This window comes from Triplophysa rosa, linkage group LG12 (assembly GCF_024868665.1).
Source record: "Triplophysa rosa linkage group LG12, Trosa_1v2, whole genome shotgun sequence".
In the NCBI taxonomy this organism is placed as follows: domain Eukaryota; kingdom Metazoa; phylum Chordata; class Actinopteri; order Cypriniformes; family Nemacheilidae; genus Triplophysa; species Triplophysa rosa.
Window position 1 is genome coordinate 11,423,895 of NC_079901.1, and position 72,089 is coordinate 11,495,983.

General features: G+C 39.8%; 4 protein-coding genes across 4 annotated transcripts in view; all 4 read left to right on the top strand.

The window, feature by feature from the left end:
- Positions 1-1,603, top strand: part of chrnb4 (cholinergic receptor, nicotinic, beta 4 (neuronal)) — an 8,034-nt gene extending 6,431 nt beyond the window's left edge. Inside the window, exons 5-6 of the mRNA XM_057348000.1 lie at positions 1-304; positions 1,053-1,603. The exon at positions 1-304 is cut by the window's left edge and continues 747 nt beyond it. Of these exons, the coding sequence (XP_057203983.1) occupies positions 1-304; positions 1,053-1,226 (478 nt within the window). The 3' untranslated portion in view covers positions 1,227-1,603. The remainder of the gene's footprint in view (positions 305-1,052) is intronic.
- Positions 1,604-3,422: 1,819 nt separating this feature from the next.
- On the top strand, positions 3,423-10,632 carry chrna3 (cholinergic receptor, nicotinic, alpha 3). Its single transcript, XM_057348015.1, has 6 exons — positions 3,423-3,518; positions 4,084-4,223; positions 6,692-6,736; positions 8,143-8,252; positions 8,338-9,469; positions 10,360-10,632. The coding sequence occupies exons 1-6, from the start codon at positions 3,458-3,460 to the stop codon at positions 10,486-10,488; spliced, it is 1,617 nt and encodes a 538-aa protein (XP_057203998.1). The 5' UTR covers positions 3,423-3,457; the 3' UTR covers positions 10,489-10,632.
- Positions 10,633-27,681: 17,049 nt separating this feature from the next.
- lgals4 (galectin 4) lies at positions 27,682-40,234 on the top strand. The gene is made up of 37 exons (XM_057348403.1): positions 27,682-27,801; positions 27,976-28,064; positions 28,156-28,354; positions 28,432-28,545; positions 29,722-29,949; positions 30,054-30,142; positions 30,266-30,464; positions 30,555-30,668; positions 30,766-30,870; positions 31,037-31,125; positions 31,305-31,503; positions 31,592-31,705; positions 31,828-31,944; positions 32,141-32,229; positions 32,342-32,540; positions 32,636-32,749; positions 32,877-32,954; positions 33,179-33,267; positions 33,495-33,693; positions 33,789-33,902; positions 34,028-34,129; positions 34,360-34,448; positions 34,657-34,855; positions 34,951-35,064; positions 35,192-35,269; positions 35,494-35,582; positions 35,810-36,008; positions 36,104-36,217; positions 36,356-36,451; positions 36,638-36,726; positions 36,927-37,125; positions 37,206-37,319; positions 37,451-37,555; positions 37,725-37,813; positions 39,321-39,519; positions 39,689-39,802; positions 39,926-40,234. The coding sequence occupies exons 1-37, from the start codon at positions 27,757-27,759 to the stop codon at positions 40,100-40,102; spliced, it is 4,749 nt and encodes a 1,582-aa protein (XP_057204386.1). The 5' UTR covers positions 27,682-27,756; the 3' UTR covers positions 40,103-40,234.
- An 18,671-nt stretch (positions 40,235-58,905) lies between these two features.
- p2ry1 (purinergic receptor P2Y1) lies at positions 58,906-60,536 on the top strand. Its single transcript, XM_057348589.1, has one exon. It carries the CDS (start codon positions 59,132-59,134, stop codon positions 60,269-60,271), a length of 1,140 nt encoding a protein of 379 aa, XP_057204572.1. The 5' UTR covers positions 58,906-59,131; the 3' UTR covers positions 60,272-60,536.
- The last annotated feature ends 11,553 nt before the right edge of the window (positions 60,537-72,089 follow it).

Genomic DNA, 72,089 nt, shown 5'->3' on the forward strand with positions numbered 1-72,089 from the left:
GTCGCTGTTGGGCCTCGGTTACGTGGCTCCTTGCAAATCTGCTATTTCCTCCTCTGCCTCCGTGTTGCTGACTGCGCCGTCAGCATCTGCTCTCTCTTCACCAGGACACTTTTACAACAACAAGGGAGCAGCTCTTAATTTCGGCTACGGCTCTCGGAAAGCAGATTTACGGCCAACAGAATTTCTGCCCAATGGCCACAACTCTACTCAGGACCTGAGGGGCTGGGGGGCCGACATTCAGGAGGCTGTGGATGGGGTTCGTTACGTAGCTGATCACATGATGGGAAATGACGATGATCAAAGTGTGAGTTACATTTGACATATCTGGTGTAGTATTAACTAAACCAAATTCTCTATCAGTTTACAACATTCAAATTAATTAAACAGTTAATTCATTACATTTTATATTAAATGAATAAATAATATAAAATTACAATTTATAAAGATTACAAAATTTGAAGAGTTCAATTGCAAAAACAGATAACTCAGTTTTTTTCTTTTCAAAATGATGTTTTTTATTGTGCTTTCCAATTAATATAAATCAAACTGCAGTTGGGCTGGTTTTGATTAAGAAATACTAATTAAAAACAAATTCAGATAACTAACACAATAAAACACAAATTATAAAAAACATGATTTTAGATATTTGTTATCTGTTTTTGCAAATAAACTCATCATTTATTCCAGTAGACATACAATTAGGTAACATACTGTAGGTGAGATAAAAAGTGGTAACACTTATACTTTGGCCAAACCACATTGTCGGACTATCGATTTGTTTTTCTAAATCAATGTTGAAGGAGGAAGAGCAGTAGTGAATAATGGTGGCTATCAAAAAGTGCAGAGAATAGCAATCTAAAAGATGGTGGAGGTACATGGTCAATAGCTGTTGCTCAGCACTTGTTAAACTGAAAATTATTTACATGGTGCTTGAACTCATTCTCTACACTGCAATTTTCTTTTGTTTCCTGCTAAATGCATTTTCCCCCTGTTGGTCTGCTAACAGGTCAGTGCTTTTAGTACTGATGTTATCTCTGCATCTCCCTCCTTAGGTCATCGAGGACTGGAAGTATGTTGCCATGGTGGTGGACAGGTTGTTTCTCTGGATCTTTGTGATTGTTTGTGTAGTGGGCACTTTAGGTCTTTTCCTCCAGCCTCTCTTCCAGAACCAGACTGTTCCTGTCCAACAGCCTATTACAGAATCATCGAGACGGGATGGAATTTGACAAAATGTGGAAGGTCTTCTTTTAGTCGACTGAAGCCACAGCCACCATCACCAGCTGCAAATATCTGAACTACTACTTTCTATAATCTGACCCACAGACATCAAGCATTCATTTATTGTCTTAATATTAATCCAAAATTGTTCTTCCTATATGGCAGCAAAACATTCAAATATTTACTTTGTCATTTTATGCAGCATTACTCTACAGACAAGGGATACTTCACCCTAAAAAGAAAATTCTGTCAACATGTACTCACCTTCAGATTGTTCCAAACCTGTATAAGTGTCTTTGTTCTGCTGAACGCACAGGATGATATCTGGAAGATTGTCAGATCTCACCCCCAGTATTTATTTTCCCCACTATGGCAGTAAATGGTGGGTGAGATCTCACAATCTTCCAAATTTCTTCCTGTGTGTTCAGTAGAACAAAGAAAGTTATACGGGTTTGGAACAATCTAAGGGTGAGTAAATGATGACAGAATTTTCAAGTATCCCTTTAGGTTACGAATTCAATGTAGAAATGCACTATTGCCAGATAGTTATAAACTATTATTATAATCTAAAGGAAACTGATTTAAGTTGGGGGGGTACTAAATAGTATCTAATGGTCACGTGAACTTAATATGTTGGCCCAAGGAGTTGACCCGCCATGTAAAATAAAACAGCTTTTATCAGGCTACTGGTATGACTGGAGTCCCATATGAGTGTAAAGGCCTTTGAATGAGGTTAAAGAAAATGGAAAAGAACAGTGCTGCATGTATGTTTCGTGACTGTGTTGAGTGTGTTTGTTGTTTTCCTAATGGGTAAACAAGGTTTAAAAAAAGGAAAATGCATACAATTTTCAGTCACCTGATGAAAAAAGACGAACAATTCCCAAAAATGTACGTAATTTAGACAAAACATAAGCATTTACAGCTCGCCATGTTGAATGCCACAGATTTGTCAGAGATAGAGGGAATGCTTCAGCTGCCAAATGACAGTGGAAGCATGTTTTTTTTGTGCAGTCCTTTCCATAATGCAAGTCATCAGGTGTCATCGTCCAGGTGTCCTGAAATTTCATTCTACCCATCAGATTATTCAACTCATTCAAAACAAGAGGGTGATGCGTTTGTTTGAAGTGATATCCAGCACTGTCATTAACGTGATTGTGCTCAAATATCAGTCTACAAAACTCGACTAGGTCGCTCTAAGACGATGAAAACACTGGATTAAGTGACTTAAGGTAACTAACGATTAATGTTCTTCAAGCAGTGCTGATATTTAAATAAAGACATTTCATATCTTTGTGGCTATATTTTGTGTTCTGTTCTAGCCAGATGTATGCTTTTTTTCGCAAGTTATGTTTAATAAAAATTCACCGCTACCGAAAACTCATGCAAGCTTATAGACCAGACTCACAGTTTTGTTTTAATTTATTGCTGAGCTAAATTCAAGGCTTGAACTTTGCATATAAATAATGGCCTAATGATATAACTTGCAATGATGTGGCGTAGCAAAAATAATTTTCTTTAGTGTGCCACCTGCTGGTTACTCAAGCTATTACTGAGTTCTCTCTTTACACACGTACGCACGCACACCATTATGAGATGTCTAAACCAGATTGCAATGTATCGCCCTTATTCACATTATAAAATTACGTGGCAGCTGTCGAAGCTGTTGTATAATTTTGCATTTTTTCTAAATCTTTTTTGTTTCTTGAATACATGATATAATTTAAAATCTTAGTTTTGGGTGTATTAAAGTCAAGGTAGTTCAACTTTAACAACCCGTCTACGTTCTCTTTTTATAAGCGTTCAGAAACATCTATTGAATGGTTAAGCGCTGTCCGAGGTGCTGAATTCAGGAAACTCGCTTAATTCACGTGGGATGGGGAAATACATCTTACGGCTTAATCATTATGTTAAATTCCAAAGTATCTTCACAAAGAAGTGTAATTGTTTTCATTTTAAGCCAGCTAATTTCTCCAACAAATACCATCAGTAGGCACATTTGCCCTGCTTGTTGAACCTATACCACGAGGGCTTATATTTCCATCCTCCACAGTAACTGACGATTGCTCGCTCCCGCCTCTCTCCCCCCCCCCCCTCTCTCTCTATCTCTCTTTCTCTACATCCTCGCATGGTCATGTTTCCATCTGCCCTTTTTTCTGCCGCTCTCCGGTGCGCTCGCGCCTGTCTCGTCCCCGTTCGGACCCTTTTGGATTATTTTAAGAGAAATTCTCTGGACCCTACAATGAACGCCAGATCTCTTCTCGTGATTTACACGTGCCCCTTTATGCTTTTTAACTTGTCTGGTAAGTAGAGGAAGACTGGTAAGTTTTAGGTTGAGTAGTACTGTATGCTGGCCTGAAGCTTCGCTACTTGTTGCTGTTTATTGAAATGTGTGTTGATGTTTAAGAAAGGTTTAACTTTAAATCAAATGAATGATTTACATATACTGTTCTGAATGAAGGGTTACTTGTGAAATTGGTCATTTGTTAAAACACATCGTCTTTTTAACATGACTTTTTAAAACCCCATTGGCATTTATATGTGAAACCAGTTTCTGTATGGCTGAATATAAAGCCTGTTATAATACATGCGATGTTTCAACCACATGTTGTAGCAGTTTTGCATTTTAAAAATGTAAAAGAATATAAAATAAAAGGCGATGAAAGTCAAGATAAGGATTGTATACAAATGGCAACCTCTGTGAGAATTAAGGAAATATATTAGTTTTGACTCATTCATGTTCTTCTAACTTAACATTCCAGTGAATGGATAATATGAGAACACATTCAACACATTTATATTGGAAATAGTGTTGAAAACGTTTCCATGCGCATAATGTGTGTTAATATATCAACCTTTCTGATTCAGGGGTTACATGCTCTGAGGCGGAGCACAAACTGTTCTCTGGGATCTTCTCCAGTTATAACCAGTACATCAGACCAGTGGAGAATGTGTCTGACCCAGTGATAGTTCAGTTTGAAGTGTCTATGTCACAGCTTGTCAAAGTGGTGAGTGCCTGTCAAGGACAATTTTGTTTAAGATAATGTTTGAGGAATCATGTTATGTTAGGAGTCATGTCAGGACAGGTCTGTTTCCTTCATTTGGTGTGTGTACTATATAATAGTGTGCGTGCGTGTGTGTGTGTCGTCTTGACAATATCAGGTCACAAAAGCCTTGATTAACTTGGAATGAAAATGCATAACTATATTTTGACAAGAAATTGTCTTGAGAAATTAGCTGACAAAGCCTTTTAAGGGTGTCATCAATTAAACAGTGAAGAACTAGGCTTTTGTTTTGGGTTATTTTGTAGTCATTTTATATTAAATGTCCTTATTTAGTTTGCTTGTGTGTGAGAGTCTGTATTAGTCCAGGTTCTGTGCACATGCTTTTGGACATGCACATCAAAACCCTTAATGAGTTTTCATGCTTCTATCAGCCATCTAGCCACATCATGAGTCCAGGTTATCTTCAAAGAAATTGCATTACAGCATGCTACAGCATCACATACTGAAGCTTCAAAGGCTCAGTGCAGGCTGTTTCGAGCTCTCTCTGAACTCTGAATGGATCTGTGAATGAGTCTGTAAACATATGATTTCACTAGAAAGTAAATAATATATTTTATTTCCCCCGTATTCCTTAGTGATCTCCCCAATGCCATTAAGAACCACTCCCCCTTTATACTTTCTATATATTATATTCTATAACGAGCTTTCAACAAGAACAACACATATGCATTATACTCTTTAGTTTAGTTTATTTATTTATATAGCACATTTGACTTTATGACTTGTATATGCAGATGTTTCTGTCAATGATCATCACGTTCATGCTTTATCATGCGTTAAAGTAGTGGCTGGTAACTTAATGCGTATGTTGGTAAAACTTAATGGTAAAACTTAATGTTTGAAGGTGTAGGAAAACTATTACAGCAATGGATGATTTAAATCAATTTGAATGAAAATGCATATGAATTCTACATCGTTTTAAATGTCTAATTTTAGGATTATAAAAATATAGCTGTTCCTGTAGTTTAACTGTTGAGAATGGGGGTTTTGACAACAAAGTCGTGAGTTTAGCTCCTAGGGAACACACATATTAATAAAATGTTACATACGCTGTATTATACAGTACCTCACTATGGGAAACTGTGTCTGCCAAATGAGTTGTTATTTAAATCTGTGGTAAATTGTGTAGTGTAATTCTCTCTGTCAACATTTTCAGTGAGCACTTTATTTGATTAAAATTTTGTATCCTATAAATTAAGAACAACTGTTACTTTTGCATTTCATGTGAAAGCCTCTCTCCATCTAATGGGTCTATCTCTCAATGGACGTCGTAGAATAGCATAAATTTGGGATTACCTTAATTTCTTTCAGGAAACTTTTATATTCCTTTTAAAAACCATAAAGGTTTAATGCGGGACAAGACTCTTAGCTCTACACAGAAAAAAGGTTGGACCAGTGTACCTTTTCTGAGGGGGGTTACCTCTAAAGGTTGTTTCTGTACCTTTACAGGTATACAGAACATGAAATGTTGTACCTTTTTTGGGTACATTATTGTACCCTAAGGACCTATTGTGTATCTTAAGGTCCTTAGGGTAAAATAATGTACCCCAAAAGTTACAACAAAAAGACAGGGTACCACCCCAGCGACAGAAAAGGTAGTTTTAAACATTTTTTTTCTGACAGTGCTGTCATTTTTCCTTTCGAGGTGGAATCTTATATTGATTAGTTTAAATTACACCTATGTGGATTGTTTTATAAAATACTCTTAAAAAATAAGATTATACTCTTAAAAATACTCCTAAAATTCATTTTCACGTTTATTGTATTAGTTTAAAACAAAGAGAACAAAACAACCGTCACATTTATTTGCAGGCATGCTTATTTATCACGTTTAATAACATGATTTAATATATTTAAAATAAAACATTACTGTTTATCTCATTCATTTAATCTCGTTTTTCTTTAAAGTAGAAAATAAATGTCAACAAGAACAAACATAATTGTGTATAATAATACATTCGTGACCTTCAGCTGATTCTAATCAAGTGGTCGTCTCTTGTTGTATCATGGGAAATAGTGAATGAGCGGATGTACACTCAAAAGCAGAGTGGATTGTGGGTAAAAAAGAGTGAACGAATGTTGGGAATGAAGTAGTTCACTCAGGTTTCGGACACCACTACAAAATGGCGGACACCCAATATAGTGCACTATATAGGAGATACGGAGCGGTTTCGGACACAGCTTTTGTGTGCTTTATGGAGAGCCTTTTGGCAAGAGGTCTCAGGTGGGCTTCAGTATCCCTCGGTTCACAGCACATCTGTGAGGACACCTCCCCCCACCCCCAAGCCTGGAGAAATGACTGCTTATGGCATCATGCTTCTTCTTTAATATTTATTTAGGGTGGCCTGGCATTTCCCCGCAGGTGATATGTCTGTCCCACTTAGAGGCTCTCTCTGTACCTTTTTCTGCAGGATGAAATCAACCAGATTATGGAGACCAATCTTTGGCTGCGACATGTAAGTTAATACATTATTTACATCAGAGAGGTCACTGATTCATTTAAATACTTGTTTAATCATGCATTTATTCATGTTTAAAGTGTTTATGTCACGAGTGGTGTGGTGGAAGAACCCAGATGCAGGCAGCGGCAGTGAAGGGGTTAACAGATTTTATTTAAACACTAAACAGAAACAAAAACCCTCGATTGGGGGGAAACAAAACTATAACAGAAGACTATAAAAGATAAACAAAAACTTCCCACAATGGTGCAGAACGAGAACTAACAATAATCAAAAACTCAAACTAACTAACTAACACGGGCAAGACAAGGCAGGAACTCGAGGAATCCGCACACAAAGAACATCAGCACATACATACACATGCAATCCACTAGCACAGGACAAAGAAACATGAGGGCATTAAATAGGGAAGACAAACGAAGGATAACGACACAGGGCAGGTGAGGGTAATCAGACACGGCCGGGAAACAATACAGGAAACGAGAGGGGCGGGGCCAATGACGAGACACTGGAGAGAGGACAATAATATGTTTCTCTCCACACATAACCAAAGGCTTTGTCATGGCTCTGCCTCATGACCAAGAAAAACATGACTAATAGAGGCAGAGCCATGACAGTTTAAGTGTTTAAAGTTCACCCCAAAATGAATCATCATGTCATCATTTTATATATCAATTTCTTTGTTCTGCTGAACACAAAAGAAGATATTTGAAAGAATGTCAGTAAGCAAACAGATCTCACTGCCATAGTAAAATGAAAATAAAAACTATAGGAGTCATTGGGGGATGATCTATTTGATCTGTACTGACATTCTTAAAAATATCTTCCTTTGTGAAGAAAGAAAGAAATTTATACTGATTTGGAACAAGTAAATGATAACAGAATTCATATTTTTGGGAGAACTATTCCTTTAAATAACTAAAGGATTATCAAGTACATATATTTTATCAAGTTAAATGTTCAACAGACCTGTAAAACAGATAACAGGAAACAATCCGGACCTATTGTAATATCTATTAAAATGTCCCTTGAAATGGCATTGCCTCCAAAAGTACATTAGTCAGACTGTCCTGTTCTCTGTAACTGTCCTTTATCATCTGTCCTTTCTGCAATGGCAAAGCTGCAATGGTTTTGTCAGTCTGTGTACAAACGTAATGACCTGACCTAACCTGAGATAGCCTGGAGCATAACAAATTCATACCTCTACCTTTTTCAAGTCCGCACCACCATAAATATCCTAGAATGCCATTAAAGCTGAACACACATCTCATCTCAGATGTCTGTAGATATAGTCTGTAATTTTTTTAAATTAATTTTAAGAGAAACATTTATATCTAAATGAGACCTAACTATGAATGTCTACTGAGCTATGATTTTTTTATACTATTGTCCTTTTTTTAAAGATATGGAATGATTATAAGCTCAGGTGGGATCCCAAAGAGTTTGGAGGTGTTGAGTTCATCCGTGTGCCCTCTAACAAGATCTGGAAGCCAGACATAGTCTTGTACAACAAGTAAGTATTCTTCATTAAACCAAAGACCTGTGTTTCATGCATTGTCTGCTCATAATAATACATCCGTTTTTTTTGTAAACCACAGTGCAGTTGGAGACTTCCAGGTGGATGATAAAACGAAAGCTCTTTTACGCTTCAATGGAGATGTAATGTGGATCCCACCAGCCATCTTCAAGAGCTCTTGCAAGATCGATGTGACATACTTCCCATTCGACTACCAGAACTGCACCATGAAGTTCGGCTCGTGGACCTACGACAAGGCCAAAATCGACCTGGTGCTCATCGGTTCCACCATAAACCTGAAGGATTTCTGGGAAAGTGGAGAATGGACGATTATCGATGCTCCCGGGTACAAGCATGATATCAAGTACAACTGCTGCGAAGAGATCTACACGGATATTACGTACTCTCTCTACATTCGCCGTCTGCCTCTTTTCTACACCATAAACATGATCATTCCCTGTCTGCTCATCTCCTTCCTGACCGTTCTGGTTTTCTATCTCCCTTCTGATTGTGGTGAGAAGGTGACGTTGTGTATTTCCGTTCTCCTCTCCCTCACTGTTTTCCTCCTGGTAATCACAGAGACCATTCCATCCACTTCTCTTGTCATCCCTTTGATTGGAGAATATCTTCTTTTCACTATGATATTTGTTACTCTTTCCATCGTAATCACAGTCTTTGTGCTCAATGTTCATTACCGTACCCCTAAAACGCACACCATGCCACGTTGGGTGCGTCATGTCTTTCTTAGTCTCCTCCCTCGGGTCATGTTCATGACACGGCCTGAGAAAGATCCAGAGAGACCCGGCTGTACCGGAGCTCCTCCACGACCTTGCACTCTTCACGCACCGGGCTCCATTACCCCACACATTCCAAAGCAGCACAGTCTGCCGGGAAGCCTCCCACCCCGCCCTCAGCTCCTCCTGTGCACTGAGCTCACTAATCTGGGCGATGCTTCCAATACAGGGTCCAGCTTTCTGTGTAGAGAAGGACGATGTACTTGCTGCTGGATGAAGCACACCACTAAACTGTCGATGGAGGGGGGAGCAGATGGCATCATGGGAAGCAGAGAAAGAGGAAGCAGTCCCTGCTCCAGCTCAAAATCTCTGGATGGAGGGGTTTTGTGTATGTCAAGTCTCTCGCCTGAAGTCAGAGATGCTATCGAGAGTGTGAAGTACATCGCAGAAAACATGAAGTTACAAAATGAGGCCAAGGAGGTAAGAATGTTGGGGGATTCTCACAAAATCTTGCATTTAAAGATATGAAATGTGATTTTTTTAAACACTTGCATCAACAAATTTCCTTTTTTGGCATTAAAAAAAGTCTATGTTTCATTTTAAAATTGGCACTGTACTGGCAGATGTGTTAATTCAAAATTAAGTTTAATGTGAAAATAAAGCTTATTGTAGAAACAGTCCATTTAAAATGTTAAGGACGATGAGAATATCAGTCATGGACACTTCTTTTTTCCACAATTTTGTTTTTATTTTACATTAATATTCTGTCAACTTTTTTTTGAGAACATCTAGTAGAACTTCCAATTATATTTTAAGAATATGTAAGTGTAAAGTAAAATATTTTTTGTGTTTAAAATTATCCTTTGTACATAGTAGAGAACACAAGTATTTTATTTTAATAATTTTTTGTCTTACTAAATTATATGTTTTATATTTAAAATCATTACTGCCATGACGTTTCATTGCTTTCATGAGAATTAACCTGTTCCATCAGTCATCAGTTTTAAAAGAAACTCTCATTCTCTTAAGTACTCCAACTCACTCATTCCAAAGCCGTATGCTGTTTTCCCATAAAAACAAAAAAGAGATTTTTAAGAATGTTCATGCCGCTTTTGTCGTACAACAACAGTTCACATATTGTCATGCTCCAAAACAAAAACTTTCACTCTGTTCCTTGTGCAAGAAAAACAATGTGGGTTTGGCACAACACAAGGGCAAGTAAAGAGTTTTTGAACTGTGTGTTTATTTAGCAATTGCTCCCATATATTTCTATTCTTGAAAAGCTGAATTCTGTTACCAAACCTAAGCTAGGTGTCTTTGTGATTTCCTTTCTCATTTTTTGAATGCCTTGTTCTTTCAAACCTTTAAAGGTCCAAGATGACTGGAAGTATGTTGCCATGGTGATTGACAGGATCTTCCTGTGGGTCTTTGTCCTTGTGTGCATTCTGGGTACAGCTGGACTCTTCTTGCAGCCCCTACTGTCGGGCAAGGACATGTGATATCTTCATAGACACTAACACTCAGCATTATGGGATTTTTTTTAAATAACATATTCCTATGTTTTGTAATAGACTTTCTGTTAATACATGAAACTTATAGTAAATTTGTCACACATTTATGCTTACATCCTTTTAAAAGACTCACTTCAGGGTAACATAATGTGCATCTAAAAATATATTTAATTTTAATCTAACTATATCTTTTTTGTTATCGGTGGTATCAAAATGCTATGTGTGTTTGTAGCTTTAAAATTCTTGTCAGACTTGATTTGAAAAGAAAATGTTGATCTTTAGATCCTATTAAAGTAGGCCTATTTTAAACAGACCAGCACCATCTCGTGGGTGATTTGAGGAAGTGCAAGCCAACCTATCATATCCCTAGCACATTACAGACCTCTACCAAGCCGCTACAATCCAGGCTATGTTGGGGTGGGTATTAAACACTGGCACCCCTTATTTTTATTGCTAGACGGGATGGCATGTTGGACAAGAGGGAGCACATCATTATTGAAATAAACTAGACAGTCATGCAACTTTATAACAACATCTGGGGAAATATTTTTTTGTTTTACATTTATCTTTTACATTTATCTTAGGTTCTAAATGAGACACTTTAAAATAGCAAATAAACATGATTGATTGACCATTCTTAGGTCTATTATTTTTAATCTCATTTCCTTTGGCTGCTGTTTGGTATGCTTTTGACAAAACAACTATCAAGTTTGTTTTATTTCTTAATGTTTCAATGTTCACAAAACTCAATGTAGTAACCCAGAAATCTCTCTCTCGTGCAGAGTCGGCGCCAGGGTGCACAAAGTGAGGGGGCTGCTATGTTTAGGGGGGGGGGGGGGGGTGTGGGGCCAGGGTTTAGGGGTTTAGAATGGGCTGGTGTCCCGAAATTTCATCCTGCCCGTCAGATTATCCTACCAGGCAAGCGCACGTCAATGTTACGTCATTTTCTTGCGCTATAAAATCATCCTACTGTTATTTTATACTGCTACGGGAATCTGATTGTGTATTTTCGTTGTTATATCATTCTAGGCCTCCATATTTATTCAGTACTGGTAGTACAATTATAGGGTATTGCGCTGTAAATTAATCATACATGTTTCTTTTTTGCTGGTAGTTTAATCTGACAGGGTATTTACTTTGTAAATTTATTTAATGTGTTCATTTTAAACTGGTAGGACTATCTGACAGGGTATTTTGCATTGTAAATTCATCCTACCTGTTTATTTTGTCGATGTGGTTTAGATTATAGCCTATATTTTGCCCTGCGGTAGGAAAATCTGACAGGTAAAACAATTCGAGGTTGAGACTCGCTCTGTTCTGTTTCAGTGTGCGGCTCTTCTGGTGTTAAGAAGCGGCATTTTTTTTTATAAATGGATATATGAATGTGTACGCGTATATGTGTTTCTGTTTGCGCACGGCTTTCCTTGTCAGACAATTAGAAAATGTCAGGTCAGGTCGGGAAATGTTGAGAGTTCTAATGCCTGTCTCCCATCCGCGTATCCACGCATGCGTGCAGGTGCGCAGCCGCACATAGCGCGCACGCGCAGCACAGCTGTGTGTGTTGCACGTTTGGCACATCAGGCAGAGAGCCACAGAAGTGAAGACCTCCCTCCTTTCCAGTAGCGTTTGTCTTGGTGTGGAGGTGAGTGGTGATGAACAGACTAGCTACATGTACTTTCGAATTCACACCTAATTATCCAAAAGACAAACTGCAAATATTGTTTTGCTAACATCCATCACTTATGAGCTAATGAGTAAGCTAAAGTTTCTCTAAGGCACTTTATCATTGGCATACATGCTAACTTGATGGAGAAACGACAGCTGAACACTGTCAAATTAATAACGTTATCAGAATCGCCTCATTGATATGTAAACCAGGCATTAAGTAATTAAAATGTGCTAACTTGCATACATTTGTCAGGCAATTAAGATGAATAGGATAAACAAAATAACTAAAGCATACCACCAGTTATTAGTTAATATGACTTACACCAAGAGTCTTTTCCCTTGAAATGTTATGTTTACATATGCAGCTTGTTTTGGATAATTTAGAAGAAATCTACAGAAGCAAACAAACTAGGAAGGCTTAAAACAAACAACTTTATGTGTATTTTGGAAATTTCCTTTCCATTAGAGCAAAAGAAGACATGAAAGCAAAATAGATCAACATCTCAAACATCTCTTGAACAGTAAGTACATTAAGTGTCCTGCCTTAAACAATAACTTGATAAGTTTGATGTCAGACTCCTCATCTAATGACTATCCATTTCATGTTGTGTATGCGCTGATAGATCTAAACCGCCCTCCCTCATATGTGAAACAAAGTTCTTGTCACCATTAAGGGCTCAGCAAAGTCCAGGCGAATACGCCCTTTTCACAATGACGTCACTTAACTTCCGCCTTTTCGCAAAGCAGTGTATCATAACATCCGTCTTGCAACAAACAACAACAAGAAGAAGAACTTCCGTTTTGCCGTCGCGCTGGAATTTAACAACAGTGAGAAAAAAAACTGACAGAACACGTATTCAAGTACTTATCCTAGCACCTTCGCTAACACAAAAAGAAAACAAAACACTTACCTTCATAATCAAACAGGTACTGTTCAACGAAGAATTTGTATTCTTTCTCTAGCTTTGATCTTGTCGTTAGCGAAAATTTGTCTGCAAGACGTTGTACATCACCTAGACGTATTTGTGGCAGATGTGCAAGCCACTTGGTAAACTCCGTTCATTACCTGGCGCTAGCGGAAGTAACCTTATGAACTGGAGTGCTAGCGGAAGTAATGATACACTGCTTCGCGGCAGAACGGAAGATGTGTGACGTCATGTGAAAAGGGCATATTGCGCTTTCGTTCTGCGTTTTGGGGTAAAACGAAGCTCGAAAACGTTGGGAGACGGTATAGTGTTTTCGAACAATTCCCAAACCCCTTTGTTTCTGGAGGCGGGGTTTACATGACGTATGCAAATAGCCTCTGCGCACTTGGCCACACAAACAACACACCCACCTAAAACGTAATGGCATGGTGTTTAGCGGCTGTTTGGTTTGCTGCAGCGAACTAGTGAAACGAATTGTCGTTTGGACCAGATTTTGTTAGAAATCAGGTCACAGATGGTCGTTTTTCGATTTCGAATGTAGTATGCTGAGCCCTTTAGTGTGTGTGTGTGCGCGGTACATTAAGTGTAATTATAGCAACAATAATAGCATTAATAATAATAATAATAATTAGTTAAGCTGCTGTATTTTTGTATTTTGTCAATCATTTTTTGCAGTGTGTTTTAATTATTTTTGCAGGTTTTTGTACTGTAAAATAACAAATTAGCACCTACTGCTTTTTTCAGTTTAGTGTGAAGTTCATTGTTGGTGTCCCAATGACACCAAAATAATTAAAACAGTTTATTGGCTTGTGCAAAATGAATTATATATATATATATAAATTATTAGTGAAAATATCTCATTTTCCTTTGTGCAGTCATTTATCCTAAATATATACTTGAAACTTTAGCATAGAAAACATACCCATTGTGGCTTAGTTTCCTTTGTTGTTGCCTGTTCTTGTGATAAAATTTGTGAATTCTACAGAAGACCATTGTTGGAAAATGAAACAACATGAAACAATTGGGTGAGTGTGAGGGATTTAAAAAAATATTTTGTTTGGAAAAAATTAAAACAAATATGAGAAGTGCCCTTTTTTCCACTTGAGCCCATGACCCTCAAAATGTCTGTGCACGTCCCTGATTGAGAGCCAGACATTTTTAACTATAACACAATAAAAAATCTAGTTAAATCCTGCCTTTGGGTGCGCAATACCTGCGAGTTGTAGATACAAAGCTTTTCATCAAGTGCGCGCTGCTGTTTTGAAGTTTACACATTCTAAATGTCCATTTTGAGGACAGCATTGCATATTTCGCATAGATTTTTCAAAGCTAATAAACTGAACTGAACTAAAAGACATGAAAGACACTGTATGAAAGACACTGAAACTGAAAGGCTAATTTTTTAATATCAACTTGGAGGAGAGCAAATGTTGTATGACATTTTGACAAAAAGAACTGGAAATACACCGATAATAGCCTACATAAATTCAGCGGAAGTTAATAAATGAAGATTATTAATTTAGATGCATATATAGAAAAAAATATATAGAAAAATGTCAAAAGCAGGCTTCAAAGAAAAAGTGACAGAAAAAGTATACAGGGGACTGTTCCCCAGTAGAGCTTTATGTCTAACAAAACGATCGCATCAATATAACAACACTAAAGAGCGAGCTCTTGCTTTCTGATAGACAGCCTGTATCTCCACTTGTCACCATCTGTCTAATAGTAATGCCGTTTCTTGTTAAGCAATGCATACAGAAACGTTGCCGCTGGACGCAAGCAGCCCTTTAGCTTGTGTTTTTAACAACACATGAAAGTACAGCACAAGACAATGTCTTTAAAATCTGTTAGCGAATAAATAAATAATTTTTTACCCTCTGCTCATGTTGTTTCTTTAATAAATATAAACCAAATTCATTCTCCAAATGTTTTTTTTTAAATGATTTCGTCTTTTATCATTTTAAAAAGTGAGGGGGCACAGTGACTGAAGTGACTGGGCCATGCCCCCTAGTGCCCCCTCGTGGCGCCGACTCTGCTCTTGTGTATAAAGCCACAGTAGAATCAGTGTCAGTGTTAAAGCACATTGCCAGCCTGCTGTTGCAGTTACCCTGCAGTGCCACTAACACGCTGTGTGCCTGCAGTGTGAAACAGGCCTAACACTTTGAACTATAGCCAGACACTGGATTAAGTCAAAGGACTGCAGTTTTTGCAGTTTTCTCCAACAGGAAGAGAACAGGTGCCAAATGATGTTACATCATCCCTGATGTCCAGTGTTTTAGAGCTTTAGAGGCTTTTACGTGTTTATGACAATGAAGAGTTTAAAACAGTAGGTTTTGACTAGCTTATCATTAATGTTTTTCATGTTTTCATTTGTTTTAACTCTTTAATACATGGATGGCACACTTGTGAACAGAAAAATCATTTTGAATAATTCAGGTTCACTCTTAAAATAAAGGTGCTTCTCGATGCCATTGGAGAACCTTGTTTATCTAAATGGTTCCATAAAGAGAACCTCTGAAGAACCTTTCTGTTTCACAAAAGGTTCTTTGCGGTAAAAGAAGGTTGTAAGATTATAAAAAGGTAAGAAAGCAATGGTTTCTTTAAAGACTGAATGGTTCTTTGTGGAGCCAAAAATGGTTCTTCTGTGGCATTGCTGTGAAGAACCTCTTAAGCACCATTTTGGAATGTGTTGGAGTGGTACATCTAGAACATCCTGTCTTAATACTTTTGACTCTTCCTCTTAATTCTTAACGACTCTGTGCCGTATATGTCATTGTATTTTCATTTATGGCAACATAAAATCAAAATGGCTGACTAAAGCACCAAGTCTGTGTGGAATTTCAGCTACTATCTTTCATAGAGGTGGACAGATGTGAGACTAACAAAATATATTGCTTACAAAAAATACTTTTTTGAACAACTGCTGAACTACAACTGAGCTGTATTTCATAGACAGATTTAGGTTAAAAAACACAAATTATGTGGGAAGCAATATTTGCTGTGTAACCGATGATTATACCCCTGTTACCTCACACCATCCCAAGATTTTGTGCAGTTCAGCGGTTTTATATATTCTGCTGACTAATTCAGACGCTGAGCCATAAATTCAAAGACAAAAATTGGACATAAAATGTCCTTTAATTTTTAAATTGTCCCTTTCAGTGCATAGCCTGGTTCCCTTTCTGTTGGTCTCTCGACGTTGTGTCGAGCCGACAGATGGGGGTTCGCTCTTGAGAACCTATCAACTTCTGACTAGTTTAGAAAAGGCCAATGAAATTGGCGAATGAAATTTGCATGCTGGACTCCGCCCCCGGATATCCGGGTATAAAAGGGAGATGGCGTGCTGCATTCATTCACCTTTTGTTCTTCGGAGCCTTCACACTTATCGACTTCGAGACTTCAAACTCTATGCCGAATTAATGCTGGAATCTTATGACGTGGTGCATCGGGCGGTCCCTTCCTGCAGCGACTTCCCCTGGGCGTCTCGGCAGTGCCAGGAGTGTTCGAGTGTTTTATTTTCTAAAAGAGCAAATTTCTCCAGCGTGGCATGTCCCACTGTTCTCATGGGTGCAACACACTCATCGAGGAGGGGGACGGACACGGTGTCTGCTTCCAGTACGCTGGGGCAGACGTTGTGGATATGTCCTGCCCGCACTGCGGGCGGTTGACCCGTGCACTCGTGTCCGCAGGCGGCGGCCACCTGGGGGGCTTGACCTAGACTCCCGTCCAAAGCATGGAGGGTCTCGGCATCTCCGGTGTCAAGAGCTTACATTGCTGCGGGCCAAGCTGCCTCCTCTCTCCACGCTATGGCTCCTGCCAGGCCAAGGCTTTGAGAGAGCTCTACGAGGGTAAGACTGACCCAGCGCTTATGCAGGAACTCCGTGCCGCCACCGACCTCGCTCTATGGGCGACCGAAGGTGAACGCGCGGGCCCTGGGTCGGGCGGGCGATGTCCACACTTGTAGTCCATGAGAGACAACTCTGGCTGAACCTTGCACAGATGAGTAACGCCGAGAAGGTCCGCCTTCTCGGCGCACCCATCTCGCAAGGGGGGGGCTGTTTGGTGATACTGTTGAGCCGCAGTTCTCGACAGTGAAGAAGCAGACAGAGGATATCAAGCATATCCTCCCTCGCCGCGACTCGGCCGCCTCGGCCGTCGAGTCCCGTGCACCATCTGCTTCCCAGCAGCCCTGGTCCTCTTCGACGCCCTCCGCTCTGGTCTCAGGCGGCCCCCCGGGAAGGGACATCGAAGAGGGGACCATCGCCCCGTCAGCAGCCAGGCGGCAGAAGCGCCTCATGGGAAGACCCCAGGAGATCGAGAATGCCATCGGGCCCGACACCAGCCATTCCATCGCTGGGTGGTCGATCCGGGAGGTTCCTGCCCCGTCCCAACAGCCCACTCTCTTAAGAGTTTCTTCTCTCCTGGGTGTTTATCACAGCCGCTCTCACCCTCTACACGACGGTGCTCGGCAACTCGACGTTGCGTCACGCGAGACCCAATGTCGAGGATAATCAGTAGCCCTCAGCACTCTCAAACGACAGTGCGTTGTGCTACATAATCGCCAGCAGGTAAGCAGCAGAGCCGATCTCCTCCCCGGGGGCCTCCCCAGGCAAGGGTCCCAATGCTCGCCATCGAACCACCCCCTGGGAGGTCGATGAAGCAGATCATACCCCTAGCCCCTCTCGGTCCCTGGGAGCCTGACTAGAGCCCCCAAACCATCACGGTGGCTACGGGATACGATCCGTCTCGCTACGCGATACAACTTACCAGATGCCCGCTCAAGTTCAGGACATCCTTTCAACCTCAGTCAGAGGTTAGGATGCTCCTGTGCTTCGGGCCAGGTCACCACCCCTCTGGCAAGCAATGTGCTCGTCCCTCTAGCCGGGATGTTCAACGGGTTTTGCAGCCCGTACTTCATCGTCCCCAAAAGGGGGGTTGCTAGATCTGCGTACCCTGAACAGGCACCTACTCAAGCTGCCGTTCAGGATGCTTACGCAGAAGCACATCCTGGCGTCTACAGATGCCAAGATTGGTTCATGGCAATCGACCTGAAGGACGCTTACTTTCATGTCTCGCTTTCGAGGGCGGGCATATCAGTACAGAGTCCTCCCTTTCGGTCTGTCCCTGTCCCCACGAGTCTTCACGAAGATCGGGGGAGCCGCCCTCACTCCCCTCGGGGAGAGAGGTGTGCGGGTACTAACTATCTCGACGACTGGCTCATCTGGGCACACTCACGAGATCTGTTGTGTACACACAGGGACCTAGTGCTCCGGCACCTAGATCGGTTGGGACCACAGGTCAGCTGAGAAAAGAGCAAGCTCTCCCCTGTGCAGAGCATCCTCTTTCTCGGTATGGAACTCGACTCCGTCCCCATGACAGCATGACTGACTCAGAGAGCGGTCAGTCAGTGTTGAACTTCCTGAAGCACTTCAGGCAGTCAGCGGTCCCCCTGAAACAATTCAGAGGCTCTTGGGCACATGGCATCCTCGGTGAGGGTGGTCCCCCTCGGGTTGATGCACATGCGACCGCCCCAACACTGGCTACAGAGTCGGGTTCCCTGGAGAGCGTGGCACACCGGCAGCAGGCGTATGGTCATCATGCCTCTCTGCTGACGCACCACAACCCCCTGGTCTTCAATGACCTTTTTGGTAGACAGGATCCCCCTAGGGCAGCAAGGCACGTCGTGTGACGACGGTTGCCTCCCTGCAGGGGTGGGGTGTCGTGTGCAATGGGCACGCAGTGTCAGGGCGGTGGACGAACCCCCGCCTGCGTTGGCATATCAATTGCCTAGAGTTGTTGGCTGTGCTACTTGCACTGAAGAGGCTGCAGCCTCTCGTGCAGGGCGAGCACTTGCTGGTCCGGTCAGACAGCACAACTGCCGTGGCGTATATCAATCGACAGGGTGGCATTCGCTCACGGCAGCTAACACAACTCACCCGACGCCTCCTCCTGTGGAGTCAGCAGGTGATCAGCTCCCTGCAAGCCACACATATCCCAGGCGACCTGAACCAGACAGCCGACGCGCTCTCTCGTCAGTCGACGCCTCTCGGAGAGTGGCGACTCCATCCCCGTGCAGTCCGGCTCATATGGGAGCAGTTTGGCCAGGCACAGGGGGACCTGTTGCCTCCCCGGACTCCTCCCATTTCCCGCTTTGGTACTCCCTGACCGAGGGACCCCTCGGCACGGATACCTTAGCGCACAGCTGGCCGCGGGGTAAGCAGAAGTATGCCTTCCCCCCAGTGAGCCTCATTGCACAGGTCTTGTGCAAGGCCAGGGAAGAGGAGCATCAAGTGGTACTAGTTGCGCCCTATTGGCCCAACCGGACTTGGTTCTCGGAGCTAAGGCTCTTGACAACAACTCCCCCCTGGCCGATCCCCCTGGCGAAGGACCCCCTTTCCCAGGGGAAGGGGAATGTTACGGCATACCAGGCAGACCCCTGGAACTTCCATGTCTGGACGGGACGAGGAGATCCTGAGTGGCCCACCCCCGGTGGTTGGGACACCACTCAGACTCACCTCCAAGAGGGTAGGGGACCTACAAGCACCCTCCGTGTCTACAGATTGCCTAGAACTCTGGCCCGGTGATTCTCACGTTATCCTGAGACCCCGGCCCGGCTACGTGCCCAAAGTTCCCACCCAACCTCATCCGTGTTGTGTCCAGTACGCGCATTGCGCCTCTACTTGTACCACACGCAGAGCTTCAGAAGCTCTGAGCAGCTCTTGTCTGTTCGGGAGGTCAGCAGAAGGGGAGGGCTGTCTCCGAACAGAGGTGACGCACTGGATCGTGGATGCCAGCGCTACGGCATACCGATCTCAAGATCGCCCCTGCCCATTAGGAGTGAGGCACACTCCTCATGGGCACTGGCTCAGGGCGCCTCTCTGGCAGACATCTGCAGAGCTGCGGGTTGGGCTACGCCCAACTCCTTCGCTAGGTTCTAATACCTACGCTTGGAACCGGTGTCAGCCTGCGTCCTGCAGGGCAATGTGTAGGACCGGCAGCCGGTAGGGCGTACGCCTGCGAAAGCCCTTCTCCCTTCCTCTAGGGGGATCAGCGGCTATTACGCCTCCCTTCTTTCCCCACTGGGTAAAGAACAGGCATTCCATCCATCACTAAGCACCCTCCTGGGGGCAGGCTGGGCAGAGCAGCCCTGCCTCCTTAGGCCGGGGAACAGTTGAGTTATCTACCACATAGCTCTAACCGGACCTAGTGCTCCCTTACGGTGCCGGGTGGCTTCTCGCTGTTAGAGAATCAAGGCCTCCGCCCGTGACGGCCGGTGGCAGGGGCTTCCCACCTTTTTCCCAAAAAGCTCTGGGACCCCCTACCTCTCCACTGGACGGTTACAATTTCGCGCTGGCGCTTACATCTGACTCGCCCAGGCCAGTCAGCGTCGCTCCGCTAGAGATTGTGACGCGGCACAGCGCTGTGGCGTTTTCCATAGGAACCCCATCTGTCGGCTCGACACAACGTCAAGAGACCGACAGAAAAGGAACGTCTTGGTTACGGATGTAACCTCAGTTCCTTGATGGGGGGAACGAGACGTTGTGTCCTTGCCACAACGCTGGCTGCCTGCCGCAGCGGTCGAGGGATGCTCAGGCTCCTCAGACCAAAAGGTGAATGAATGCAGCACGCCATCTCCCTTTTATACCCGGATATCCGGGGGCGGAGTCCGGCATGCAAATTTCATTCGCCAATTTCATTAGCCTTTTCTAAACTAGTCAGAAGTTGATAGGTTCTCAAGAGCGAACCCCCATCTGTCGGCTCAACACAACGTCTCGTTCCGTCCATCAGGGAACTGAGGTTACATCCGTAACCAAGACGTTTTTGGTGTTAAAGGAAAATTCAATGACATAGCTTCCAAGAATCCAATGATTCATTCATGAACATTTACAAAAGACAAAACCAGTGAGGTAGATGTCCATGTATTTATCCTTCTCAAAACTATGCACCATTCTTTTAGAGACAAAACTCATTATTCTTAATAGTCGTTTAGGGGAGAGCAGGGATGAAAGTACAATTTTCAGAAAAATGTAATTTTAAAAGATACTGTATGTTTTTGCTGTGGTCAGTAACTCACAAGTGTGATCTATCAATAACAGGTGGTATTTTGTACAAATGTAGAATGACTTGTATAATTTCACTTTGAAGATAAGTTGCACATTGTTACTATCGACCCCGTCAGTTGAGACGAAAGTAACACAAAGGTGGGTGAATAGTAATACAACAATACAAGCTAGATTTTTTTGTGTAACTCTTGCTTTTCTTAAATGTTACTATGACCTTGTTAGCACTGTAATATGTAACTGCAAACACCTTTTGTATTTTATCTTTTCAAAAAAAAATGTTCAAATAGATTTAATTTTAAATTTCAGTTTCATCAAATGTTTGTACAAACTTGAATTGTTTAGAATATTTTATAATTGGCAGTGTCAATGCATTTTATACAATACTTTTAACAGAATAAACAACATGAAAATTAAATTAAAATGATATAGCTTGACAAAAGTCGTCCCGACAGGAACTCCTGACATTTAAATCCGATTTACTTGAATACTAACAAACTCTGACAAGGCAAACGTCAGAGGATATGTTATAGCACTAAATAACCTGTAGATTGGTCATTACTATGTCACATAAAATGAGAAACACAACTTGTAATTATAAAAAAGCACAGCTTCAGAATTTTACTTTCCATGCTCGAAAACTTATTTCCGGACCTAACTGCGGGAAACGAAGACGAAATCACGTGATATTCAGTAGCACCGTCAAGGGTTACATGCTGAACATGCTGTCAGAGCTTGAGATGCAAATGTAGTCAGGGCTCTGAGAAAATCGCTTCCTTACTTTTGTTCCATGTTACTTTCGTCCCGTTTCTCCCTTATATTGTTTAGACCTGGTGAACTTTGTATAGATAAAATTTATAATGTTTGCACTACTTTTCACCAAACAGCTCTGCAAAAAATGTCTGGTTAGATGACTGATGACTCACTCAATTGGTTGAGCCACACACTTAAGCTGTAAGAGAAGCTCTCCAATTCCGCACCACAGACTATACTACTCTTAAACTACATGTTTCTAATGGTGTTAAAACAGTAATTCTCACTGCCCACCATCCAGCCCCCATAACACAAAAAATCACGACTCTCATCAATTGTCTTGATGTGTGTTACTTTTTCGTCATGATTTTATAGAATACATCAGTCACATGTCGTCACCCTTGCACGCCTGCGTGCTCTGCAGTTGCTGGAAGGAAAGACACACCCTGCGTACCAATCAGCGTACCCGTCCTAATAGTATTCAAAAGTAGAATTAGTATGTCCCAAATCGTAGTCTGTTGAAAATAGTATAGAGCAGTCATCGTCAACTGGCGGACCGCGGGCCGGATCCGGACCTTTGCTTCATTTCATCCAGACCGCGAGACATTTAAAATGTGGACTCTTTCAGTGGTTTAAATTGAGCCGCGCGTCTACACAATGGAGAATCACGCATCACGCGTACTCTCAGGAACATTTATGTAATTGATATTTTGTCGCTATATCCTGTGATATCTCTTAGCTATAAACGCGCTTCATTTGAACCCTTTCCGCTCCGCGTGCACTGCTTTTCTCCCGCTAAAGACACGCCGCATGAAGGGCAGCAGGCACGTGCTTATTTTAACAACACTAGTGCAGACACGCAGAGCAGATAAATGGACACACAACAGTAAACAAAATGCAGCAATATTAAAGTATTTGTTTCTGTCAGTCTGTTTACTGTTTGCTATATGTCTTCAACCTTTCAACCAGATTTGCGATATTTTATGAACCATAACGTTTTTATCTAGCCTACATTTATCATTAGCATTATTGATCAGCAGGTAAACATTTGTGTCCCTGTGAAAACCCAGGCTAAAGTCTCATAAACGAATGAATTATTAAATAACAAATAAACAAATAAACGGTAAAGAACAGTAATATAATAGCATAAAAATTAATAACATAAAAATTGAGAACATGAAACATGAAAAAATTAAAATGAAAAAAGTTTGAGTTGTTTGTCAACTTTTAACAACTCACAACCAGTCAGGTACTCGCCTCATTCACTGCTTCACTCACACACTCACCTCATTCACTGCTTCACTCACACACTCAGCTCATTCACTGCTTAACTCACACTCACCTCATTCACTGCTTCACTCTCACACTCACCTCATTCACTGCTTAACTCACACACTCACCTCATTCACTGCTTCACTCACTGCTATTTTTTTTTCTCCTTGTATCATCATGAAACTTTTCGGGGTGATGTAACAAATGGCTCTTCATATTAGTCGTATTCCCCGAATTGTACTTCACCGCAGTCTGGCAGTGTCTGCATATTGCTTTTCGTCTGTCCGTCACCTTTTCTCGTTTCTTGTTACGGGAAAACCGAAACGCTTCCACACATGCGATTTATAATTCGCTTTAGCTTCAACTAGAGGTGGGAGGAATGGCCAAAAATCTATTTCAAGGAATGAGTAATTTTATTTCACGGTAACGATATATTTCATGAAACAATCTCCCATTATAATTTTATACCTCATTTTTCTTAGATTGATTTAACTAATTTATTTATTACAGTTCATTTAAATGCTCATCACTAAACTACAGACTGAAAGAAGGTCAAAAGAATGTTTGATACGTTCATTTGTTACGGGTGGATTAATTCATTAGTTTTTTTCAGAATAGCGCCTAATCTGCAGAGTGCCGAGTTAACCACGCCCACTTATTTACATTCCGCGGAATACATGGAATAGAAAAATCTCTTACGGTTGACATTTTATTCCGCGGTAACAGAATATTCCGTCATTCCGCCCAGCCCTAGCTTCAACAATTTGTAAATCCGTTTCTATGCCACTAGCGGCATCCGCCATTTTCGCTCAACTTGATCTGTAGCGGGCGGCAGCAGAGCGCATGGGTTGATGGGAATTGTAGTTCCCGCTTCCCTCAGCTCGCTCCATTTGCCTGAAAAACTACACTTTGCCTGGAAGATCTATCGTCATGCGACCACGATAGTATCGGGTAAAAAATGCTATCGCGATACTTCGATATTTACAATACCGTTACATCCCTACTAATTTAGTAAGTAACTTTGTTTTCTATTTATGATGAGAGAAATTTAATTCTTACATTAAATTTGTTGTTTGTAGATTTTTTGTTTACAAATATTAATGATCAGACTTAAATAAAATGTATTGTAATTTTGTGTTTTTTCTGAAATTTTTAATTTTTAATAAATATTTAATGGAGAGTCATGGTCTTGTGTCCATATTATGAAATGTTGTTATAGTTTAATGTGTAATATAATAACAACAATAACACTAATAATATCAATAATAATAATACTACTGAAATGGTGACTAGAAAGGGGTTCCAAAAGGAAATCTGCTGGTTCTTTAATGCACCTTTAAGAGAGGGTTCCAATTGGAACCTTTTTAAAAAGGTTAAAAAATGAACCTTTAAGGTTCCTCCGCAGTTGCAATCTCCAGGAACATCAAATGGTTCATTTTGTAACCTTTTCTTAATAATGAATGAATAAATACCTTAATGGAAAGAAGAGCTGTATTTTGATGTGTGTGACAGTTATTGGCCACAATGTTGTCTAGGCAACAACGGCCACTTCCTCTTCCTGTTAGTATGTCCCAGTGTGTGCAATCTCTTTTTCCATGTCCTAAAAAGTACCTACTATTCCAACACAAAAACAGTACCTACTATTAGGGCATAGTTTTATGATGGTCATGATCAGGGTGCAGGAAGTTTATTGTTATTTGACTTTTCGTCAATTATATTTTAAACATTTATGAATGTTAAATATACAGTATATGTTAGTGTCACATTTAATGCTACACAGTACTAATTTGAAGATGTTTTTTGACAGAAAAACAAACAAACAACTTCTATGTGTTAATCTCCTCTCCCTTTTCACCAACCGCCTTTATATTGCTAAAGCCCTTGAGCTACAGTATCCAGCTCAATCCAGTCAAATGCGTTCTGTGCTTCTAAAGGTTATACAAAGCATTTTCTAACTTACTAAACTGCTTTGTTTCTCGGTGAGTGTAAAATGATGCAAACATTTATACAAGTGCAGTTATTTTCATTACAGTGGTCAGTAAGATACAATTCAACAAATGACTTAAGACTTCACGATTAGCTGCCCATCACTCGAGCAATAATAAAAAATATCAGGACTTTTTGCAAGCTGCTTTTATGCTTCATGTAATGGGCATGTGTTTACTGTATTGATGATAATCATGATACTAATGACTGTGATTATTGATAACAGGTTAATAGCCTACTGTACATATGATAATATCGTAACTAATCCTGCAGCAGACCTTGTTTAAAGGTGGTGGTTTTGCACACAGTTGATAATTTGCCCAGTTAATAACTCCCGCTGCCTCCCTACACTTGTATACACAATTTAATACTTATCACAATTATATCGTTATCCTGAATTATTTTGGCCACGATAATTGTTTACTGAGAATCTGCTGTCTGTGAATTGTCATAGACCTATTGTAATAATGTGGTTCTGATAATAACTTTAATACACATTTATCAATACTGTGAATATGAAGAACAATGAACATCTCTGCTGCTTGCCAGCACTGACAGGCTGAAGGATTTATGTGTCATAATATCAATTTTGAGTGCATTTCCATGTCAAAAACAGATTTGCCCCTAACTGCTTTAACATCTGCCATGGGCAGTGTCTGTTTTATAATATGCTGTAAATTTATTTATAATGAATACTGTCATGCAACTTCATCTGAACATATTACTGAATGTTAATAATACATTTGTATAGATAAAAAAATCTAAAGTTAGTTTAGTAACTTTCAGATTTAAATAGAGCAAATTTAGCTCCAGAACTTAATAGTATTTGCAACTTTGTAAGTATTGTCCATATATGTAGACAAAAGGAAAGTTGTGTTGTATTTTATTTTATTGTTTCTTCTTCTCGCCCTTTGCACAAGATTAAAGCTCTCAGCTGTCTTTCTCATTTTGTTTTACTTAAACTTGTATGTTGCCAGAATATACAGTAACTGTACAGTGTAACTGACATCAGCATTTTATGAGCTAACCTGACAAGCTCTATTGGATATCCCCGGGGCTTAGTTAAGTAACATCAAGTGTGTTTAGAAGTACAACTACACAGGTTTAGACATTTATTCACCAGTTGGCTGGTAATTGTTATATAAAATTGAATGTAATAATAATATAATACAAGTATTTATATAATTTATTATAGTTGTAGATTATATGGTATAATTTAATTTAAAATGTTGTTTTGGCTAATGAGGCTCGCCTAACTCTGCATGCTTATCTAATTATTTGAGTATAAGAGATATTCAAATCAATGGTGAAAGCCTATAGGTGAAATTTCCAGAAACAGCAAAAAGTCTACAAAAATGGTCCGATATTGTTAATGTCATTGTTATTTATTAATATTTTTGATACTAAAGCATTGTCTGTTATAGGGTTACCCAATTACAAGGTTAAACATTTAAGCATGCACTTTGAGAATTTTTAAGAGATTTTAAAGATTTTTTTTAAGATACAGGTATTGTATATATCAATTTAGATATATTATATATAATTTTTGGTGTACTTCATTTTCAAGCATATACTAAAATAATTCAATGCTACGATTACATTTTCCTATGTAGGTTACATCTACTTTAGTTGTAGCTTATTACATGGTTCAGGGCAATTGGTTATATTGTGAAGTCTGTATTTTTGTCTGTACTCATTTATTTGTTGTCAGTCAATGACAATACCTGCCTCTTGACTGATGACATGCGTAAAAGTTCCAACCATTTTACCTACAGTGGCATAACTCTGTTTTGTTTGAAATAGTCTTATACAGTATGTGACACTGAATATTAATTCCTGAGAATACTGCTGACTGAACAAACCATTTGGATAACCAAAGTGTTTGCCGTTGACTCCCTTGAAATCTATCCAGAACAGGTTTATATGCAATTGCATAACATACTGCAGTTGCATTACATGTCACGCTGCTTAGTAGGGTGAATTCAGGTTGATTGGGATACTTTTTGACATTGATATCAACCTAGATTCACCAAAAGGTATTATTTCAAATCACTGCTGTGGCTAGATAACTCTACAATAAAACAATAACAAGGTTAATTTCTAAAAAAAACCTTTACAGCTAATTTAATTGTAGGCCAGCTTCTCAGGTAAAGTCCAACAGCAGTTGAAATCTGTATTATATCTGTATATAATATATATTATATAATATAATCATGCAGTGCAGACTATACCGGTATTATTATACTGTAGTTTTATTTACATATGATTACTTTTAAAATGTTGAGTTTTGAGCTTAAATTGAGTTTAAACTTCGAACAGCGTTGGTTGCAAAGTGTGGTTATGGTTTTGGGCTAAACTGTTACAAGAATGCAAATGATTAGATTTGGTTCCTCATGCCTTCAAATTTTGCCTATGGGTTGCTAAGCAAAATCTAGTCCATTGCATCTAAAATCCCTCGTGGCTCAAAGTACCCTGACGTCTGGACACTCCCATCCGCTGAAAGTATAAAACCAGGATCACCCAACTGCAACACCAGTTCGAAATCTAGGATCTTCCCATCCATCAAGACATTTTTTCGAGTGACCGACAATATGAGCAGTGTTGTGTTTCAATCTGGTTTCCAGGCCACCAGCTTTGTGAGTGACCTCTGTGCCTTTTCTCTTCCTTGCACTTCTCACCTTTATTACTATTTCTGTTACTTTAAAGTTTGTAGAATTTCATTGTTGAAAATTGACAAAATGTGTATGCATGGAAACATTATCAGACGTTTGTAAATGTGCAGCTTCTTTTAATATATTTTAACTATGCAGAGTGTCCCGTATGTCAGTCCTATCTCTGAAGGACTACAAGCTGGAAAAGCCATCTTCATTCAGGGAGCTATTTCCCCTCAATGTGATAGGTGAATACTTTCTGTTCAAGACTTCAAACTTGAAAATCATCTGTTTTTGCGTCACTGATTCCCTCCTTTAATGTCCTTTTTATCGTTTTAGCTTTGCGGTAAGCCTGAAGTGTGGGGAGTCAGATGGAGATGACATTGCTTTTCAGATGAAGCCTGTGTTCAGCAGCAACAGCTTGGTCCTTAATAGCCGCCAAAACGGAACATGGGGAAACGAGGAGAAACTGGCTTCACCTTTTAAAAAGGGAAGCAGTTTTGATCTGATTATTGCTGTGAATTCTGACAACTATCAGGTGCTTAAAATAATTTGGGCTATTAGATCTATAGTTTGTTTTTACCAAATGGTCATATGTAATGTTATTTTCTAAAGTTGTTCTTGAGTGGAGGAGAGATTGGCCAGTTTAAGCATCGTATTCCTCTGGAAAGAGTCACTGTTCTTGATATCAGAGGACAGGTTACTTTAACAAATGTGGTGTTCATTGGGGTGAGTGATCCTTTCTTTTTCAAATGTATTTTCACAAACAAAAAAGTTGGTGTTAGTCTTACAGAAATTAAAGGCAGGGTAGGCATTTCTTTCTAGAAACATTTTTTGTCTGGTTGAAAGTCTTCTCACGCCCTAATAGCAAGTTAAAGTAAAATGGTCTAAATATATATTTTTTAAAAAGGTGCTTAAAAGGTTTTTCACAGCGATGCCATAGAAGAACCATTTTTGGTTTCACAAAGAACCATTCATTCAAAGTTTTTTTAAAGAACCATTTATTTCTTACCTTTTTATAATCTGAAGAACCTTTTTCACCACAAAGAACCTTTTGTGAAACAGAAAGGTTCTTCAGATGTTAAAGGTTCTTATGGAACCAAAAGTTTCTTCTATGGCATCGAAGAACCTTATGAAGCACCTTTTTTTAAGAGTGTAGGACCAAAAATGGTCCAAAAAGCACCCTGGTCATCATACAACAGCGTGCTCACATGGTGCAGGTTTCCCTTGAACTGACTAAGTGGCACCAAGAGGACCAACAATAAGACAGAAACTCCTACGACAAAAAATGTCTTGATCAACAAAGTGCTAATAGCTGAATTTCTAAAATGCCCACTCCCCCTTAAATTAGAAATTAGAGCCTGTGGTAGCTTAAAGACAGATGAGTCACCAGAAACTGCATTTATGAAATGCTAGCTTTTTTGTTTTGGTACTTTATTTTCAGACTAGAAGACGTTTATAGCTGTAATTTAGATAATAGATAAAGAAAAAAAATATTATGGAATGGATTGAAATTTGTAAGGACATATACTGTATAACATACATACATCTGTGATGCTGGTAAACACAGCAGTGTGGAGACCAAATATCCCTACAAAAATAATAATACCAGTCATTATTGACTTTGTGGGGATTTTTTGTTCCCCATAAGGAAAACAGCTTATAAAGCAAACTAAATGTTTATTGGAAATGCAAAAAGGTTTGTGTGATGGTTAGATTTAGAGGTAGTGTGAGGGATATGGGATAGAATATATAAAAATCATTATGTCTATACAAAGTCACTATAAAACGTGGAAAGCCAACATGGTTAGTATTCACGTAATTTTTTTAAAATACATAATATACATTTTTATATAACTGTAAAAAAATGTCTCATCATATTTGTAAAACTGACTACATTTACAGAGCTGGGCTGGCTCTAACATCTTTGGGCAGGGCGGGATGATTTTCCAGTCACAGGGAGGTATCATGACTTGTGAGCAAGGTCCGGTCGAAATGAGTCAAACCTGGTCTTTTGGTGGTGAAATTTGCTCAACAACGCAGACAACAAATGTGATTGAATATCAGACAACATTGTGTCCAACTGTTCAATCGGAATTTGAATTTTCAATTCTCAATCCAGTACAAAATCCTGTGAGTAACATTTTTCATTCACAGAGCAAAAACAAAATTTAATTTCACATTGGTTTTAAATAAAGTACACATTTCACATTGCTTTTTTATTGCACTCATTGCAGACACTTCCATACACGGGCCCAGTTTTAGGTGGACTGAAAGCAGGAATGGCCATGATGTTGCAGGGCACTGTGGCTTGTAATGCTAACCAGTAAGCAATTCTTTTGTTGCCTGTGTATTTGCAAAATATGTATAGAAAAAAATTATGTACATATACATATATAGTACTGGATGCAATTTGCATTAAGTTAAAAGTGCCTCAACTTCCATACAGGTTTGCAGTCAATTTTAAGACGGGGACCTCAGACAAGGACAACATTGCTTTTCACTTTAACCCCCAAATAAAGGGGAAGGTGCTCATGAACAGTTTCAGGGATGGAAAATGGGGGACTGAGGAATATGCCACTATTAACCCCTTTAAAATAGGAGAAGCTTTTCAGATGTTTATTGTCGCCAAACCTGAGGGTTATGTGGTATGTGATATATATCATAAAACTAGGATAACCACTTTAAGAGAGATAATAACATGTCTTTACACTGACCCTCTCACTTTATTTAATCAGTTGTACATTAATGGAATGGAGTACTACCTGTTCAAGCACCGTATACCACTGGACAAAGTGTCAGCGGTGAATATTGCTGGAGACGTTGATTTGAACATTTTGGGCTTCATTGAGGTAAGTCAAAAAAATGTATCTGTTTTGGTAATATTAAAGTATTATTACTGTGTCAAAATTAAGTGAGAATGATACAGAAAATACACACTCTCTTTAGAATTGGAGCCTTCCTTCGCAATTCACAACAACAATCACCAGTCAAACTGCCAGCTTGGGTTCTCCCATGATACAACAAGAGCTTTTACTTCCACTACAAAATCCTGTAAGTGACATGTCCTTTCCTGTGAATCCTCAGTGTGTAATAAACATCGTTTCAAACAATTTACAAAGCGTAGTGCAATAAATGTTATGCCTCAAGAGATGTGAAAACTTGCAATAAGGTTTCAGTTAACACAGGACTGTTGCCTTTCTGCCTGTGTCAACATCAGGCCCTTCCCTATGTGGGCCGAATATCAGGAGGACTAAGAACTGGCATGGCCTTTTACTTGAAAGGAGTTGCTGGTACTAAAGGTGACACGTAAGTAATGCTTTGTAATCATTTAAAAAGATAATGTGTTGCTAGCAGTTGTAGTTGGGGGAAAGCTGTATCCTCCAATCTACGCTTAACAGATTTTAAGAGATTAAATTATTGGATGAAAAAATATGTTTATTTTATTTGCATTCACTTGCTTTATCATTAATCTGACCACCATGCAGGTTTACAACAAATTTCAAGACTGGAACGTCTGAAAATGATGACATTGCTTTCCACTTCAACCCCAAATATAATGCAAATGTGGTCATGAACAGCTTCAGGAATGGTGGATGGGAGACTGAGGAATTTGTCCCTGACAATCCTTTCAAAATGGGAGAAGCTTTTGAGATAATAATTGTAATTATACCTGAAGGATACCAGGTATGTGCTCTGTTACAAAATTCACAAGATGCCCCAAACACAGCTAAAAAGTTGTTTTCACACTATATCCTTGCTTTTGATTCATCAGGTATATGTGAATGGCAAAGAGTACTACCTGTTCAAGCACCGTATACCGCTGGAAAATGTGTCAGCATTGAACATTAAAGGAGATGTTGTTGTGAACATTGGTGGCTTCATACAAGTAAGTCAAAGATTTTCAGTTAAGGTTATGTTAACATTGAGCAGGAAAATTACTGTGTCGGACTCAAGTGACAAGCATCTGGAGAATACATTTTTTAAATAAACCCTATTTTCCCTCATTAGACCTGGAGCACATCATCTTTTGCTACAAAAGTCCAAACTACAACCTCCAGTTTAGGCTTTTCACGCTGGTCTCCTTCCACCATACAGTCAGAGCTCTTGAATCCAGTCCAGAATCCTGTGAGTAATAGATTCTTCGTGGTCCAGTAGATAGATGACTTCTTGGTTGACTAAAGTGTGGGATCACTTAAAGAAACAGGAATTAAAAAAATTTTTTAATGTGATACCCCAAGAAATAAAAAATAGCCATTTAAAGAAGTTAAAATCTATTAAAAAAAATCACAGTACTAATACCTTTTTCATGTGCTGTATGCAGGCCCTTCCCTATATTGGCCCAATTACTGGAGGATTGAAAGCAGGAATTGCTTTATACTTGAAGGGAACTGTGGGTACTAAAGGTCCCGGGTGAGTAATATTTTTAGCGAAACCAAAATAATACGTTGTAGGAACGCATGTTTGAAAAACGTTTGTCGGCATTTGCATTCAGTTGCTTTGACAAACCTCAACGTCCACGCAGGTTTTTTATAAACTTCAAGACCGGGCAGTCTGACAAGGATGATACTGCTTTCCACTTCAACCCCCGACACGATTCAGATGTGATCATGAACAGTTACGGAAGTGGAGGATGGGGCGCTGAGGAATTTGGCCCTGACAACCCCTTCAAAGCGGGAGAAGCTTTTGAGATGTTTATTGTCATCAAACCTGAAGGATACCAGGTACAGTACATGCTTTGTGAAACCAAAAGCACAAGATGCTTTAATCGCAGCAAAGAAGTTGACTTCACATCGATCCCTTGCTTTCGATTGATCAGGTACACGTGAATGGCAAGGAGTACTACCTGTTCAATCATCGCATACCGCTGGAAAAAGTTTCAGCGTTACAAATTCAAGGAGATCTTGTCGTCAAACTTCTTGGCTTCATTCAAGTAAGTCAAAATGCTCTTTAGAAGTTATGCTTATTCTGTAGTGTAAATAATTATGTTTAGTAAGTCATTGAAAATAACGTGAAGAGTAAAGATCATTCTAAATAAACTAATTTTCCCCACTGATTAGAACTGGAACCGGCTGAGCTTTTTGCGCTGGGGCCTTTCCACCATCCAGTCAGAGTTCTCACTTCCAGTCCAAAATCCTGTGAGTGACAGAACCTTTACTGTAACTTCTCAGTGTACATTAACGTGCAAGTACTTAAAGAAACAGTTGCACATAAAAACGGTGATTCAACACAAAAAGCGAATGTCCCACCAAAATGTCAGAAATGCGATGCCTAACGAACAGTTTTACTTCAATAAATACAAACCATGCTGCAGGGTCTTGGTTAATACAGGACTGATGCCAATTTATTTTGCCTGCTGCAGTCCCTTCCCTATGTAAGGCCGATTCCTGAGGGGCTGAAAGCAGGACTGGCCTTGTACTGTCAGGGAGTTGCTGGTACTACAGGTGACCGGTAAGCAATACTTTCCATAGCTAAATATCTGCAATCATATCAACAGTGTATGTACTCCTGGAATGTAGTCTAGGAAACAATGTATCTATCAGTATGTACTAAGCATTAAACCATATGTGATCTGAATTGAGGTAAGATGTAAGAATGCATTGTGGGAGTCAAAATACTAAAAACAGCCTGCTGTCATTTGGATTCAGATGCTTTAACCTGCCTCAACTTTCTTGCAGGTTTGAGATAAACTTCAAGACCGGGCAGTCTGACAAGGATGACTTTGCTTTCCACTTCAATCCCCGATACAACTCGAATGTGATCATGAACACGCACAGTAATGGAGAATGGGGGGCTGAGGAATTTGGTCCGGACAATCCCTTTAAAATTGGAGAAGCCTTTGACATGTTTATTGTCATAAAACCTGAAGGATATCAGGTACAGTATGTGATTAATGAAATCAAATTCTCAAGATGCCCCAAACACAGCTAAGAAGTAGTCTTCACACCAACCCCTTGTTTTCCATTCATCAGGTATATGTGAACGGCAATGAGCACTACCTATTCAAGCACCGGATACCACTGGAAAAAGTGTCTGTAATAACTATTGGTGGACATGTGACTCTAAACCTGATTGCCTTTGTACAAGTAAGTCAAATGTTTTTGACAGTTCTGCTAATACTCAAACTTGAACGATACTGTGTGAGAAGCCAATGGCAATCATGTGGTGAATAAAGATCTTTGTATGTACTTTATCTCGTCTTCCTCATTAGAAGTGGAACACATCTATATTTGCTACACAAGTAAAGAGGGGCTTCTTGCGCTGGACGCCTTCCACCATACATTCGCAGCTCTCTCTTCCTGTCCAAACTCCTGTGAGTGAAAGATCCTTTCTAGTGACTGCTTAGTTTGCAATGCAGAGGAAGCATTAAATAAAACTGCAGTGCATGAAAACTGTGCTTTCACCAAACAGAACATCTTGTACTGTTGTGTCAAATATGTGATGCCTCAGGAAATTCCAAATGATCCATTTCAATGTGTTCAAATCCTACTGCAAGGTCCTGGTTAAGATAGGTCTGAAGCCTTCTTATTGTGCTTACTACAGGCCCTTCCTTATGTGGGTCCGATTTCCAGGGGACTGAAAGCAGGAGTGGCCTTGTACTTGCAGGGAGTTGTTGGTAGTAAAGGTCCTGGGTACGTAATATATTTAGCGAAACTAATGTCATCGAAAGTCATCAGAGAAAGATGCTTTTCATCAATACACAGTGAATATTAAACCATTTATTTATTGGAAGTGCAGTACTTTTAGGCTGTACGAATGCATGATTGAACTTGAAGAATTGAAAAAGGGTTTGTCGGCATTTGCATTCAGTTGCTTTGACAAACCTCAACGTCCACGCAGGTTTTTTATAAACTTCAAGACCGGGCAGTCTGACAAGGATGATACTGCTTTCCACTTCAACCCCCGACACGATTCAGATGTGATCATGAACAGTTACGGAAGTGGAGGATGGGGCGCTGAGGAATTTGGCCCTGACAACCCCTTCAAAGCGGGAGAAGCTTTTGAGATGTTTATTGTCATCAAACCTGAAGGATACCAGGTACAGTACATGCTTTGTGAAACCAAAAGCACAAGATGCCTTAATCGCAGCAAAGAAGTTGACTTCACATCGATCCCTTGCTTTCGATTGATCAGGTACACGTGAATGGCAAGGAGTACTACCTGTTCAATCATCGCATACCGCTGGAAAAAGTTTCAGCGTTACAAATTCAAGGAGATCTTGTCGTCAAACTTCTTGGCTTCATTCAAGTAAGTCAAAATGCTCTTTAGAAGTTATGCTTATTCTGTAGTGTAAATAATTATGTTTAGTAAGTCATTGAAAATAACGTGAAGAGTAAAGATCATTCTAAATAAACTAATTTTCCCCACTGATTAGAACTGGAACCGGCTGAGCTTTTTGCGCTGGGGCCTTTCCACCATCCAGTCAGAGTTCTCACTTCCAGTCCAAAATCCTGTGAGTGACAGAACCTTTACTGTAACTTCTCAGTGTACATTAACGTGCAAGTACTTAAAGAAACAGTTGCACATAAAATCGGTGATTCAACACAAAAAGCGAATGTCCCACCAAAATGTCAGAAATGCGATGCCTAACGAACAGTTTTACTTCAATAAATACAAACCATGCTGCAGGGTCTTGGTTAATACAGGACTGATGCCAATTTATTTTGCCTGCTGCAGTCCCTTCCCTATGTAAGGCCGATTCCTGAGGGGCTGAAAGCAGGACTGGCCTTGTACTTTCAAGGAGTTGCTGGCACTACAGGTGACCGGTAAGCAATTCTTTCCATAGCTAAATATCTGCAATCATATCAACAGTGTATGTACTCCTGGAATGTAGTCTAGGAAACAATGTATCTATCAGTATGTACTAAGCATTAAACCGTATGTGATCTGAATTGAGGTAAGATGTAAGAATGCATTGTGGGAGTCAAAATACTAAAAACAGCCTGCTGTCATTTGGATTCAGATGCTTTAACCTGCCTCAACTTTCTTTCAGGTTTGAGATAAACTTCAAGACCGGGCAGTCTGACAAGGATGACTATGCTTTCCACTTCAATCCCCGATACAACTTGAATGTGGCCATGAACACGCGCAGTAATGGAGAATGGGGGGCTGAGGAATTTGGTCCGGACAATCCCTTTAAAATTGGAGAAGCCTTTGACATGTTTATTGTCATAAAACCTGAAGGATATCAGGTACAGTATGTGATTAATGAAACCAAACTCTCAAGATGCCCCAAACACTGCTAAGAAGTAGTCTTCACACCAACCCATTGCTTTCCATTCATCAGGTATATGTGAACGGCAATGAGCACTACCTATTCAAGCACCGGATACCACTGGAAAAAGTGTCTGTAATAACTATTGGCGGACATTTGATTCTCAACCTTTTTGCCTTTGTACAAGTAAGTCTAATGTTTTTGACAGTTCTGATAATACTCGAACATGAATAATACTGTGTGAGAAGCCAATGGCAATCATGTGGTGACTAAACAACTCTGTTTATGTACTTTATGTACTGTTTATATCTTCTTCCTTTTTAGAAGTGGAGCACATCTTCATTTTTTACCCAACTGAGCAGCTTCCTGCGGTCTTCTTCCATGACACAGTCGCAACTCTCATTTCCTGTCCAAAATCCTGTGAGTGAAAGATCCAGTAACTGCTCAACGTGCAATGCAGAGGAAACATTTTTAAAAATTGTACACGGTAGAGCCATAATTGTGATGACCTTGGAAATTTCAGATGTTCCATTTCAGTGAGTTCAAAACTGGCTGCAAGGTCCTGGTTAAGATAGGTCTGATGCCTTTTTAATTTGCTTACTACAGGCCCTTCCTTATGTGGGTCCAATTTCCGGGGGACTGAAAGTAGGAGTGGCCTTGTACTTGCAGGGAGTTGTTGGTAGCAAAGGTCCCGGGTAAGTAATACAAGTCATACAGAAAACTAGAATGTTGACACTATCAATACACAGTGAATATTAAACCACTTTTGATTTCAAGAATTATTGTTTGCTGTACAGTACATATTCAAGTGTAGATGGTCTATGCTGTATTAACTCATTAAACGTGAAAGGTCTTTTACATTCAATTGCTTTGACACATCTCAACTTCCACAAAGGTTTTCAATTACCTTCAAGACCGGCCAGTCCGACAAGGATGACACTGCTTTTCATTTCAATGCCCGATACAACTCTAATGTGGTGATGAATTCGTGCAGAAATGCAGAATGGGAGGCTGAGGAATTTGTTTCTGACAACCCCTTCAAAATGGGAGAAGCATTTGAGATGTGTATTGTCATCCAAACTGAAGGATATCAGGTATGTGCTTTGACACACAAAACATTTATAAGATAGAGACCCTTTGGCTTCATATAGACCCTCTGGCTTTGATTTATCAGGTATATGTGAACAGCGACAAGATTTACCTTTTCAAGCACCGCATACCACTGGAGAGAATTTCAGTGTTGAATATTGCCGGAGATGTTGTCATGAATCTTTGTGATTTAATTCAAGTAAGTAATTTGCCTAATTTTTCATGAGTAATGGTAATATAAATTGTGAAAAATATTTTCTAAGTGAAAAATACCTTTCTCAATACTTTCTTAAGACCTTTCTTAATACACCCTTTATTTTACCTCATCAGGACTGGAGCACATCTACACTGGGCAGGAAATTCTTAAGTCTGGGGAGCTCGCAGTTTGAACTTCTCAGCTTCCAGTCAGACCTCTTACTTCCAGTCCAAAATCCTGTGAGTGACTTATACTCTGCAGTTACCTCTCAGTGCACATTCAAATGCAAGTAAAGAAAAATGTCTGAAAACTGTTTAATCAACAGTTTGCAAACGTAAACATGATTATTTTTTTAACATTCTGGTAGACATGATGGGACTGATGCCTATTTTGTTGCTTTTACTACAGAAAATTCCCTATTTTGGCCCAATTTCCGGGGGAGTGAAACCAGGCATGTCATTCTTCTTGCAGGGTGTTGTTGCTAGTAATGCCAAGCGGTAAGTACAGACACAAAAGCACCATGGATGAATCAGAAGTTAATATTCATGTTCGAGTTAATGTGAATGTATTTTTGATATTTTTATTACGTTTGGCTGTTCTTTTATTTGTTTTGAGATAACATAAAAAGGAAGGGATCAGTTAAACAGTGAGATCTTTTTCAGTTTCTTGTTTTTTTGCTCCCAAAACATAGAAAACTAAGTTATTTATGAGCCTGTTTTTAATCATCTCTAGAAAAAGTCTTATTCGTGTGTTTCCCCTTTAAGAGCCTTCGGTTTCCTTCGGTGTAACCGCCCATTCACTATACTCAAACAGTCTTTTCAAGCACAGTATGTGTTTACTCATGTCACAGAAACTTAAACAATCACAGAAGTAGAAACAGCGTGTCATGTTTACTCTTAAACGGTTGTTTGCATCCTAAATAGTGCATTTACCACAAAAAACAACAGTTAGCACAGCTTATCGACTCTATACCAAGATGTTTATAACATATGCTGGTGTATATATTGTATTATCAGATCTGAGAGGGACGTGCTGCTGGATAACGAATCGTTACCAGTTGCAAAGTAGTATTTAAATGAAATAATTGCTTAAAGTTTGCGGGATTCTTGTTTAGTCCATAAGAACTGGCAATCCATTTCTCTCTGACATGGGGATCCTTTAGAAGCCTGTGCAAAGACGCATGTTTTCCATAGCCAGGAACGGCACAACATCCGTGTGACATCACAATCTTACTGGTATTACGAGCTTTTGGTGAATGTAAACAAGTCTTGCTTCTGATCCACTCGCTCCTCAGACTGAACACCGGTGGGCGGAGCTAACGATGCAATGATGTAAAAGTAGTAGGCGTTGTTATATCTTTCTGTAGGCAGGTCTTATAAAAACGAATCTCCTGAGTGACATCACTTATCCAGCCATCTCTCCGGTTTCTCTGGAGAATGATCATATAAATGCATTCGTTTTCGATGAGGAGGGCATTTTGAGATATGAAACTTGCTTGAATGTTATAAATGACACCAATATCTCTTATATGTCAAAAGATCAAGGGAAATTTGATCATTCACGTCATAACCCCTTTAAGAATGAAAAATTATGTCATGAATTCCTTAATCCCTAGTTGTTCCAGACCTGTATAAATGTCTTTGTTGTGCTGAACACAAAGGAGGATATTTGGAAAAATGTTAGTCACTGACATTTCTGGGACATCATTGACTACCATAGCAGTTACTTTGTAACCACTTTGTACTTTGTAATGCTTTGTAATGAACCAAGTCTGTTGTGGTTTGATAAAGCATGAAATTGTCCTGTGTTCATTATTGAGTGTGGCAGAATATCTGCATACGTAATATTGAAAAGAAATGCTGGGATATTTAAGGTAAAGACAGATTTTAGGTGAATACAGAATATAGTATGATTTACAATTGTATCTGCTCAGTTAAATATACAATTTGTGAAATAGAAATATTGATTTTCATTTACTAATCTTAATGCCACAACTTCATTTAGGTTTGAAATAAACTTCCTGATTGGGCCATCTGAGAATAACGACATTGCTTTCCACTTCAACCCGCGATTTGACCTTAAGGTTGCCATGAACACCCGTAAGAAGGGAAAATGGCAAGATGAGGAACAAGGCTCAATCAGCTGCTTTAAATTGGGACAAGCTTTTGAGTTGGTCATTTTCTTCACGTCCCATGGTTACAAGGTGTGTTGCGTACATCCATGCATGCACTATAAATTTACATACTTTTACGAAAAAATAATTGCTAAATAATTGCTAAATAGTAACACATCGTTATTAAGGATTGTTTTTGTTTTTTTCTGCAAAAGTGTACATATGAGTTTATAACTGTCGTTCTGGCTTGGTTTGGCAGGTGCATGTGAACGGCCAAGAACTCTTCATGTTTAAGCACCGCATACCTTTGGACAAAGTAGCTGCTCTTGCTATCTATGGGGATGTCTCTGTTGGCATATTCGGTTTTATGATGGTGGGTAATACAGAAATATGCTAAATTTGTGCTTCCACATTTTTTTACAGCTTTGCATCACCTCGCTTCTTTGTAGCTCAAACCGCAGGCTTAATTTTATAACCTTTCTTTGTTGTTTTACAGGGTAAGGCAGGCATTTGTGTTTCTCCTCCCACTGTTCATCAAACTCACAGGGATATGGGAGGCGCTTGTATTCGTCCTCCTGGTCATCACCATGGTCATCACCGTGGTCATCACCATGGTCATCACACTCAACAGGGTCCTCCTCCTCACGCCCACAAGCACTGTCAAAAAAAGTGATGAGTTTTGAAAAAGATGTGAAAATCATGCATGTTTTTATCCTAACATTCACACATTAAACATGTCACTGGTCTCAGCCATAACATTACAGTTGTGGAAATGACATACAATCAAATAAAACTTTACAGCATGGTTTGTGTTAATAGTTTTGCTTCACAATACAAACACTGCCACTATATCCATACATTGTTTATTACAGAAATTGTAAGAATTTATGAATGTCTACAATTTTTAGAGTTGTAAAATAATTTTGATACTGAAATCTCATGATGTAGCAAATGATATGACTTAAGAAACTGCATGAGTGATCTAGCAAACGACCCTACAGCTGAATCCTGAGATTCACAAAAAAAAAAAAACGTTAACAAAGAAGCTTTTAAACTTTAGAGACAGACAACCTATTTCAATCCATCTAAAAAAGAAAATATTGGTTAAGAAAACGTATTTACAGTCATGCCCACAAGGTGGAACTCTTTCTACAGCTTCTTCAGTGAAGTCAGTGAACCCCATTTACTGTATGTATGAAAGTATAGTGATGAACTGAATACAGAGAATGTTTTGTAATTACTACCCAGTGAATAACTGTCATTACCAAAATATATAAAAAGAAGGACGTTCTTCCAAATATCTTTCTCTGTGTTCATCAGAACAAAAAAATTCATACAGATTTGGGACAACTGAGTATAAGTAAATGGATACAGCATTTTAATTTTTGGGTGAACTGTTCCTTTAAGGACAAAAAAGTTTGCTTAAAACATGGAAATCAGTCGTATGAACATTTAACTCCAAATTTGAAGTGTTTGTTTCTGGACTCCGTGTCAGGAGTAGGCTATTTAACTGAATTTATAAAAAAGCTCCAGTTTTACATGAAATGTGATATGTAGCCTATGTTTAATGTGCCACCAATGACACTCATTGCAGATTTATTTGTAGTGGAATGTCTCAATACACAAATAAAGGATCACAAATAATAAAACGACGATCACAAATAGTTTCCATGTACATTGTACCTGCACTGCCAGTATTTTCACCACGCAGAAGAAAATAGGATATTAGGTTTGTCATTTACAATGAGATACAAGTAAATACAGATAATGTATGTAGAGTAACCCTGCAACAGCTCCTGTAAAAATTGCCATATGCATTTATACAATGCTGCATTGTTTATCATATTTCAACCTTTTTAACTGATGCTTCCAAGAGCTTCTTGTGATTTTAACAAAACCTTACCTGTGTTAATCAGTTCAATTGCTTGACCTTGGTGACATATAAGCAGCTGGGAGGAAGTAAAGCCTTAACAAGATACCCTGACCTATTCAGCACTCTGTTCTCTCTCAGGCTTTGTCTTATGTGATTATAATCATGCACTGTGAGAACTATAATATCAATGCTACAGCCAAGAAAGTGGATCATTTGTAATCAGTTTCTTTAAGAAAGCGTTCTGCTGATAGAGAGATGTAGCCAGGGCTGGATTGGCCATCGGGCATAATGGGCATTTTCCCGGTGGGCCGATGTACTTTTTGGGCCGAAACGGACACATGGGCCAGAGAGATGGACGGATTAGAAGCGGGAATCGGACGCGTATGCACGGAACGCGAACGCAATTGCGAATCTCACATGTATGCAGGAAAGGCAATGACAGCAGGTGGAGGTCCGAAGCTGGTCAAAAATGCCAGGGCAAAATTAACATCCCAGTCCAGCCCTGGATGTAGCGTGAAGGAAGAGTATACAAAAAGTGAAACAACACAGTACTATCATTGTGCAGGGTTTAGGCAAAGCACAGCCAAGCCTCTGCCCACTCGACAAGTACAGTAGCAGCGACTGTGACGTGGGTTTGAAGATGATGTAACTACATTGCAGTAAATTCTGAACCTAGGGCACGTCTTATTATAAGTCCGATGTTGGATTCCTCTGTGTCGCTGCAAACTTTTTTACCTCATAAATTAAGCGGTATCAGTCCTCCTGCTTGGAGGCTGTAAAATTGTGTTTAAAATTGCAGGCCTGCCCAAGCCATTTCACAGATTAGCCACTCCATGAAGCTTGATTTACAGAGCTCTATGATGCCGAGTATGGTACATGCACCCTGTGAATGTAAATGAGCTTCCAGCAACCTGTTGCTTTACCCTTTTCTTTTATCTTGTTTTTACATACCACTTTAAACTAATCATAATGATCTGTTTTTGCCAGCTTTCATGGCTACAGAATAATCCAGTTATTGCCTTATTACATCCTTAAGAGTCAATCGATTGTGTTTAAGTCTAGTGGGATGAGTCTTTGAGAAGTGAAACTGCCCACTGTACACAACAAAGCTTTTTAGGATTTGTAAGTTTTCTTGGTTTCGCAGATGTTACACCACAGTGACTCAAAGACATTGAATTCCACATGCCAGAACAACTAAGGAACAGGCTTTGGACTGTCATTGATGCCCAAGGACGCAATGCACGATATATAGTAAAGAACAAGGTCAGTAATGTATTTTCATAGTAGTAGTAAATAAAAAATACTGTTACAAAAACATATTACAAAGTTGAGTCACAGCTGTATGTGTAAAGAAATGTGTAGCCTATATGTGTATAGATCCTTCCTCAGTCTGTCCTTAAATGGTTTCTGTATCCTGGAGTATAAAGCAATATCTTAAAGCAAACACTGGCTGGTCAAAGTGCAAGGTTTGAGACTTGATATATTGTGAAGTCTATGCATGGGTTTCGTTTTGAGTTGAATTGACTCTCCCTCTGTAGTTCTGTGTCCATGTTTGGGCCAGTCTCAACAGACTGGCCCAATTTCAGTGCTATTTCCTGTCCCCCACCCCCTGGTCTATTCTCTGTGCTCCCATAACCAAACATTCTCCCTCTAATTCTTATCACAAACACTGTTGTAAAGATGAACGATTTAGTAGCATAGTCTGACATTGTTGTTGCTTGCAAGTTTAAGTAGTTATTTTTCCAAGTAGTTATTTTTAGAGTCAGTTAAATAGCAATTTCATCACAATCACCGAAAGTTTGTGTGTTTTTACCCACTTAACTATATTTTGGGGGACAAATTTGAAGCAAAAGGGAGCAAAACTTGACAAATCCAAGAAAAACCTCGATTTGGCGTCGTCCTCGTTTGTAAAAATACTATGATAATGTAATTTGTGTTTTAAGAAAGTTAGGTTTAGTGTTTATATCTAGCTGTGTCTTAAAAAAACAATAAAAAAACAATAAAAGTCTATGGAAAGTCCTCCTTAGATAAGTAAAGAAGTGTGTGTGTGTGTGTGTGTGTGTGCGTGTGTGTGTGTGTGTGTGTGTGTGTGTGTGCGCGTGCGTGCGTGTGTTGTGCGTGTGCGTGTGCGCGTGCGCGTGTGCGTGTGTGCGTGCGTGCGTGCGTGCGTGTGTGTGTGTGTGTGTAATTAAATCACACATTATTTACCCTAAACCCTAAAAGGCATATGTTTAAAAACTGCAACATTTTTTAGTTTTCTTGGAAAAGACTAATCGTTTCGCTAGGCAACACCCTTATTCATCGGCTGGTGTCATGTAGAGCGTTTTGAAGCTTTGGTGAAACTGAAATTTGGACCACAGCCTCCCGATGAAGTCCATTATAAGAACCCTGGAAAGCTTTCCTCATAAGCCACAATTTGTTTTCGACAGAAGAAGTAAACACACGGACGGCTTTGTATGACATGAATTATGTATGGAGAGTGAATTATTGTGAAATTTTAATTTTAAATTGAACTATTCCTTTAAACAGCAGCAATGAAAGTTTTGTAAATTGCTTGCATGTAATTTCATTTCAAAGCAGTCTAAATCTAAAATACACAAATCTTTACAGATTTTTTTTCTGTTCATGGTTAACAGAATTAGGCATCAAGAGGTAGCATGTTAGGACAAATAGCTCTCTTAGAAAGACGAGTTCTTGCTTGAGTGACAAAAAGATTTTGTTGCAGCAAGTCTGATTTCATGTGAATCTGTGACACACCCAAGTGTTGGAAGTGGGCTGGTACTTACCAATGCATCATATGGACAATTCTGCGTTATGTATTTCACAGTACTGGGAATTATTCTTCTGAAATGACAGCTCCCATAAACTATCAGTGCGCTCTCTTTGTCCCTTTCGACAGTCTGCACTCAGTAGACCAGTAGACGGTTAATCTCTTAAACCAAGGTTTTGACAAGTTTCAGCTCAGTTTTTATGGCCAGGAACTACTCAGATGTGAAGTGGACTAAATTCTCGAATATGTTTAATTGTTTTATGTCATTAACCTCACAAACTTTGGCAACTAATTATTTTTCATTGAAGCAACCAAGAATATATATATATATACATATACTTTATATATGAAGAGTTTGGTTCCAAAATGAGATAAAACATTCAAAAATCATGTTTTTCTTATGTTTTGTTGTGTTAGTTAGCTGCATTTTTAGTTATTAGGGCTTAAATCAAAACAAACCAACTGTAGTTTGATTGATATTAATTTGAATGCACAATAAAAAAACATGATTTTTAAACAATTTAAAAAAATTATCTCATTTTGGAACCAAACTCTTCATATATATATATATATATATATATATATATATACACACACACACACACACAGACACAGTATATATATATTTATGTAAATAGTCAAGGCCTATGTATCAAGTCTGGAAATAAACTACAGTTTGGTCTTTTAGTTTTAGGGTCAAATTGAATCAATGTGTTTACCTTGTGAAATTATGTCTACTGCATTTCAGTTGCACCTCAACTATGGTATGATGCCATTACTGTATGTTCCCTCTCACCAATGCTGCACATTTACACTTTTAATGCATGTTTCCAAAATTTGCTAAAGGGAAGATGTATTAATCCATGTACGAAGCATTTCTTTCAGAACCTATATTCTATGCCCTTAGTAAACTTTAAAAAATGTTGGACAGGGGTTGGTGGTGTGTGTGGGAGGGGAGTAACTGTGAACAGAAAAGTAAAAGATGGAGTAAAATATTGTTTTACTGGTGGCAATGGAGGAGAAAATCAATTCTTTGGGCTCCAGGAAAGCGAGATAAAGCCCATTAGGAGACCTCTTATGCAACTCAGCATTTTACCCTGCATAGCTTGAAGTTAAATGCTTTAATGCACCATTAAGTCATGGCTCTAACTATTAGCCTGCTTTCTCATGCTGTCAGACCGGTCCTAGAAGACAATCATCAAGCATACATCTTGAACCGACAGTATTTGTTTATAAGATTATTGTTACAGATGAAAAAGATGAACATTCCTTATCCTCAAAACAACCTTAATAGGAAATGAATAATAATGGTTTGTTACCAAGTCATGTTTTAGCACATTTCGGACTAGTTTTGAAACAACACGTGTAATAAGGCTGTGTCAGACATTTCAGGGAAAATATTTGATGCCAACATATTTGGATGTTGGCTGAATAAAAAATCACCTCAGATCAAATGAGTTTTCTCTATATTATCATTCTTTATTTGAGTCCTGTCTGAGATAACTATTTCAATTTAATGTTGATAAACACAATAAAGTGGTTATTAATAGCTTGCCATTCATTGTTTAAGCAAGCATGTTCATATAACCGGGGGCAGGACTGCATGTGTATGTAAACAAAAATTAGCGTGCAAAATAAAAAATTGGATTATACTCTGGCATACTTAATTTTGATTGGTTAATTGCCTCAAATGGTCAAATATGTTTGACTACTAAGAAACAGCAGGTTCATGTCTAGCTATCTTATGTCTTCTGTACCATCCACAGGAGGACTTTGTCCTTTAACATAATAAAACATTTTAAACTGAAATCAATATCTCATGACTTTTTACTTCTTTGTGAGTCTTTGGTGAACAGCCTTGCAAAAAGCAGGACAATATCAGCCTGCATTATGTCAAAATAGAGCCTTTTTTAATTTAAACACAATCAGTGGAGTTTATTTTGTGGCAATGATGACTGACTATATTATCTATTAAAATAAATAAAGTTTGCAATATTAATAGCAATTATCAGAACAGAACTGTTAATACAGTACACCAAACTTTTTGTAAATCTGTACAGAATAATTCAAGTTTATTGAATGAATATACTGATGGTGGAATGAAATGTGCAATGTAAGTAACTTTATAATGTAAATACATATAACTACAGCACTTCATGAATTTTCTGGAAATAAACCTGACATTCTAATTCAATTATAGAAGTCTGCATATTCTTTCAATTAAGCTTGCATATTTTGAAGACAAAGATGAGGACTGAGAGAGATAAGCAGGTAAGCAGAAAAATGGCCTGCCTGCGAAATGACTAAAATGGCGTTGGGATCAATATTGTCAGTATTTGACAAGTACGGTGCAACACAAGAGGAAGAGAGAGTACAGAACCAAGAGATGGATGAACCGTGCAAAAATATCAATACATGTGTGATCTGTCAGCACTAGAAACAGTTGCCATGTATTATAATGAAAGTTGCTGAGGTGATGATGAACAAAAAAGAAGCACATGACAAAAAGTACAAATGGTTGTCTCTTCTGGCTCTGAAATAGCGATAAGCTCAAATTGCATAGCATGCAATGAAATTGACAGCCAGACCACAGCAAATAGACTTCCATCCTGTGGGTTGCTACTTTATGCATGAATTCAGCAGTCATTACCGGGTTCCTGCTATACAGTAGATTACCTCTGTAATTATCTTGAGAAAAGAAATGAGAAAATTAATGGACATGTATCATCATATAAAAGAGTAATAGGCCTTTTTGCACAATTAAGTATTATGATGGTGTTTGGTTTGCCACCCTGTAAACAAAGATTGTACATAATTTTAACCATTTCAGCATGAAAAAGAACAGGTAATATCATTACATATTTTCACAAATTGTACTGTTGACTGCATTCATTAAGCCTAACCATTCCACCGTGTTATTGTTAGATTTTAAGTTCCAATTCAATACTGAATACAGTCCTGTTACCCATTCAGGCATTATTTATGTACATATTTGTTAAGAAAACAGGTTTCATAAAATGTGGAGACAGTCAGTAAACATAAATGCATGAATGAATGCTATAAGATCAAAATATTTCAGGAAAATAAATAATCATGCAGCATTTGATTATTAAAAAGTAGAAGTGCACACGCAAGAGACAAAAGGCTAAAACAGAAAAAAATCTGGTCCAGAGAATTAAAATGGTTTTATCCCTTGCACAAGCATCACTGAAATATTTTTTCTCTACATACATGCTGAAAAATACAGTCGAAACAGGTGCAGCTGGTTTCCATGACATTTTTATCAACACTCTCTCTGCCAAATCCAAGCTCTACACAGCTGGTCTCTTGGATTTATATGTGTACACATGAACATAAACACATACTTGCACTCACACATATTGAAAGTACACAGAGCAGTTGCACCAATTTGTTGCGGAACATGAACGTCTGCAAGACTTGTCACAAACAAAAAAAGGAACATTTATAAAATAACTGTTGAAAATTAACATTTGCAAGAAACTGTCTTCGGGAGTTTCAACATCATGATTCATGCCCATGCTCACTATTTTTTAAATTAACAATACTGTTAATAAAACCCCAAATATTGTTTTAATTATAACTAAAAATACAAAAAAGATGTTTTATATATAAAACATTACTGTTTTGAAAACCAACATTTTTGTTTAGTACATTTCCATTTTTTTCTATTTCCAAATACTATTACCTAGGTTTAAAATATGTATTAATTTTATTATATAATTTATATTTTGTTATGTTTATGAATATAATATTAATATTTTTGGTTGTTTTATACCCTAGTCAATTTGAATACTTGATTCTGATTGACTGGAAGTTGTGCATTAAAACCGTTTAATGCAATGGTTCTCAAACTTTTCAGATCAAGTACCACCTTTTATAAAATGAGTTGTTCCAAGCAGATATGGAAACTCGAGTCCGCGCCTTGGACTCGAGTCGCACTTAAGTCGCAAAAACAGAGACTTGCGACTTGACTTGGACTCATAGTCAGCTGACTCGAGACTTGACTTGGACTCATGACTCATGAGACTCGTAAAAAACTCAAGTCATTCTTGTCCGACCTGGCGGACATCAGCTTGCGCATATGTGATCTCATATAAGCGGTAGAGAGAAGTCTCTGCTCTGGGTAAAGATGAACGTACTCGGTTACTTACGTAACCTCGGTTCCCTGAGATACGGGAACGAGTACTGCGTAGCAGGACGCTATGGGGGAAAACTCCTTTTTCTCTGATGACTAAAGCTTTACAATAACGCAGTGATATACTGCACGGACATTGGTGTGTGCAAAGTAAAACTTTGAGTCAATGGCAGCGAAGCTGCACAGACCTATGGCGATGGGGGGGGGGCCTATGGCGGGGCTTATGGCTATATAAGTAGACACATAACCGTAGGGTCCTCAGGTTACTTCGACTGAAGTGGCAACCATATGCAGCTTGTAAGCATGGCCAGGAACGCAGTACTCGTTTCCGTATCTCAGGGAACCGAGGTTACGTTAGTAACCGAGTACGTTCCCTATCGATACTTCACTCGTACTGCGTAGCAGGACGCTATGGGGAACCAGTATAATCCCGCCGTGCTACAAGTGGAATGAAAAACAGGTGGCCTAATCCGGTTAATCATCCCGTTAGTGTGCTAGGTGCTGGTGTGGTTGACGGCAACCATGGTCCAGCAGTAGTCTTAAGCAGAAAGGACCCGGGCCTGTAAAGCCGGAACGTCCAGACTGTAGAATCTTGTGAATGTGGAAGGCAAAGCCCAGCAGGCCTCCGCACAAATATCCGCTATGGAGACTCCGCTAGACCATGCCCAGGAAGAGGCGACACCTCTAGCAGAATGGGCCCTAACTCCCGTGGGGCATTGAAGGCCCAAGGAAGAATATGCCAGTGATATAGCCTCAACTATCCATTTAGATAGTCTATGCTTTGTGACCGGAGACCCTCTGGTGCAGTCGCCAAAGCAGACAAAAAGCTGTTCCGACCGCCTGAATGGGGCGAAACGCTCAATGTAGATCTTAAACGCTCTGACTGGACAGAGCTGATTCAGCTCCGGGTCCTGCTCGGAGGAGGGGAGCGCAGAAAGTGTCACTACCTTTGCTCTAAATGGAGTAGAGAGCACCTTAGGTACGTAACCATGTCTAGGTTTGAGGACTACCTTAGAGTCGTCAAACCCAAACTCAAGACAGGAGGGGCTCACAGAGAGTGCCTGTAGATCACCCACACGTTTTACCGATTTTAATGCTAGCAGCAGAGCGGTTTTAAGCGTTAAGGGACGGAGGTCCGCAGACTGCAGAGGCTCGAAGGAAGGACCCTTCAGAGCTCTCAACACCATGGGCAGATCCCATATGGGAACCGTGAGGGGGCGAGGAGGGCGTAGCCGCCTGGAACCCTTCAAGAAGCGAATGACCAAGTCATTCTTTCCCACTCCTTGGCCCGCTATGGGGGCATGAGAAGCTGCAATTTTTGCCACATAGACCTTGTGCTTGGAAGGGGAGCTGCCCTTATCCAACAGCTCTTTCTTGAAGGACAGAATTAGTGATATGTCACAGGATTCTGGGTCTGTGCCGCGGGTTGTACACCAGGTGGAGAAGACAGACCATTTGAGGGTATAGAGTTTTCTTGTAGACGGAGCTCTAGCCTGTGATATCGTGTTCATGACACTCTCTGGGAGGACCGTAGGCTCCCGTCGAGAGGCCAAAGGTGCAGAGCCCACAGCTCTGGCTGGGGGTGCCAAATTGTGTTGCCTGCCTGAGAGAGGAGGTCCCGTCTCAGGGGAATAGGCCATGGGGCTGCTACGACAGTTCCGCAACCCAAGGCTGGTTCTTCCAGAGGGGGCTACGAACAGCACTTTGTGTGCCTGTTCTCTGATCCTCCTGATCATCTGTGGTATGAGAGCGATCGGGGGGAAGGCATAGAGGAGCCGGTTGGGCCAGTTGTGGGCCAAGGCGACTCTGTCCTTCGAAAAATAGGTTGGGCAATGAGTGTTGGCTTTTGAGGCAAAAAAGTCATTTCTGCATTGCCGAAGACTTCCCAAATTTTCTGAACCGACTTGGGGTGGAGCGTCCATTCCTCTGAAGGGATGTTGCTCCGAGATAGCATATCTGTTCCCTGGTTCAGTCTGCCCGGCACATGAGTTGCCCTTAGTGAGCGCAGATTGCACTGAGCCCATTCCAAGAGGCAAAGTACCAGGGAAAAAAGGCGTCTTGAGGAGATGCCTCCCTGGTGATTTATGTAGGACACCACTGTCATGCTGTCCGATCGGACTAAGATGGGGCGGTCCCGTAAAACGGGCAGGAAGTGGCGAAGAGCCAGCCATACTGCCTGCATTTCGAGGCAGTTGATGTGCAGGCCCTTTTCCTGAATCGACCAGTGGCCGAAGGCCGGTGTGCCATCGCACAGAGCTCCCCAACCCGTGTTGGAGGCGTCTGTTGTGACCACCTTTTGTCTGCATGTGGTGCCCAGGGGCACACCCTGCTCCAACCAAAGAGGATCCTTCCATGGGGCTAGAGCTGTACACAGACCTGATCCACCCGGACACGTAGGCATCCGAGACGCCAAGCGTGTGGCGGAACTCTCGGTTTCAGCCAGTACTGCAGAGGACGCATCCGAAGAACGCCCAACTGCAGTATTTGAGACGCGGAGGCCATGAGACCCAGCATCTTCTGAAATGCCTTGAGGGGGCATGACACTCCGGGCGTAAAAGAGGCCACGAGCTGCTGAATGGCTAGGGCACGGTCTGGTGCGATTCTGGCCATCAGACGGTTTGAATCGAAAACCGCCCCCAGGAACGAAATCCATTGGCTGGGTGACTTTTGGCAAGGAGCCCCTGAGCCCCAGGCATTCCAGGTGGCTGAGGAGGAGGGACCTGTGGGACCTTAGCTCTTCCTCTGGCTGTGCTAGAACAAGCCAGTCGTCGAGGTAGTTCAGAATGCAGATTCCTGTGTGCCTGAGAGGGGATAGAGCCGCGTCCATGCACTTTGTGAAAGTGCGAGGAGCTAGAGACAGTCCGAATGGAAGGACTATGTATTGATATGCAACCCCTTCATAGGCGAATCTCAAGAATCGTCTGTGATGGGGCTATCTGGATGTGGAAGTATGCGTCTTTCAGATCCAGGGAGAAGAACCAGTCCCCTGGGCATATTTGCAAGAGGATCTGTTTCAGTGTAATCATTCTGAAACGCCGTTTCATAAGGGCGCGGTTCAGATGTCTGAGATCGAGGATGGGGCGGAGACCGCCATCCTTTTTGGGTACGAGGAAGTAGCGGCTGTAGAAGCCTGACTCGGTTTGATCTGGAGGAACCGGTTCTCTGTCTCCTTTGTCCAGTAAGTTACCCAACTCCGTGCGAATGTGTGAATTCGCGCTCTGGACTCGGGTAGTGATCATCCCGCAGAAATGCGGGGGTCTGCAAGCGAACTGGAGTGAATATCCTCGAGATATTATTCCCATTACCCAATCTGATACCCCGGGGATGGCCCGCCATGCCTCAGCCTGTATGGCAAGGGGTTGAATGCATTGGGGAGGTATGCCGCCTTTCGGGGGCTTGACTCCCGTGGAGAGTGGAAGAGGAAGGCTGCTCTTTTTCTGACAATGTTTGTGTTTTATATAAGTGCCCGCTATAACAGCGGTGGGTTGTGCGGGCGTTAGAACAGACCCGGTATTCACATTGTGGAACAAAATCACATTTTCGCCGGCACCCGGAACAGAATGGGGTGTTTGGGCGCACAAAAGAGCCTTCTTTGAAGGAGGTCCAGCCGCAGCGAGACATGGTCCCTTCCTCTTCCTTTCCTCGGTCTCAGGATGGTGCCTGAGGCGCAGGGTCCAGTGTGATCTTTGGCCGGGGTCTCTGATGCTGAGGGTGGGGGAAACGTCTCCCGGATGTCTCCCGAGATCGTTGACGTGTCTCAGCTCCTGTTACCTTCTGGGCAGCGAGGGGCGTGGCCTTAACCGCCTGCTGAGTCGGCGCTGGCTTGGGGCGAGCCAACGCAGGTCTGGATCCGGGTCTCTTGGGCAGGAAGTGCTTCATGGCCTGCGAAGATTTCTGCTCTGCCGTGAAGCATTCCGCAAAACCCTCCACTGCTGGTCCGAAGAGGCCGGCAGCAGATATTGGAGCATCGAGGAAGGGGACCTTGTCTGCTTCCCTGATCTCTGTGAATGTCAGCCACAGATGGCGCTCGAGCACCACAAGACTGGCCATCGATCTGCCTATCGCCTGGGCCGTGGCCTTGGTGGCGCGTAGGGCGAGATCCGTCGCGCTCCGCAGTTCTTTGAAGGGCGCGATATCGGTACCGGACTCGTCCATGCTCTGGAGGAGTTTGGCCTGGTACACTTGAAGCACTGCCATGGAATGCAATGCTGAAGCCGCTTGGCCGGCGGACGAGAAGGCACGTCCAGCGAGGGCCGAGGTGGTTTTGCACGGCTTAGAGGGATGAGATGCTTTTGCCGTCCAACCGATGGCCGAGGGCGGACACAGATGTGCGGCCACCGACTCATCCAGGGGAGGCAGCTTCTCATAACCTTTTTCCTCTGTGCCGTCAACCAAGGTGAGAGCGGAGGAAGAAGAGGGTCGTAGACGAGGCGAGTAGGGGGCGCGCCATGACCTGGTGAATTCATCGTGAACCTCCGGGAAGAACGGTGAAGTCCGCTGACGAAGGGCTTGGCGGCGCCCCGGCAGGAACCATTCGTCCAGGCGGCTGCGAGCGGGTTCCTCCGGAGAGGACCACTCTAAGCCCAGCTCCTCCACAGGCTTAGTAAGGACCCGAAAAAGCTCAGAATCCAGACCCGGCGCGGGTTCGCTGTGCTCTATAGACAGCAGGGGGGCGGGGTCAAAAACCGAGCCCGACAGCTCCTCCCCGTCTGAAGCCGCTAACGACATGCTGTCATCATCCTCGAATTCACTTGCGCCAAAAGAGACCATGCCTGGTCGGCCTGGGAAAAACGAACCGGCGAAATTTCTCTCTGTGGAGAAGGCGAGGCATGCCGAGGGGACGTGAGCTCGCGCTTCCCCGAGCGCTTGGTTCCTCTGTCCTTGGTTAAAGAAATGTAACACAGTCTGTTTAATATGTCTTTTTGACAAATATTTCTCATTTAGTCTCAAGCAAAGAGTACAGCTCTGCTCTTCAAAGAGGCATGCCATGAGCCAATAGCGCTTGAGTGTGAGCCCTGTCAGAGTGATTCATTGGTTGAATGTACTTAATGACTACGCCCATTTATTGAACGAATCATTTAAGTCAGATAAGATTGAATGAACTGATACATGCGTTCATGGTCTAATATTCTCTGTGTTGCAACAATGCATATCCAGTAGTTACTGAACTTTTCTGAAAACAAAACTTTAATTTCATTCTAAGGTAAAGTAAATTATGTCAAAACAGTTAAATCTTTGTTTGGAACATTTAATTACACAAAGTAAATGATTTAAACCATTTTGATTTTAGTAGACTAAATATAATGTAAATTTAGTCAACTAAATTGTTTTTCAAATTTCGTCGACTAAAACTAGACTAAAACTAAAATGATGGGGATGACTAAAATTAAATAGCATTTTCGTCAAAAGACTATGACTAAAACTAAATCATAACTTGCTGCCAAAATTAACATTTTCATCGCTGATGTCATGATTCTGCCCTCTCTTGTCACGCTTTTTGAGCCTTGAGGCAGAATCATGACAGACCCACGTGTTTAATGTGGAGAGAGGCATTTTTGGCCCTTATGGCTTGCCATACACTCTCTCCAGTCTCTTCTCAGTTCCCGCCCTCTGGTCTCCTCATTATTGCTCGTTTATTGTTTCATGCCCCACAGCTGTCCCCCTCTTGATTTGAACCCTTTATAATGCCCTTGTGTTTTCTGTCCTGAGCTGGTTCATTTTGATTCGTGTGGTGTAGTTCCTGTGTCTTGTTCAGTGTACTCTAGTTTAGTTATTTGTAATTAAATTTAAAGTGTTGTCTTAGTCTTGCCTAGTTTAGTTAGTCTGTGTTCCTGTTTATACGTCATGTTTTATACCCTTGTTCCTTGATTCCTTGAACCCCCTCGTGGGTTTTTGTTTTGTTTTACATTAAAAGTGTTTTACATTAAAAGTGTTAACCCGCTGTCTGCAGAGCATGTGAGCAGAGCTAAGTGGTGAGAAATTTCCGCTCCCCGCTCACGTGGGTGTTCGCTCCACCCGCTCCACCGCTCAAAGTCGCGCCAGAGTGTCTCTTTTATTAAAAACCCTTTCTACGTGTCTGCTGCAGGCATGTATTTTGATATGACACGCCACACACATGACAGGGCTAAATACATGTTTTGCCGAGCTTCGCATTACTGCTTCCCCTGAAGAGGAGTCACGGATCGCCACTGCTATGCTTGTGTTTACACCAGACATCTCTCCTTCACAACGAACGATTTTTGAAGTGTAGGCTGACAGTTTTGTTAATTGTTGAAGGCGCAGGTGAATTCTGGGTGGATTTGTGCATGCCCTAGACTCGTGGTGTGAGCGGCATCGGAGCGAGACAGAGCGATCACTCTGGCCTTTGGATAAAAACCCACTCTGACTATATTTGCGCGCTCCGCTCCCCTCTCCGCTCACATGCTCTGGCTGTCTGCGCCTGGGTCCTCTGTCCTTGCTCCCCCATTCATGACGGCTGAATACATTAAGCTTTGTTGCAGCTCTGGCTCCAAAGAAATTTAACCAGGTGGCATCCCTTGGCACGGAGGGGCATATCATGCAATTCATTACATCATTATTGCCCATAAAATTTTGATTTTGCAATAGTAAATGTGGCGCAAAGACCTAGTAAAAAGAAGAAAACACAGGTCACAATCACAATCAGCACTTATTCAAACTGAATAAAATACCCAAGACATTCTGTAGAGTTAACTAGTTGTAATGTTTCAAAACTGATTTAGCTTCATACACTGTGAATTACAATAACTATCTGAGAGAACTATTGCTAAAAATAGAACAGAGACTTGAGATGTTACTTGGACTCCACCTCAGAGACTTAAGACTTGACTTGGACTCCACTTTAAAGACTTGAGACTTGACTTGGACTTGGACCTCTGAGACTTGTGAACATGTCTGTTTCCAAGTACCACCTAATGACCGCCAAAGAAAATCACATGAATAAACTGTCAGGGGTGTGGGGGAAGAACCCAATTGCAGGCAGCGGTTAAGGGGTTAACAAACAAGGACAAGACACAACATCACATGAGGCATGGAGCAAGACTAGCGAATCGTACAAATCGAGCAGATCGAACAATTGGTACAAAAGGTACAATTGGTACAAATTATTCGATCTGCTCAATTTGTACGATTCGCTTGTCTTGCTCCATGCCTCATGTGACGTTGTGTCTTGTTCCTGCCTGTGAGTTATTCAAGTCTAGTGTAGTGTAAGTTTTGTCAAGTGTTGTTTTAGTCCAGTGTTAGTTAGTTTACGTTCCTGAGTTATCTGTTATCCCCTTGTTATAGTTTTTTTACCCCCCCGTGGGTCTGTGTTTTGTGTTTTGTTTAATAAATCCTTTTTTGTTAACCCCTTAACCGCTGCCTGCAATTGGGTTCTTCCCCCACACCCCTGACATAACGAATGAGCCATAACCGAACCCAGCAGGCAGCACTGTTGGCCCTGTACCTCCAACCCAGTATGGTGGGAGGCAATAGGGCTCCCAGTCACGCCCTGGAGGTGGCCCGTTTCTGGCCCAGCGCCATCGTCCTTTGTGGGACTATGCTCGGGACGTCGAGGCCAGGAGGGCTTCCATCCCCGAGGTGCTGGATCTGGTGGGATGGACCATCAAACATCTAATTTTAGGAAAAGCATTACTGGAAACAGTGAATCTCTGGCCACTGTCTGAGTCACAAATCTCATTTATACAAAACCGGATTTCTGTTTATTTTTTCAGATCATGACATTATCCTGCCTTGTCCCTTATAGTGAGTTTTGTTTGTCTTTGCTTTAGTTCTTGTTTTGCCCCCTAGTGGGAAGTTTTTTTTTACCTTTTTTGATTTAACCCCGAGTAGATGCAGACGCGTGTTGAATTAATAAATCAGCATTAACAACATCTTTAAACAGCGGTTCAAGTTCAGAAATACATTAAGAAGCTTAATTTACACGCAGCTCAAGATATAGGGGCGGTTTCCCGGACATGGATTAGTTTAAACCAGGACTAGACCTTAGTCAAATTAGGATATTTAAATTGTTTTAAAAAACATACCTTACAAAAAACATTACTGGTGTGCATCTCGAGACAAAACAACCGTGCTGATATATTTAAAGATATGTCAGTGTAAGTTGTTTTCGATCAAGACACCTCTAACATTTCAGTTAGTCTGGAACTAGTCTTAAACCCTGTCCGGGAAACCGCCCCATAGAGTGAGAGACTCACAAGCCAAGCTTGTCTACTCCTGCTCTGTGTAACTATATTAATATTGCACATAGGCTTTATGTAATGTATCCCGTATAATTATCGATCATGTATAACATTTGAAATTGTATTTAAAACATGAAATGAATATATAGATTTCCTGTCATGTCACGTACCACTAGTCTCTTCAAGTACCACTAGTTGTATGAGTACAACAGCTTCAGAACCACTGGTTTAATGCACAGGTAGTTCCACTAAGTTCGATCAATGTTTGAAATTAACTGACAAAAATAAATATCATTTTAACCTGTCTGGTAAAAAATTACACTGTAAACATCAATAACAGCTTTAACTTGGCAAATGACCATGGTGTAAGTGATGCATGGCTAGCCGTGGATTATCCCTTACATATAATACATTTTCTACAGATATAGGAATATATTACAATGCCCTTTCATTTTCTTAAGCATTGTGCTGTAGAATTGAAAATAACTTATAAGTGTGTATGTGTTTTTGGCTAACTGTATAACTTTTCAAGAGTATTTTCATCTGAGACATTTTCACGGGTATTTCTTAAGCATTGTGTGTGTGGTCCTGGTCCAGTGTTGGGACCAAATGTCCCCACAAAGAGTGTAATACTATACCAGTAATTTTTTTACCTTGTTGGGAAAGCTTATAAATCAAACTAAATTATGTTTATTTAAAAATGTAAAATGTTTATGTGATGGTTAGGTTTAGGTGTAGGGTTAGGGGATAGAATATAGAGTGTATAGTATATCATTATGTCTACAGGAAGTCCCCATAAAACAAGGAAACCGAACTACGTGTGTGAGAACAGACACTGTATACCACTATTTCTGCTGGCCAAAAAATAACCTTTATCTTGCACTAAGGTTTATAACATTCTCATTTAGCCTTGACTGCGATTAAATACTTATCTGAAAGAAAAGCATTTATTTCCTGTTATTTATAGCTATATCAATACAGTGACTTTCCATTTAACTGTAAAAAGGCTACTTACGTGGAAAACAAAAAGAATAGGCACAAAAGCCTATTCTAATCTCAGATTGTATTCTATATATTTTTGTACAACCTTCAAAGAAAATAAAAAAGCATAAAAGTGCAAGCCATCAACACACACAAAAAAGATCAGATTGAAGAGATGTGATATGAATAGATAATGTGTCACTGTCATCTAGCAGAAAACTATGTGACCTTGTTTCTAAACTCAGCCTTTCTGCATCATACACATTCCAAAAAAACTATTTAAGAGATTTTACCATTATAATAAGACAAGAATGACTATTGGATGCAAATATTGCTTGCTATAGGTTTATAATCATTGCTGTTTACATTAGAAATAACTGCAAGTATTAGCTAGTTCATCTTATTAGCAGCTGAAGAAAGTTTCATTTCTCTTTGCTTCTACAAGCCCTCTGACCTGTTTTGGTGACCAGAACATGCACAGTTCCCGATTGTTTGTTTTTAAAATGCATTAATGAAAAGTTTATGAAAAGACATGGTCGGATTTGAAACAAGAAGCTATCACATTTTTTAGTTTCGTTCACGATCTGGCCCCTCCTCTTTCCGGATCCAGCATAGTCAACTGTAGCTCAAGACCCATGACATGAGCGAGATTGTTGTGCTCTCTGTTGTTCCTACAAGCGTTGAGATTCAATGCGAGCCGATTCGCTCGAACAATTCGTTTTAATGATTCGATTCACTCGAGTCTTTACATAATTGACTTTATTTGTTGGATTTCAATACTACCAAATTAACAAAAGACAAACACTCAGAGGTGTTTTTCTGTTCTGTATTATTTTGTTTAATTTTTGTATGATAAAAATAAGTAAATAGAAAAATTAGACCAGGAATTAAATGTGATTATATATTACATATTATGATAACATGCAACATATATAATATAAAAATGACAACGTATTATTATTATTATTATTATTATTAGGGTCATAACTGATTTTCCACATGAAAAAATACTGTATACACTATTTACTATAGTAATATTTCTAGATAGCAACAGTTTTTCATGCAGTTTCGTACATGCTACACAAGTATATTACTATAGTAGCCAGTAGTAGGCTACAACGTTACCACAATTTAGGTTCCGAATATTTTTCCTTATGTTCTATAAAGGACTGTGTTAAAATGCATTACTTTGTGTCCCTTGCATAGGCTACAAGCGTTTTGCGAATCACTTCGTCCGAATCGTGCAAAAGAATCAGTCAATGCACGATTCGAGCATCAGTTCCTTCAGCCGATCATTTAACACAGTCAGTGCGTCTCGCGCGCCCGCCGGTGTCAGTGGGAGACAGTTGGCATAACCCGGAACGCTCGTATCCAAGGACTGTCGCAAACTAGAAACATCGTTGGTGGGAAAGCGGAGGATCTCACATACATGCATGCTGATGTTGATTTCAGTAAATGTGCTGGAGGACTGTGGGAATGTGGCAAAAAGGCGCGTCTCGGCGGTGAGTGAGATATCGACTTTTGCTCTGCCTCTTTCCCTCCAAAGTCTGGAGTTGTTGATTTCGCAATACATTTGTTGCGCGTAAATAGCAATACAAAGGACAAATTACTCGCTTTAATCTCGTTTGCTTTTTAAATTCTCAATGAATCAAGTGAAGTGGAGTGCGCGCGAGAGGTTATAATATGAACCTAATAATGTAGGCGTCATTGCATGACGGATTTCTATGTTGACCGCGCGCGCGCCAGCATTTTTCTCTTTCTTTACAAAGATCACATATATGCTGACCCTTTACATCATGACAGCGGAGTTAAGTAACTTTACGTCCCTCTTGAATAACGTGACTGAGCTTCAAAACCACACAAGAGGTTGCAGCTTAACCAAAACTGGTTTTCAGTTTTACTACTTACCCACCGTGTACATTATTGTGTTCATCACGGGATTTATTGGAAACAGTCTGGCCATATGGATGTTTGTGTGTCACATGAGGCCATGGAGCAGCATCTCCGTATATATGTTCAATTTGGCACTTGCGGATTTTTGTTACGTGCTCTCGCTACCTTTTCTCATATTCTACTACTTCAATAAAACGGACTGGATTTTTGGAGACGTGTTGTGCAGGTTGCAGCGGTTTATTTTCCACGTGAATCTCTACGGGAGCATCCTGTTCCTGACGTGCATCAGCGTGCACAGGTATTCCGGTGTGGTCCATCCTCTGAAATCACTGGGAAGGCTGAAAAAGAAAAACGCGGTGCGCACGGTCGCTTTTGTGTGGTTCATAGTTGTGGTGGGAATCTCTCCGATCCTCTATTACTCACGCACGGGGCCAAAAAAGGGATACACGACCTGCTACGACACCACGACGGCGGACGAGCTGCCTGGTTATTTCATCTACAGCATGTGCATGACAGTGTTTGGTTTCTGCATCCCGTTTATTATAATTCTGAGCTGTTACGGAGGTATTGTCAGGGCCCTCATTTATAATGACATGGACAATGCTCCGCTGAGGAAGAAATCTATATACCTGGTCATCATTGTTCTCACTGTGTTCGCTGTATCCTATTTGCCCTTCCATGTCATGAAGAACCTGAACATGAGAGCTCGACTCTACTTCCAGAGTCCGGACATGTGTGATTTTAATAATAGAGTGTATGCCACTTACCAGGTGACAAGGGGCCTGGCCAGTCTTAACAGCTGTGTGGACCCTATTTTGTATTTCTTGGCCGGGGACACGTTTAGACGCAGACTGTCCAGGGTCACCAAAAAGGCCTCCAGAAAAGGAGATCACACTCTTCAGTCCAAGAGCGAGGAGACGGCGCTTAACAGCTTGCCTGAGTACGTCCAGAATGGGGACAATCGCATGTGATGGTGTTTGAAGAAAGTACATGAATTGTCATCTGTAACTCCTGTATATTAAGAATTAAACACAGTTCCTTATAGTGATTGTATTTAGAAAATTCAAAGTTGTTGTACTGTACCTTTTGCCAGTGTTAGTCATGAGTTACTTTTACCGAGTATATTTTCGTATAATGTGATGAAAGGCGAAACAGAACTGATAAGTAACTTCTTTAAAACTAAAACTAAACAAGCAAGCTATCACTATCGACCTGTGTTTTAAGGGATAGTTCATCCAAAAATGAAAATTCTGTCATCATTTACTCACGCTCATGTAATTTCATACCTGTATAAATTACTTTGTTCCTATGAACACAAAGAAAGATATTTGGAAGAATGTTAGTCATTTTCAGTTCCGGGACATCATTGACTACCATAGTAGGTAGAATTAGTCAAAGGAGAATTCTTCATTTTCCTAAATTCTTCAAAATATCTCATTATGTGTTCAACAGAACAAAAAAATACAATATTTTTTTCCTACTATGGTAGTGAATGATGTCCCAGAACTGAAAATTGCTAACTTTCTTCCAAATATCTTTCTCTGTGTTCATCGGAACAAAGAAATTTATACAGGTTTGAAACAACCTGAGGGTGAGCAAAGGATGACAGATTTTTCATTTTTGGATGTACTGTTCCTTTAAGCATTAAACATTAACAATTAGATTAGAAACAACACGCACTGTTATTTCGTTTGAGAATGCTTGAATGACGCTCAGCACATGTTAGTCCCTGTGTTGTGTTATGTTTGTTCTCAGTGAATATTTAAGATGCACTATAGATTAAAACTGTGTAAATAACTGTGTAATTGTCTACCTGTGGACTAGTACATTTAAGGCAGGATTGTTCATCAAATGTATTTGCCTGTTGCTCTGTTACTGTAAAATGTGTTTTGTAGATCACGGATTAGTGATGATGAAGGGACTATTATAACCATGTTTTAAATGATCAGTAATAACTGTATGTTCATTATGTCTTGTGTTATTATGACTAAAACAAATACAAAGACCTATCTGTAACATCATTGTGCATTTTAGTGCTGGCTTCCTTTCTTTTGTCTGTATCTAAACGTCTGATAAAAAAAAATCTGTCATCATTTATTCCTTTTTATGTCATTTTAAACTTGTATATTACGCTTTCTTCTGTGGAACACAAAAGAAGATAGTCATACAGGTTTGGAATGACATGAGGGTGAGTAAATGATGAAATAATTTTCAGTTTTAGGTGAACTATTCCTTTAAAGGGGACATTTCATGAAAATCTGACTTTTTCAATGTTTAAGTGCTATAATGTGTCTGGTGCATCTACTAACTCAGAAAACGTGAAAAATGACAATCCAGTAACTTTGTTTACGTGAGCCTATCTCTGCAAGCCTGGTAGAAAACGAGCCGTTCAGATTTCGCTCGCTTTCTGACGTAGGTAGTCGTTCTTATTATAATATTACCGCCCCTTTTTCTGAACGTGTCCACCCATGGCGCTGCCGCAATTTTTGTTTTCGCAAGCGACATATGTGAATTAGTTCACAAGAGTAAGCAAAGCAAGAGTAAGCAAAGCATGCTAAGTGTTGTGTTGTTGGCTGCACAGAGCAGCACAGAACACTGTTCCCAGCCTGACAGGAGAGCAATGGATTTATTTTGTTTTCAATGGAAATCCACCAGACTGAATGAGGCAAAGCTGCAAATAAAGACATTGTAAGTACCGTTATTTTTTAAGTAAGACCTCAGGGACCTGTGGCAACTTAAAAGTATAGGTAAAACGTCATTGTGAAACGTTTGTCCGTTCACGCAAAGAAAGCATTGTGTATAGCTTGTAAACACGCAACGGGATTGTCCTGTGTAACGTTAATTTCACTTAGAGAAAACGCGATGCGTTTGTCTTGAGTATCTTCACTTATAAAAAGCAGTGTGTCTGAAAACACGCGATGGGTCTGTCATGGGTACTTTCACTTATAGAAAGCAGTGTGTCTGGTTTTCTAAATACACAACTGGTTTGTCATCCTTTCGCATATGGATAACGTGACGCATTTGTTAGGATTCCGTTCGCTTATAGACATACCTGTCAACACTCCGGTTAGAACTGATCTTCTATTAAGAACGTTCGGGAGAAGCCGGAGCATATAATCAAACTCGGCTGGTTCGCTGTCAGCAACACGACATCTACCATATCAGCTCTAGCGAGCCTTCTCATAAATAGACCAGAAATCTTACCTGCGTAAACTCTACAAGTAATTCAACATCCCTCCACCTCCCTGGCTCCTCTCCCTGAACTCTCTTTCTTCAGCAGGACCCCTGGGGGTGAGCTCTGGGACTGTTTGGGCCTTTTCCGAGCTCTGTGCATTCGCCCCTATCAGGTGGAGAGTGTTCCGGGTTCAGAAGGAACCGGCGAGCTCGGAGCCCGCTCCCTGGACAGCACGCCAAATACGCATACCTTACCTACCCCTGCTTTCATTATTATCTGCATAGGCGAACCCGTGAATCTCCCGTTTTTCACACCCATCTTCCACCACCCTCCCGTTTTGTTATTTCACCAATGAAACACCGGAACGCGATAGCGGGTCACACCCACGAAAGTGTTTGAGACCGGACCAAGGGGACCTGAACACCTTCACGAATGGCCCCGGGGGAAACAGGTATGCTTATAGAAAACAATGTGTTTGGTGTTCAAAGACAAGACAGTGTTTCTCATTCGCTTCATGTGACCTTTCTTCCGTGGGTACATTCACTTATAGAAAGCAGTGTTATGGTTTGTAAATACGCGACCGGTTTGTCATGTGTAATTTCGCATGTAGAAAACATGACGCCTTTGTTAGGAGTCTGTTCGCTTTTAGAAAACAATGTGTTTGGTGTTTAAAGACGGAAACAGCGTTTCTCGTTCGCTTCATGTGACCCTTCTTTTGTCGATGGAAGCACTGGCTCACAGCCCTGGCTGCATTATCTGCTGAAAAGGGGGCGGAGACTAGCAGCTCATTTGCACTTAAAGAGACACACACCAAAACAGCGCGTTTCTCCTCACATGCAAAACTGGGGCATGGTATAATAAAAGATCTGCGGTGTATTTTGAGGTGAAACTTCACAGACACATTCTGTGGACCCCTAAGATTTATATTACATTTGTGTAAAAGTAGAAAGAAACCTCTTCTTTAAGTTTGTTTTATTTGAATTTAAGCTGATCTATAACACATAAGGTTTATTATTTGCATTTTTATTAAATTGATTACTTGAAATTAGTGTACTGAATTCTAATTCCATATAAATGCTTTTCTGTTGTTGAGTAAAGTCCCTGTATAGTCAAAGCAACATTGCCATTTATGCAGATGCTTTTATCCAAATCGACTTAAAATCCATTCTTTTGACAAGAAAGCTCTTATTAATTTTTATTTCTCTCTCTATTCATTACTGTTTTACTGTTTACAGTGTTTTAGCTCTCTGTTGTTTCCACCCTTCCATTTCAAGCCGATGGGTATCATGCATTGGCGCCAGTTTCACCTTGCGCCGTTCTCAATTGCTTTCCCTTTTCCCTGAGCGGGTTGACTCTTTGTTTCTCTCACAGGAAAGGACAAGGAAGGAAAGGGAATGAGAGAGGAATAAATAACACTGCATTTTCTTTTCCTCCCAGAGTTCTCCTATAGTCACTCTTTGTGAGAGGAACAAAAGCCGAATGGTTACAGATGCTGGACAGGATTGGTACAGGGCCTCAAGACCTGAGTTGTGTAAATTTATAAAACATGATTCTGACTTAGACTGAGCTATTGAATTTCTTTTTGTAACTTAACGGGGAAAATCTCTTTTTAATGGCATTTGCTATTTCACAGTTTTTACATATTGTTTTTATGAGTTTTACTCTGCTAAATCTATAATAAGTTTCCCACCTGTGCTTGTTTTTGTAAATTCAAACGTGTGTGTGCTAATGTGTGTTTGAATGGATGAATCGACCATTGCGAAAGCGTGCTTCTGCATGCTTATGTGAGCGTGTATGTTTGCCACTGTGCGCTTTTGTGTTTGCAGGAAGGAAGAGGCCGCCACGACAATGCCAGCCTCCATCAGACCTGCTGAGGCACGAAAACCACCGAGCCCTGCCAGTCACTCCGCCTCCATCTGCTGTTCTTTCATATTGTGACACCGTTTAAACCTGCCCTCTGTGAACAACTGAGAGGTGGAGAAAAAGAGAGGAGGGACAAGGAGATAGAGAAAGAGAGAACAAATCTTTCTTGCAGTAGAGGAACAGACCGTCAAGGCTATTACCATGGTGACAGGGCAAAGTGAAATAGCTCTTTGAACTAGTGGGTGCTGTGGAAGTTCCGCTTTTATGTAACAACAAATAATGCCACCATCAGGAAGATTAGTGTGGAAACCAGCTCCAGTCAACCCTACGCCTCAGTGTTTTCTTCTCTTTTTTTTTAAAAATTTAATATTTTTAAATGTATATGATTTATTATCTATAAAGTGTTGGAATCGAAAAATGGACACTTGGTATGGAATGATCTGAAGGAGTATTGATTGCATCTTTCATATCCACTGTCTGTTTATTGAGTTATCAGCTGTTTCTGAAGATAAAATCTTATCTCTCAAATGACCATTTTCAAACCTATTTCTTTAGATTAATAGTACAGTATATGCAATGTATTTCTCACAGAGCAAGATTTAAAATTCAATTGTAAAATTGTAAATAATGTAAATGATTTGTGTCGAACACTTGTTCTGCCACCAAAGCCTGATCAAAGCTGATTTCCATTGAAATTCATCATTTAATGGATTCAAATGCTCAAGAAGTGAATATTATGAACTCAGCATGGTGCCTTTAGCAATGAATTATTCCCTTAATGAATTCTATTATCACAGTATAATTCTCTAAGCTCTTTAATGGAACACGAAAATAGCAGTCTGAATAAAATCCCTGAGCACCATTTTTATTCTCATTTTTGGAGAATTATTACAAACATGTTTGATCAGCCATCTTGCATTTAGTCACCGAACAAAGGTCCTATGTTTATTCTTCAAGGCTCCTTGCTGCATTCATTTATTTATACAAGGTTTGTTTGTGTAGGAAGAAACAAGGAACGAGGCATGCACAGCCTTTTTTTATATATAAACCAGAATGGCCTGGGGGGTATTCCAGAAAACTGGTTATGTGACATACCCGGGTAAATTTAAGGGTAGGTTGCTGATAACCTCAACTTTCGGTTCCAAAAACAGGTAACTTTCTGGGTATGTATACGTCACCATAGCAACTTTTCAAGTTCATTTCAAGGAAATGTTACTAAGATTCGGGGGTTATCTGCGCATGCGTGCACTTTTGATGAGTGTCAAGTGGGCATGGAAGCACAGATTACGTAGCCTATAATATATTATAATTTTACAGTATTACTATAACATTTCCAGTCACACGCATTGCGATTTAGCATTCACAACTGATTTTATGCAAATTTTATGATTTGTAACCTTTTTAAAATAAAATAATTTTTAATCAAAATAATGTGAGCTGTTCTTAATTAATTTAAGGCTTTATGTATTTATATTGAATACTGTACATACTTTTAATTTGGTTTATTATTAAATCTCCAAATATTATTGGATTCATAAATAGAATGCACACCTTACAATTCTTGTAACTTCATAACAATTTATTAAGAATTTGCATCTCATTACTCTTCCCCACTAACTATAATATTTGACTCATTTTAGGGCAGTTGTGGTGTAATGGTTAGAGAGATAGACTTATAACTCAAAGGTTGCATGTTTGATTCCCAGTCTGGCAGGCCTCATTCCCAGGATAAGTTTAATTATTATAGATAGGTTATCACCTATCATAGTGTTTACAGATTTAATGTCCCTTTATCACTTTAATTCAGATATATAATAAATTACATTTAAAGACTTTATTTCTTAGTAATGTTTTTCTGATCCTCAGCCTCCTCTACGGTATTGAAAGGCCTTTCTCCAAATTACAATTTGTTATTGGTCTTTGTAGATAGGCCTTTTACACCTCATTTCACATTTGGAAAGTTATGGCCTTTTAGCAAACAAAGTCAAAAGAAAAAAAAAAATATATATATGTATTTGAAAGGGATATACTGTATATTAGGCTACATTATATATTGGACATGTGACTGGGCCTAACATTTTAAACCTCTACTGTCACAGGAGATCTTCAGCCAAAGTCAGTTTTCAGAAAAACAAATAAAGGTAGATTTTTTTTAAGGAACATACAGAGAAGGAACAAAAAAGAGATTTAATACTGCCTATAAAATTAGCAATGTAATAAAAAACATTGGTTTTACAATGTTTTTGGTACAACAACACAATTTTGGTAAAATAACATGGTAGACACTTTATGAGTATATATTTTAACATTTTCAGTATAAAAATAGAACATATATTTAAACTATTTATATTTTTAGTTAAATAATTAATTTAAGGCGTTTAACTTAAAAATTAAATAATATGATTTTTATGTTTTTTAATCCCACACTTTATACACTGATGCAGATTCAAGCCTTCGATGTAAAAAAACTCATTATAACGTTGTTTTACAGTGAAAAACTTTTAAACTTCCTGGCCGTTTCCATGGTGACTTGTGAACTTTGGGATCCATTGACAATGTCTTCATGTTGTATCTGTGAGCGCGTGTTAACTCTAGGTATCTTTCGTGAGGTTGATTAAACTTACCCTTTAAACGTGTTCTGGAACCGACATTCCCCGAGTAAATAAGGTTTGGGTTAATCAACCCAGAGTTCAGGGTTTAGCTGAAGGTAAGTTAACCCTACTTTCTGGAATACCACCCTGGTTACCAACCTTGGTCTCTGACAGCCAAGACAATATTTCTGTATTTTAGTTTTCTCTGGCAGAGCTTGACCCACATGTTTTCACATCCCTAGCACTTCAGAATACAATTGAATTACGTCCCAGTTTCATTTGAACTATAAAAGCTACGTATACACTTCGGTTATTTTTTGTTTATGTGTGGTCAGCTGGTGTTTGTGTTTCTTCAAGTGTTGCATAGAACTGCAAAGAGGTACATCACATGTGTACATATAGACCCAACATCATTTAAAATCAGCATCCCCACTGGTGAGCCTGTGTCCCTTAGTGTAAATATTCATATCTAAGGAGAAATCTTGACTCATGGTTTGAGAAATGATTTATGGTAGTAAAATTGGCTTCACTGCTCTCTGGCATTCACAAAACCCATACGAGTAATACAGTTGTCATGTTTCATGTCAAATCAATCTACATTGTGGAGTTGTGTTTTTCTGTGATGTGTAACTCATACATACGTGTTGCAGCTAGTTGGCTGTAAGTAATTGTGTTTATTTGTTTAAAACTTTGTGTTCTGGATTACTTTTGAAACTTGAATTGGGTGTAATACTACAGATATTTTAGCTCTTGGCAAATTTCTCACAATGCTCCACATTTGTGTCACTTTGGATATAAGCATCTACAGAGAAATGAGCATGTAAATGACAGTGTTGTCATTAATTTCAAATGTGACACACTGCAAATAAAACACAATGAAATGAGACAAAAATATGTATTAAGGGTTGTTTAGGTATTTTTACTATAGAAATTTGGATACCATACTAACAAATTCTATTCTTACTAAAAATGAACTAATAATTATTTATGTAGTGTAAATATCAGAGAGTATATGTGAAATTTAATTTTAGCAAGAATTACTGCATTATTTAGTTACCAAAACTACATGGAACAATGTGTTCTGCAATACATTCAACTACATTGTGGCAAATGAACTACTGTTGAAGTAATTGCAGTTATTAGAATCTTGTGGCCTAATACATTATATATCTTAACATATTTATATACCACTCCATATCTCAATTTACTATTTAGGTACGTGTTTTGACATGTTCAACAACGTTTGACAACATTTCAACCAACATTGGTTTTTATTTGCAAAAAATTGAAACGGGCCAAACTGATCAAAATAACAATAAAGATGCAATGTCTGCAGATCTTGAATACTGCAAGCAAAACACAAGTTCATATTCATGTTTCAATCAACACTAAGTTTTTACATGTATTTTAGGATCAGTTTCAAAATGAATATTTGGTTTGCATAAGCCAGTTCACACGTCTTGTCATGCTGTCAGTCTTTCACATTGCTGTTGGGTGACTGTGCCATTCCCGAGGTTGCTATCTGTTGAATTTCAAAAGTAACTGGACTGGAATTAAAACAATACTGATTAAAGGCAAATCTGGAGTGCTCTCTTTCACGGCTGTATTTATGACTTATATTTGATTGGACTGTCAAAAATGTACATAGAATTAATATAAAATATATATACTTTTTGTATTTTACGTTAAAAACTTGTCTTATTCTAAAAACTTAATCTTGTTTTCCATTTCAGACACACCCAGTGATAAAGAATACAATGTGTCCCTAGAAACTTTTTAAGATCTCCTACAAGGTCACGTTTCAGTCTCAGTACTGTGGGATAATAACTGAAGCTGTATCTTAAGCCCGAGAAAAGAAAGCATCAGAGAGATAAGCTCTGTGGTCAAAGTCACCAGCCATGACATTCTAGGCTGGCTACACTGTTGTGTCTGTGGTGTACTTGCTACCTAAGTCCTCTGATTGAACTGGGAGATGAGGGGGTCATAAAGCGCTATATCGACTGTGCCAGACACGAATGCGAGAATGCAATCTGAAGACAGGATTAAAGAGCCAGACCTGGCCATGTGGGGAGATGAATGACACACGTCAATAGAGGTTTCACCAAATAATGTCATGTTGAAGAAATGAGTTGCATCTCTTTAGCGTGGCAGAAAGTAATGGAAGTTATGTGTACGTGAGTTAGAGAAAGGCTGTATGTCCAGCTAACAGAGTGGATGAGACAGGTAACCTACCAACCTCAACAGGTCTCATTCAAACACCCAGAAATAGTGCTGACATCACAGAGTACATCTGGATCCCCGTATTATCAAGCCTAGACAGAAAAATGAAAAAGAGGGAATGAGAGAGATGGACAATAATGAGGTGAAATCAAACTGCTGTCAGGGGGAATTAAATGAATTGTGCTTTGATTAAATGCATTCTATAATATGAAATGGCCAAGCACATCCTTAATTAACACAAAGTATGTTTTTGGCAAGAAATAGTGCAGCGGGACACAAAATCTTTGCCAAGATCAATTCAGCTGTTCTTGCACTGACACAACTGGATCAACAGAGCAGTCTTTATTTCTTAAGTCAGCATGTGGTTTTACACTGACTACAGGCCTTATATATAGTGACTTTTTAAGGTTATATAGTTGGTTTATGTATCCTTATCATTCTCTTTATGGCTTTTCTTCGCTTCTTAAATTAAAGGTAAAGTTCACCCAAAATGAAGATTCTGTCATGGTTTATTCACCCTCAGTTTGTTCCAACTCTGTATACATTTCGTTGTTCTGATGAACGCAAAGAAAGATATTTGGAAAAATGTAAGCAACTGTCAGTTCTGAGACATCATTGACCACCATAGTAGGAAAAATAATTGTATTTTTTTTGTTCTGCATAACACAGAAGACATTTTAAGGAATTTATGAAAGCAAAAAGTTCTGGGGCACCTTTGACTACCATTTAATTTTTTCCTACTATGGTATTCGGTGATTCCCCAGAGATCTCATTGGCAAACATTCTTCCAAATATCTTTCTTTGTTTTCAACCAAACAAAGAAATGTATACAGGTTTGGAACAACTAGAGTGAGTAATTGATGACAAAAATGTTCATTTTTGGGTGAACTATCCCTTTATGTTTTTAATTCTAAGGTGAATAGATGAAAACGTTGTTTAAGCAAAATGCACACTGCATGAAATGTCATTTCCATGATCTCATGTTATGAATTCTTTAAAGCTGGTTTATAGAAGCCGGTCTTGCAATGAGTGTGTTTTTGCTAATAGATAAAAATGCATGACGGGTAATTTTGTAGGCCTATTTTGTAACTTCACGAAAAACAAGCATTTTATTCCAAGCCATTTCAAGTTTGTGACCCTGTCTGTGAAAAATAGGCCAAAGTCTTAAATTCTAAATTTGAGATAATAAGCATCAAAATTTGGTTTCAACCATTAATTTCACTATGATTTCAATCTTTGACATCTTTGACTTAATCAATACTAAAGATATCAAGATTACATTTTCACATAATGTTTTTTACATTATATGATTTCTTTGTAGAAAACTGTAAATCGCAAAAAAATGAATTTAGCTGGGTTTTCACCCACATTTTTCAAACCAGAATAACCATGAGTTTTGTGTAGTTTTTCATTTGTTTTTCACTTCAAACAATGTCATTTATTGTACATTTTTCACAAGTTCCCTGTTTCTTTCTGCACACTGATGTGCATACACACACTCTCACGCACCTTTTACAATATAGAGGTTTGGCAGAGAGAGTGAAATCCAAGTAACCTCTATTATCTGGATGAGAGGAGAGATGAGCCAGCAGTCATTTTCATATGTGAAGAGCAGCGCACACGCTTTTTTGAAGCCTCATTGCCCTCTTCCTCTTTCTGCTCTATCCTCATTCTGTTTTGTTTAGTCTCTATCTAAACTTCCTGCTTCACTGACTGACCCTATTAATTTTGCGAACCTGTAAGCGAGAGACGAACTAAAATAGAGGTATAAAGAGAGAAGAGACCTCGAGACTGTACCCCTAACCTTTTCTGATTAATGATCCAGGTAGCCATTTTTTAAGCAATTGTGGCCAGGAGGCTTCTGTTTGACTCTGTTTTAATGCCACTGCATCATCTGTGCCCCACGATATTGCCCTCTACCCTTTACCAAGACTTTCCTATTTGCTTCCTTATCCCTATAGGATAATTTATCTGTTTAATTAAAGTCTGCCCGCATGAATTTGCAGTGCAGTCTGGTATCCAGTTTCCTGCCATCTGCAGAGTGGAGAAGCAAAGCATCTTTGAGGTATTTTATAATAACTCTGATGGATAAAACTACAGTATTCTACTGTTTGTCATTGTTAGATCCTGCATGCTGGTTTATTTCAGAGCAGACAGTATGATTTGAGCCATGGGAACAGTTAAAAGGTTAATTCATTGAAAATGTCATAACTTAACTCTCACTTTCATAAGGGAAAGAATTTTTTTGAAGATGTACTGAGAATATGCTAACCAATTTAAATTACAATTATAACTACAAACTTCAATTATATACAATTACAGTCAGTGAGGCCTCATAAAAAGACACCATAAAAACACAATAAGGCTAACAAAAGTGGTATATATAAAAGTGAAAATAAAACATTTCAATTTGGTTAATTTTTATTTGGGTATCCTTTTAAAGACTCACTCCTAGTATTATTTTATGTAAACTTTTTATTTATAATCCAAAGATCTTTTTATTTTATTAGTTTTAATCAGTCATAAGAATTTACAAGTGTTACCTCTCAAATACCATTGAAATTGAAAAAAAGCTAAATACATCCACAACAGCTTTGAAAGTTTTGCAGATATCTGGGTATGTGAATGGACCCAGAGCTAATATGAGACAAAGTGGGTAAAACATTCTTCACTGTGATCACCACCCTGATCTGAAGTTAAAGTTTACAGGAATCAAACAGATAGAATCAAGTATGAACAGTGTGACAGCCGTGTGAGGTGAAACTCAGTGCCAACAGATTATTATTAGAACAATAAACTACATGTGTTATCGGATGCTAAATCCTTCTCATATGTACTGATTTTCCGTGTTCAGATTTCCAAAGCTGACTAAATGATGACTTATTCAGTTTAGCTACACATTATCATAAAGTATGTTTTATTGTTGCACATAAATATCAA

Coding starts and splice junctions, on each gene's coding strand:
- p2ry1 (XM_057348589.1), top strand. CDS start 59,132: ATGTTGACCGCGCGCGCGCCAGCATTTTTCTCTTTCTTTACAAAGATC.
- chrna3 (XM_057348015.1), top strand. CDS start 3,458: ATGAACGCCAGATCTCTTCTCGTGATTTACACGTGCCCCTTTATGCTT. Junction 8,253..8,337: donor GACATAGTCTTGTACAACAA/GTAAGTATTCTT, acceptor TGTAAACCACAG/TGCAGTTGGAGACTTCCAGG. Junction 9,470..10,359: donor TACAAAATGAGGCCAAGGAG/GTAAGAATGTTG, acceptor AAACCTTTAAAG/GTCCAAGATGACTGGAAGTA.
- lgals4 (XM_057348403.1), top strand. CDS start 27,757: ATGAGCAGTGTTGTGTTTCAATCTGGTTTCCAGGCCACCAGCTTT. Junction 30,871..31,036: donor TACTTCCACTACAAAATCCT/GTAAGTGACATG, acceptor TGTCAACATCAG/GCCCTTCCCTATGTGGGCCG. Junction 34,130..34,359: donor CTCTTCCTGTCCAAACTCCT/GTGAGTGAAAGA, acceptor TGCTTACTACAG/GCCCTTCCTTATGTGGGTCC.